The 71,425-nt window shown below is 48.6% G+C and overlaps 2 protein-coding genes and 1 pseudogene across 3 annotated transcripts; 1 reads left to right on the top strand and 2 right to left on the bottom strand.

Moving 5' to 3' along the window:
* Positions 1-39,073: 39,073 nt before the first annotated feature.
* LOC100273699 (uncharacterized) lies at positions 39,074-41,141 on the bottom strand. Its single transcript, NM_001148111.1, has 2 exons — positions 39,709-41,141; positions 39,074-39,489 (listed from the first exon to the last, which is right to left on the bottom strand). The coding sequence occupies exon 1, from the start codon at positions 41,034-41,036 to the stop codon at positions 39,726-39,728; it is 1,311 nt and encodes a 436-aa protein (NP_001141583.1). The 5' UTR covers positions 41,037-41,141; the 3' UTR covers positions 39,074-39,489; positions 39,709-39,725.
* A 1,273-nt stretch (positions 41,142-42,414) lies between these two features.
* LOC100278941 (uncharacterized) lies at positions 42,415-53,472 on the bottom strand. 2 transcript variants are annotated; one of them, XM_035965966.1, is made up of 9 exons: positions 53,112-53,472; positions 52,846-52,990; positions 52,688-52,733; positions 52,022-52,081; positions 50,775-50,811; positions 43,379-43,458; positions 43,192-43,283; positions 43,019-43,053; positions 42,415-42,847 (listed from the first exon to the last, which is right to left on the bottom strand). In XM_035965966.1, exons 1-8 carry the CDS (start codon positions 53,308-53,310, stop codon positions 43,038-43,040), a joined length of 675 nt encoding a protein of 224 aa, XP_035821859.1. In that variant the 5' UTR covers positions 53,311-53,472; the 3' UTR covers positions 42,415-42,847; positions 43,019-43,037. The 2 variants fall into 2 exon arrangements, with proteins under 2 accessions (XP_035821859.1, NP_001354055.1); NM_001367126.1 differs by having other exon boundaries at positions 42,427-42,847; positions 43,019-43,079; positions 53,112-53,409.
* LOC111590808 (uncharacterized) lies at positions 51,419-51,579 on the top strand (annotated as a pseudogene).
* Positions 53,473-71,425: the final 17,953 nt, after the last annotated feature.

Below are 71,425 nucleotides of genomic sequence, written 5' to 3'. Positions count from 1 at the left end.
GCGGCGCAAGGTGGGAAAACTGGCGCGACGACTGGGTGATCACTAGCGCCGAGGCCAACGACCGCCTCATGCTGCCGAGCAACGGGCCAGCCCTCGATCGCAAGCACTGGAGGACCAAGCCGTCCCAGGCGCCAGTGTTCCTGCCCATACTGGACAGGATCAAGACGTTGGCAACCGGTGGTCTGACGTCGATGCACGTGGTCGGCAACTTCCTGAAGCGCCGGATCACGCCGCTGCAGAGGACGGCGTGCCTGTGTTGCTGGTTCACCGGCCCAAACGACATCGGCCGGATCCAGCGCGGGCCGGGTACCGACCTGTCCTGGGAGGAGCTAGAACTCCTGGTGAAGGGGATTACTGGTGAGTCCTTCGTCCCTGAGTCACTGATCCTCCCCCAGAGCATCCCTGCGCTCTGCGACGACCCAGGGTTGAGGACAGCGATCTTTGCCACGCTGCCGACCCTCGATGAGAGTGGCGTGGCGATTCGTCAGACCGGCGGCCGGGACCCCCACAGCGGGATCCGGATCTCCGATGCACCGGTTGGAGGCCCCTAGCCTGCCGGTGTGGCTCCCAGCGCCCCCACTGTGACTCCCAGTGCCCCCGCCGTGGCCCCCACCCCTTGGACAAGGGCAAAGGGGCTGCAAGCAGTTCCTCCGCCCCAGGTGGCACCGGGGGGTCGGAGGAAGAGAGGCGACGCCGGCTACTCCGCGTCGACAGGTCATTTGTTTCAGACCCCCTCCAGAAGCGTCAGAGGACTGCTGGTGGGGCTGAGAGGCCGACTCCTAGGCCTAGGGCGCGCAGAGGCGCGTCAGTCCTCCGCCACCACCACCATCGGGTCCGCCACCACCACCACCACCATCGGTCCCGCCGCCGCCGCCACCACCTGGGGGTGATCTCCCCCAAGGGCACCAGCAACAACAGCAGCAGCAGCAGCAACAGCAGCGGTCGCCCCGCTTCTAGAGTCGCTGGAAAGTCCAGGGCCCCAAGTGAGTGTAACCCCTTTTTCCATTAGTCTATTTATCATGCCGACGGGTCTTAACCCATCCTTTGCTCGTCAGGGCTTCCTCCCCCTCTGCTCCCAAGGTCGCGCCTCCTCCGCCAGATACCATGTCCGGCGGGTCTGGCTCTCAGCAGCAGGCGTCTGCTGGGAGTGGTGCCGACGATCCGCCCCTAGCTACCGCAGCCTCAACGATGGTGATGTCGTCGAGTACACCGTCGGCAGCGGCGAAGGAGGTCCCAACTGTGCCCACGCCCGCCATCGAGGGTGATGCGGGGGGTGCGTCTAGCTCCATCCTGTCGCCCACTCTGGAGGAGACGGAGGTGGTTTTTTGGCGGCGGCTCCGGTCCGGCGCCGAGCCAGAAGCAGCGCCAGTTCCCCTCCCCTGGGTGTTGTCTCGTGTCCATCAGGCTCTTCATGATACTGAAGTGGTGATCCTTCGGGAGTGGGAGGCGCTTGAGGCCGAGCACCAGTGCCTCGGCGACTGGCGCACTCAGCTGGAGGAACGCACCAAGGCGGCGTCCCACCGGTTCGCCTCCGAGTGGTCTGAGCTCAAGCGGGACCGCAAGGATTACAAAAGGGACCTCCAGAAGGTGTTTGCCAAGGAGCTGGAGGCGTCACGTTGGGAGAAGAGGCTGGCCAAGAGGGAGGAGGCCCTGAGAGAGAGGGAGGCCCTCACAACAGAGATCCGGGCCAAGCTAAAGGCCCTGGACCAGACCCTGGAGGCCCAGCGGGTCCAGCAAGTGGAGGCCATAGAGAAGATCAAAAAATGGGAGTGGGAGCTAGAGGACAAGGCCAGCAACATTGCCCTCGCCGAGGAGAACCTCAAGGAGAAGGATGCGTCCCTAGATAGGCGGGAGACGGATCTCGCCAGGTGGGAGAAGGATCTCGCTTTCAGGGAGGAAATGCTTGAAAGGCAAGAGATGTTGCTAGCCGAGCATGAGCTCGAGGCGGAGGAGAAGGAGCGGAAGCTGGAGGAGTGGGTCCGCCAGTTCGAAGCAGCGCAAGCTACGCTGGGTCCCCAGGCGGCGTAGGCCGCCAAGAAGGCTCTGGAAGATCTCCAGGCAGAACACCACACTGGGATCCAGCGGATAGCTGAGTGGACCGGCGAGGCGAGCACGACGCTGGTGCCACTGGGGATAAGTGCCATCCCAGTGTCGGGGCCGCCAACGTCGATCTCCAACGCCCTCCCGGTGCTGTACTCCACCGCCGAACGCCTCCGTCGCCTAGACCAGATCCTCGGCGCCCGCCTGGAGGCAGAGGGCAGCAGGCTTTGCCGGGCGGTGGTGGATTACGTGCTGACGTGCTTCCGGAGCCACGACCCGGCCATGTCCTTGGCGCCAGTGCTCGACGGTCCGGTGGCCGCCACAGAAGACGCCGCCCGGGAGAGCGTCCAAGACGTCATGGAGACGGTGGTCGCGCGCTTCCAGCGCGACACTGCCGATGCCGAGTAGTTCATACCTGCAGAAATGAGGCTAGGGCTCCACTTGAAGGCGGATGTAATAACTTTTGGTTTTGTACAATACTCTTGAGAACTATTAATTAAACATCACTTATCTATATGCTATTTGTCCTCGTTGTGTGTAGTGTTACCAACTTCTCCCTGGTACTTGGCCCCCTGGGATGTAGGCTCGATGTGTCGAGGCTGGATACCAGTATTCCTAAGGGAAAATTAGTTGGTGACACAGCCCCCAGGATGCAGTCTGGACTGGGACCTGGACCTGTACACAGCTTTGGCTAGGAAGTGTTAGTAGCACACCCATAGGACCCATCGTCTGGCATCTGCCATCATTTGATTCAGGCAATAGGACCTGCAGGATTTAGTCTGGGAAGCCAAGTTGTATGCCCGGATCCCTTGGATCACAGTTCCAAATACTAGGATGCCCGTCGCAGAGTGGTGGAGCGTGCAGGCTTAGGGTACGGGACCATGCTAAGCGGCTACACAGCTCCGGACCACCCCAGGAGACGTGTGTCCATTCTCTAGAACTGGACCCTAGGTTGCCGGACCCACAGGACTATAGTTCCAAATACTAGGGTGCCCGTCCTAGAGTGGTGGAGCGTGCAGGCTTAGGGTACGGAACCAAGCTAAGCGGCTACACAGCTTTGGACCACCCTAGGGAGCGAGCGCCCATTCTCTAGAACTGCCCCCCCAGGCTGCCGGACCCCCTGCCTTTGTAGAGGGGTCCTAAACTGCAAACCTGGCTACTCAATTCGGATGTCATCATACCAGCAAGGGTGGGAAACTGTATGGGTGGGTTAGATAAAAAGTAACGGTTGTGAACTGAAGCAGAATAAAATCATCATAAAAGCTCCTCTGGGGTAAATTCTTTCCTTATAACTTGATATACGTGGGTGCATGCCAACAGGACGGGCTTACGAGGGTGGACCTCACCGGATTGACGTACACATATGCATAACTTAGTTACGAAGGAAGAAAACTCAACCCCCTAGTTTCACTTCTATGGGAAGAACTTACGGAGGTGCTATATGTTCCAGGGACTGGGAAGAGGCACTCCTTCAGTTGTGGCAAGGCGGACACACCCGGGTCGACATATTTCCGTCACCTTGTAGGGTCCTTCCCAACTGGGGGAGAGTTTATGGAGCCCTTCTCGGTTCAGTACTCGCCTTAGGACTAGGTCCCCGACCCTGAGCTCCCTACTATGCATGAACCGTTGGTGGTAGCGCCTGAGCGCTTGGTTGTACCGTGCATTTCAGATCGCCGCTCGCCATCTGCGCTCGTCGATGAAGTCCACATCCTCACGCCATAGCTGTTCCTGCATAGACTCATCAAACGACTGGACCTGTAGGGAGCCCATAATGATTTTCGGAGGAAGACAGGCTTCAGTCCCGTAGACCAGGAAGAACGGGGTCTCCCCGGTAGCTCGGCTGGGTGTGGTCCAGTTCCCCTATAGCATGCACGGGAGCTCGTTGACCCAATTTGCACCATGCTTTTTCAAGCAGTCATAGGTGCGTGTCTTGAGTCCCTTGAAGATTTCTGTGTTTGCCCTCTCTGCCTGGCCGTTGCTCTTGGGATGAGCCACAGACGCAACGCAGAGCTGGGTGCCAATGCCCTCGCAATACTCCTGGAAGAGCCGACTTGTAAACTGGGTCCCGTTGTCCGTAATGATACGACTTGGGACCCCGAATCTGCAGACGATCGACTTGAGGAAGGCAACAACAGCACCCTGGGTGATGCTGACCACAGGGGTGGCCTCAGGCAACTTTGTGAACTTGTCGATGGCGACAAAGAGGAAACGGTACCCGCCGACGGCCCTGGGGAATGGTCCCAGGATATCCACCCTCCATACGGCGAATGGCCAGGAGGGTGGAATCATCTGTAGAGCCTGAGCTGGTGTGTGTATCTGCTTTGCATGGAACTAACACGCCTTGCAGGACTTTACCATCTTAGCTGCATCCTAGAGAGCGGTTGGCCAGTAGAAGCCATGCCGGAAGGCCTTACCGACCAGTGTGCGGGATGACGAATGACTTCCGCACTCACCTCCATGGATCTCCGCGAGTAGCTCATGGCCCTCCTCCTGGGTGATGCACCACATGAGAATGCCGTTGGCGCCACGGTGGTAGAGATCCCCTTCCACCACCGCGTATCGTTTAGCCAACCGCACTATGCGCACTGCGGACACATGATCTTCAGGAAGGATGTTTTCCTTCATGTAGTTCTGGATCTCGGAGATCCATGCATCAAGATACTGGCTGTGGTGCTAAGGGGCTGGCAGGACCCCCTGTAGCACACACAGTCTTCGGTGGGTTCTGTAGATGGTACGCCACCGGGACCGCTAGCTTCGAGGTGCTAGTCTAGCCCCCTTCGCCCAGTTCGGCAAGCTGGGCGGTGGGTCTCAGCAACCGTCTTTCGAAGACGCCCTCGGGCACGGGTGCCCAAGTTGATTCCCTCGTGGAGAGTTCATCTGCCGCCGAGTTGTCAGCCCGAGGAACATGTTGCAGTTCCAGGGCAGTGAAGTCCTTTTCCAGCTTCCTTACGTGGAGGAGGTAAGCTGCGAGCCTGGGCTTGTTGCAGCTACATTCCCCACGGACCTGCTTGATGATCAGCTGGGAGTCCCCCTTCACGAGGAGCTGGTGGATCCCCAAGGATAGGGTGGTCGACAAGCCAAAGATCAGTGCTTCGTACTCTGCCATATTGTTGGTGGCCTTGAACTCAAGGTGCACCATGTACTTTACTTGATCTCCGTTGGGGTTGATGAGGACCACCCCGGCTTCGCCAGCTTGTTGACGGGCGGATCCGTCGAAGAAGAGCGTCCAGTGGGGCTCGGTGAAGACCGGACCCCTAGGCTCCGCAGGTGTGGGGTCCAAATCGGGATCCGGGCCCCCAGGAACGCTCGAGGGAGGTGTCCATTCCACGATGAAGTCAGCCAGGACCTGGCTCTTGACGGCGTGGTGAGGCTGGAAGTCCAGCTGGAACTCAGCGAGCTCCGCGGCCCACTTAGCGACGTTTCCTGTGGCGTTAGAGTTGTGGAGGATGGCCCTTAATGGAAAACGAGGTCACCACCATGACCCTGTGTGCCTGGAAATAGTGGTGCATCTTCCTGGACGCAACGAACACAACATAGAGAAGTTTGTGCATCTCAAGGTACCTGGCTTTTGCTTCATGGAGGACCTCGCTGACGTAGTAGACCGCCCTCCGAACGGTCTCAAGCCCTCAGGTTCCTAGCCTTCTTGTGCCGTCCTTTCGACGACCAGCACCATGCTCACCGCTTCTGCAGCCGCCGTGATGTATAAATACAATGGCTCCCCAGGTTCTAGAGCTACCAGTATTGGTAGGGACACCAGGTGCTGCTTCAACTCTTGAAAGGCTTGTTCCGCCTCTTCGGTCTAAGAGAATGGTCCGGACTTCCGCAACAGCTTGAAGAAGGGCAGCGCCCTCTCAGCCAGCCTTGAAATGAAGCGGCTAAGGGCGGCTAATGACCTCGTAAGCTTCTGGACGTCCTTGATACGGGCCGGAGGCCTCATCGCCTCAATTGCTTTGATCTTCTCCGGGTTTGCTTCAATGCCCCGGTGCGAAACCAGAAACCCCAGCAACTTTCCTGCGGAGACACCAAAGACGCACTTGTCCGGGTTCAGCTTTGTGCGTGTTGCCCACAGCTTGTCAAAGACCAGGGTTAAGTCTTCCACTAGGGTCGACCCTCTCTTAGTCTTGACTACGATGTCATCGACGTACACTTCCACCTTGTCCCTAATCAGGTCTCCGAAAGTCTTACTCATCGCCCACACAAATGTCGGCAAGGTGTTTTTCAGACCGTAAGGCATTACGACATAGCAGTAAAGCCCATCCTCTGTTACAAAAGCGGTATGCTTCCTATCTTCCCTAGACATCTAGATTTGATGGAAACCAGAGTAAGCATCTAAGAAGGACAAGAGGTCGCACCCGGAGGTAGAATCCACGATTTGATCTATACGTGGAAGTGGATACGGGTCCTTGGGACAAGCTTTATTAAGGCTGGTGTAGTCGATGCACATCCGAAGCTTCCCGTTTGCCTTTGGAACGATGACTGGATTGGCCAGCCACACTGGGTGATGAACCTCTTCGATGAAGCCGACGTCCAGCAGCTTCCGGACCTCCTTTCAGATGAAGTCCTGCCGCTCAACGGACTGTCTCCGAGGCTTCTGACTCACCGGTTTGGTGTCAGGGTGGATCTTCAGATGGTGCTCGATCACCTCCCCGGGGATCCTAGGCATCTGCGACGGCTCCCATGCAAACACATCGGCATTTGCCTGGAATTAGGCGACGAGCGCGAGTTCCTATTTTTCCTCCAGATCACCCGCAATGTGAGTGGTCTGGGGGGAATCTGTGCAGAGCCGGATGGCCTTGACGGGGATGCTGTCCGCTCCGGATGGCCACACCTTTGGCACCTTGGTAGGCACCTTGGTACCGGAGGTCGAGGGGTCCCTCCCTCCGTCGTCCGGGCGAGCATATTCTGCCACCATGGCGTGCAGCTTCTCTACAGCCGCAAGCGCAACGGCGCGGTCGCCCCGCACGGTGAGGACCCCGGCCGGAGACAGCATCTTGAGGAACAAATACCCGTAATGGGCAATGGCCATGAACCGGTACAGGGCCGGCCTACCAATGATGGCATTGAACGGGAGGTTAACCTCTGCAACGTCGAACTAGACGTTCTCTGTGCGGAAGTTTTCCTCTGTCCCGAATGTAACCGGGAGCGTGATGCTCCCAAGGGGATACACCGGTTGAGCGCCCACTCTGGAGAATGGACGAGAGGGTCCTAGTCGGGACCCTGGGATCTGCAGCTGCCTAAACGCAGCGTGGCTGATGACGTTGAGCCCAGCCCCACCGTCGATCAGAACATGATGCAGCTTGATGTTGGCAATGACAGGGACGGTGATGAGCGGCAGTATGCCGGCCACTGCCATGTTCTCGGGGCAGTCGGATGCCCCGAAGGATATAGTGGTGCTCCACCACCGCTGGTGTGGGGCTGCCCTCGGGACCGCTGGGGTCGCCGATAGGACCTCACGGCGCAAGGACTTCACGTTCCTGTGGGAGGTGAGTTCCCAGCTTCCGCCGTACATCACGTACAACTTCTTGCGGCGGTCGTTATCATCACAGGAGTCGGAGTCTCCAGTGAGGATGTCCTTGAGGACCTGCTCGGGGGACTGATACCCGAGGTCCCATTCTCCTGCGGCCACATCACCATCATCGACCCTCTCCTTGCCAGGCCGGCGACGAGGTGGGGAGCCATCCTTGGAAGTCTGCTCGCACCGCTCGCTGACGCGCTTCGCGAGCTTGATGATCTCACGGCACTCCGAGGTGATGTGGTGACTGTTGGGGTGCATATGGCATGAGCCGTTGTTGCCTCCCTGTGGCCGTGGGCACTTGTTGCGCTTGCTCCCCCCTCTAGTCGCAGTTCCGACGATCGGAGCAGCAGACTATGGCCTCTAGTGGCAGCGGTTCTTCTTCTTTTTCTTTTTGCCGTCCTGGGTGACGGCACCCGAGCCACCCGTCTGGGTAACTCCGGTCTGTGGTGCCGAGTGCCATGCACGGTCCTCGGCAGCTCTGGCACACTTGTCAGCCAGAGCGAAGAGCGTGGTGACAGTTTCCACATCATGCGTGGCCAACTTCTCCAGCATCTTCTCATCACGTACCCCCTGGCGGAAAGCAGTGATGATGGAAGTGAAAAGGAAATAGGCTCACACCTTATTCCTAAATGATTTTGGTGGTTGAAGTTGCCCAACACAAATAATTAGACTAACTAGTTTGCTCTAGATTATAGGTTCTACATGTTCCAAAGGTTCAACACAAACCAATAAAAAGTCCAAGAAAGGGTTCAAATGAAAAGAGCAAAAGACAACCGAAGGCAGCCCTGGTCTGGCGCACCGGACTGTCCGGTGCACCAGGGAGATCAACTCCAAACTTTCCACCTTCGGGAATTCTGGGAGCCACTCCGCTATAATTCACCGGACTGTCCGGTGTAACACCGGACTGTCCGGTGTGCCAAGCGCAGCAACGGCTACTCACGCCAACGGTCGTCTGCAACGGCTATAGTGAACAATGCCGACTGCGCGCGTAGAGTCAGAGCAGGCATCAGATGGCACACCGGACAGTGAACAGGACCTGTTCGGTGCACCACCGGACTGTCCGGTGGCCCACATGTCAAAAGCTCCAACGGTTGAACCCTAACGGTTGGGTGACGTGGCTGGCGCACCGGACAGTGTCCGGTGGCGCACCGGACTGTTCGGTGCGCCCATCGATAGCAGAGTTCCCCAACGGCCATTTTGGTGGTTGGGGCTATAAATACCCCCCCCCCCCCAACCACCACTCTTCAAGGCATCCAAGATTCACTACTCCCCATTCAATACAAGAGCAATACACAACACTCCAAGACACAAATCAAAGCCACCGATCGAATCAAAGTCCACATTTCAACTCTAGTTTTTAGGACTTGTGAGAAGATCGACTTGTGTTCTTTTGTTGTTCTTGTTGCTTGGTTGGCCTTTCTTCTTTCTCTCATTCTTACTCTCAAAACCTTGTAAGCGAAGCAAGAGACACCAATTGTGTGGTGGTCCTTGCGGGGTCTAAGTGACCCGGGAAATCAAGGAAGGAAGCTCACTCGGTCTAAGTGGTCGTTTGAGAGAGGGAAAGGCTTGAAAGAGACCCGGTCTTTGTGACCACCTCAATGGGGAGTAGGTTTGCAAGAACCGAACCTCGGTAAAACAAATCACCGTGTCATCCGCTCTTATTCGCTTGTGATTTGTTTTCACCCTCTCTTTCGGACTCGATTATATTTCTAACGCTAACCCCGACTTGTAGTTGTGCTTAAACTTTATAGATTTCAGATTTGCCTATTCACCCCCCTCTAGGCGACTTTCAATTGGTATCAGAGCCCGGTACTTCATTAAGAAGGAGATGGTGACCGGCGAAAAGCCCGCCACAAGCCACGGGAAGGCTCCATCGGGGAAGTCCGGCAACAAGAGGGAGGAATCACCTCCCCGCGTCAAGTCGCACCGAAGTGGCGATAAGAAGAAGAAGATGAAAAATGTGGTCTACTATGAGACCGACTCTTCGTTGCCATCCACCCTCGGCTCCGACGCACCGTCCGTCACTTCTAAGTGCCATGAGCGCAAGAAGTTTAGTAAGATCCCCTTACACTATCCTTGCATTTCCAAACATACTCCATTACTTTCTGTTCCATTAGGCAAACCACCGGCTTTTAACGGTGAAGATTATTCTAGGTGGAGTGAAATGATGAAATATCACCTAACCTCACTCCACACAAGCATATAGGACATTGTTGAATTTGGAGCACAGGTACCATCCGTGGGGGATGAATATTATGATGCAGACGAAGTCACCCAAATCCAACACTTTAATTCCCAAGCAACTACTATACTCCTCACCTCTCTAAGTCGAGAGGAGTATAATAAGGTGCAAGGGTTGAAAAGTGCAAAAGAGATTTGGGACGTATTAAAGACCGCGCACGAAGGAGACGAGGTGACTAAGATCACCAAGATGGAAACGATCGAGGGGGAGCTCGGTCGATTTATGCTTAACGAAGGGGAGGAGCCACAAGCCATGTACAACCGGCTCAAAACCTTGGTGAACCAAGTGCGCAACCTCGGGAGCACCAAATGGGATGACCATGAAATGGTCAAGGTTATTATTAGATCACTTGTTTTTCTTAACCCTACTCAAGTACAATTAATTCGTGATGATCCAAGATATAAACTAATGTCTCCCGAGGAAGTGATAGGAAAGTTTGTGAGCTTTGAGCTAATGATCAAAGGATCCAAACAAATCATCGAGCGAGGCGCCACCTCCACACCCGAGGTGCAACCCGTCGCCTTCAAAGCGACGCAGGATAAGAAGGAAGAGTCTACATCGAGTAGGCTTCCCATCGACGCCTCCAAGCTCGACAATGAGGAGATGGCTTTAATCATTAAAAGCTTTCGCCAAATCCTCAAGCAAAGGAAAGGGAAAGATTACAAGCCCCATTCCAAGAAGGTATGCTACAAGTGTGGTAAGCCTGGTCATTTCATTGCTAAATGTCCATTATCTAGTGATAGTGACAGGGGCGACAACAAGAAGGGAAAGAGAAGAGAAAAGAAGAGATACTACAAGAAGAAGGGTGGCGATGTCCATGTTTGCCAGGAGTGGGACTCCGATAAGAGCTCCACCGACTCCTCCTCCGACGAGGACGCCGCAAACATCACCGTCAACAAGGGCCTTCTCTTCCCCAACATCGGCCACAAGTGTCTCATGGCAAGGGACGGCAAAAAGAAGGTAAAATCTAGAGCCTCCACTAAATACGCGACATCTAGTGATGAGGAAAACTCTAGTGATAATGAGGATAATTTACTTGCCCTTTTTGCCAACCTCAACATGCAACAAAAGGAGAAATTAAATGAATTGATAGGAGCTATTCATGAGAAGGATGAACTCTTGGATACCCAAGAGGACTTCCTTATCAAAGAGAATAAGAAGCATGTTAAGGTTAAAAATGCTTACGCTCAGGAGATAGAAAAATGTGAAAATTTAACTAGTGAGCTAAGCACTTGCCATGATGTTATCTCAAACCTTAGAAATAAAAATGCCAAACTAATTGCTAAGGTTGAGAAGTTAGATGCATGTGATGATTCAATTGTTAGTCTTAGAAAAGATAATGCTAATTTGATTGCTAAGATTGACAAATTGAATGCATCTCTCTCTAGCCTTAAAATTGAGAATGAAAAATTAAATGCTGAGGCTAAAGATTTAAATGTTTGCAATGTGTCTATTTCCAATCTTAGAGATGAGAATGCTAGTTTACATGCTAAGATTGTTGAATTAAATACTTGCAAACCCTCTATATCTACTGTTGAGCATGTTACTATTTGCACTAGATGTAGAGATATTAATGTTGATGTTATTCATGATCACCTAGCTTTAATTAAACAACAAAATGATCACATAGCTCAACTTAGTGCCAAAATTAATGAGCATGACTTAGAAAATGAAAATTTTAAATTTGCTAGAAGCATGCTCTATAGTGGGAGACGCACTGCATTAAGGATGACATTGGCTTCCAATAGGGAGACAATGTCAAGCTTAATGCCCCTAAGAAATTATCTAACTTTGTTAAGGGCAAGGCTCCCATGGCTCAGGATAACGAGGGTTACATTTTATACCCTGCCGGTTATCCCGAGCACAAAATTAGGAGAATTCATTCTAGGAAGTCTCACTCTGGCTCTCATCATGCTTTTATGTATAAGAGTGAGGCATCTAGCTTTAGGCAATCAACCCATGTTAAATTGCCTAAAAAGAAGTCTCCTATTGCATCAAATGAACCTAATATTTCATTTAAGACTGTTGATGCTTCTTATGTGCTCACTAACAAATCAGGCAAAGTAGTTGCCAAATATGTTGGGGCAAATACAAGGGGTCAAAGACTTGTGTTTGGGTACCCAAGGTGCTTGTTTCTAATGTGAAAGGACCCAAGACCGTTTGGGTACCTAAGAACAAGGCCTAAATTTGGTTTGTAGGTTTATGCATCTGGGGGCTCAAGTTGGATCGTCGATAGCGGGTGCACAAACCACATGACAGGGGAGAAAAGGATGTTCTCCTACGAGAAAAACCATGATCCCCAAAAAGCTATCACATTCGGGGATAGAAATCAAGGTTTGGTCAAAGGACTTGGTAAAATTGCTATATCACCTAACCATTCTATTTCCAATGTTTTTCTTGTAGACTCTTTAGATTACAATTTGCTTTCCGTTTCTCAATTATGTAAAATGGGCTACAACTGTCTTTTTACGGATTTAGGTGTTACTGTCTTTAGAAGAAGTGATGATTCAGTAACATTTAAGGGAGTGTTAGAGGGTCAGCTATACTTAGTTGATTTTAATATAGCTGAACTCGACACTTTCTTAATTGCTAAGACTAACATGGGTTGGCTCTGGCACCACCGACTAGCCCATGTTGGGAAGCTTCTAAAGGGAGAGCACATTTTGGGACTAACAAATGTTCATTTTGAGAAAGACAGGATTTGTAGCTCATGTCAAGCAGGGAAGCAAGTTGGTGTTCATCATCCACACAAGAACATCATGACGACTGACAGGCCACTCGAGTTACTCCACATGGACCTATTCGGCCCGATCGCTTACATAAGCATCGACGGGAGTAACTACTGTCTAGTTATTGTGGATGATTATTCTCGCTTCACTTGGGTGTTCTTTTTGCAGGATAAATCTCAAAACCAAGAGACCTTAAAGGGATTCTTGAGACGGGCTCAAAATGAGTTCGGCTTAAGGATCAAAAAGATTAGAAGCGACAATGGGACGGAGTTCAAAAATTCACAAATAGAAGGCTTCCTTGAGGATGAGGGCATCAAGCATGAGTTCTCTTCTCCCTACACACCACAACAAAATGGTGTAGTGGAGAGGAATAATAGAACTCTACTTGACATGGCGAGGACCATGCTTGATGAGTACAAGACTTCGGACCGGTTTTGGGCGGAAGTAGTCAACACCGCCTGCTACGCCATCAACCGTCTCTACCTTCACCGAATCCTCAATAAGACATCGTATAAACTCCTCACCGGTAAAAAGCCCAATGTTTTATATTTTAGAGTCTTTGGTAGCAAATGTTTTATTCTTGTTAAAAGAGGTAGAAAATCTAAATTTGCTCCTAAGGCTGTAGAAGGCTTTTTACTTGGTTATGATTCAAACACAAGGGCATATAGAGTCTTTAACAAGTCCACTGGACTAGTTGAAGTTTCTTGTGACATTGTGTTTGATGAGACTAACGGCTCTCAAGTAGAGCAAGTTGATCTTGATGAGCTAGATGATGAAGAGGCTCCGTTCGTCGCGCTAAGGAACATGTCCATTGGGGATGTGTGTCCTAAGGAATCCGAAGAGACTCCACAAGAACAAGATCAACCATCTTCCTCCATGCAAGCATCTCCACCAACTCAAGATGAGGATCAAGCTCAAGAGGATGAAAATGAAGATCAAGAAGATGAGCCACCTCAAGAAGGGGACAATGATCAAGGGGGAGATGCCCATGATCAAGACAAAGAAGATGATGAGGGTCCAAGACCGCCACACCCAAGAGTCCACCAAGCAATACAACGAGATCACCCTGTGAACTCCATCCTCGGCGATATTCAAAAGGGTGTAACCACTCGATCTCGTGTTGCTCATTTTTGTGAACATTACTCCTTTGTATCTTCTATTGAGCCATACAGGGTAGAAGATGCATTAAGGGATTCGGATTGGGTGTTGGCAATGCAAGAGGAGCTCAACAACTTCACGAGGAATGAGGTATGGCATTTAGTTCCACGTCCTAACCAAAATATTGTAGGAACCAAGTGGGTCTTCCGCAACAAGCAAGATGAGCATGGTGTGGTGACAAGGAACAAAGCTCGACTTGTGGCCAAGGGATATTCACAAGTCAAAGGTTTGGATTTCGGTGAAACCTATGCACCCGTAGCTAGGCTTGAGTCAATTCGTATATTACTTGTCTATGCTACTTACCATGGCTTTAAGCTTTACCAAATGGACGTGAAAAGTGCCTTCCTCAATGGACCAATCAAGGAGGAGGTCTATGTTGAGCAACCTCCCGGCTTTGAAGATAGTGAGTACCCTAACCATGTCTATAAACTCTCTAAGGCGCTTTATGGGCTCAAGCAAGCCCCAAGAGCATGGTATGAATGCCTAAGAGATTTTCTTATCGCTAATGGCTTCAAAGTCGGAAAAGCTGATCCAACTCTCTTTACTAAAACTATTGCAAATGATTTGTTTGTATGCCAAATTTATGTTGATGATATCATATTTGGGTCTACTAACAAATCCACTTGTGAAGAATTTAGTAGGATCATGGTACAAAAATTCGAGATGTCTATGAGGGGGGAGTTGAAGTATTTCTTAGGATTTCAAGTGAAGCAACTCCAAGAGGGCACCTTCATCAGCCAAACGAAGTACATTCAAGACATACTCACCAAGTTTGGGATGAAGGATGCCAAGCCCATCAAGACACCCATGGGAACTAATGGGCATCTCGACCTCGACACGGGAGGTAAATCCATAGATCAAAAGGTATACTAGTCTATGATAGTATCTCTACTTTATTTATGTGCATCTCGACCGGATATTACGCTTTCTGTATGCATGTGTGCAAGATTCCAAGCCGATCCTAAGGAAGTTCACCTTAGGGCCGTAAAATGAATCTTGAGATATTTAGTTCATACTCCTAAGTTTGGTCTTTGGTACCCCAAGGGATCCACTTTTGATTTAATTGGATATTCAGATGCTGATTGGGCAGGGTGTAAGATTGATAGAAAGAGCACACCAGGGACTTGCCAGTTCTTGAAAAGATCTCTGGTGTCTTGGGCTTCTAAGAAACAAAATTTTGTAGCTTTTTCTACCACCGAAGCCGAGTATATTGCCGCAGGCCATTGTTGCGGGCAATTACTTTGGACGAGGCAAACCCTCAGGGACTATGGTTACAAATTAACCAAAGTTCCTCTCCTATGTGATAATGAGAGTGCAATCCGCATGGCGGATAATCCCGTTGAGCACAGCCGCACTAAACACATAGCCATTCGGTATCACTTTTTAAGGGATCACCAAAAAAGGCAGGATATCGAGATTGCTTATGTTAGCACCAAAGAACAATTAGCCGATATCTTTACCAAGCCATTAGATGAGAAAACCTTTACCAAACTTAGGCATGAGCTAAAAATTCTTGATTCTAGGAATTTTTATTGATATTTTGCATACATAGCTCATTTATATACCTTTGATCATCTCTCTTTCATGTGCTATGACTAATTTGGTTTTCAAGTATATTTCATGCTAAGTCATAGATTGAAAGGGAAATGGAGTCTTCGGCGAAGACAAGGCTTCCACTCCACTCCATCGAATTATTCATCCTTCACCGTCACTCCACACCGCTCTCCAATTTGGTATAATCTTCACTCATATATTATTTACCAAAGGGGGAGAAAGTTTGAAAAAGGGCTTATATTTCACTCACAAGTATCCGTTTTTGGCGATTCATGCCAAAGGGGGAGAAAATATTAGCCCAAAGCAAAAGGACCGCACCACCACCAATTTCAAAAATGTAGTCTTTCAAATTTGTATTAAATAAAGGTTTTTCTATTGGTATCTTATTTTTGATAGAATTTTCGAATTGGTATAGCCCCTTTCAAAATTAATATCTGAAACCCTCTTGAACACTAAGAGGAAAATTTCATTGAGGGGGAGTTTTATTTAGTCAAAGGAAAAGCATTTGAAACAGGGGGAGAAAATTTCAAACCTTGAAAATGCTTCTCAAAAATCTTATTTATTTACCTTTGACTATTTGCAAAAAAAACTTTGAAAAGAATTTCCAAAAGGATTTGCAAAAACAAAACATGTGGTGCAAGTGTGGTCCAAAATGTTAAATATGAAGAAAGCATCCATGCATATCTTAAGAAATGTATATTGGTTTAATTCCAAGTAACCTTTGCACTTACATTATGCAAACTAGTTCAATTATGCACTTATATATTTGCTTTAGTTTGTGTCGGCATCAATCACCAAAAAGGGGAAGATTGAAAGGGAAATAGGCTCACACCTTATTCCTAAATGATTTTGGTGGTTGAAATTGCCCAACACAAATAATTGGACTAACTAGTTTGCTCTAGATTATAAGTTCTACAGGTGCCAAAGGTTCAACACAAACCAATAAAAAGTCCAAGAAAGGGTTCAAATGAAAAGAGCAAAAGACAACCGAAGGCAGCCCTGGTCTGGCGCACCGGACTGTCCGGTGTGCCACCGGACAGTGTCTAGTGCACCAGGGAGATCAACTCCAAACTTGCCACCTTCGGGAATTCTGGGAGCCACTCCGCTATAATTCACCGGACTGTCCGGTGTGCCAAGCGGAGCAACGGCTACTCACGCCAACGGTCGTCTGCAACGGCTGTGCCGACTGCGCGCAGAGTCAGAGCAGGCGTCAGATGGCGCACCAGACAGTGAACAGGACCTGTCCGGTGCACCACCGGACTGTCCGGTGGCCCACATGTCAGAAGCTCCAACGGTCGAACCCTAATGATTGGGTGATGTGGCTGGCGCACCGGACAGTCCGGTGCACCCATCGACAGCAGAGTTCCCCAACGGCCATTTTGGTGGTTGGGGCTATAAATACCCCCCCAACCACCACTTTTCAAGGCATCCAAGATTCACTACTCCTCATTCAATACAAGAGCAATACACAACACTCCAAGACACAAATCAAAGCCACCGATCGAATCAAAGTCCACATTTCAACTCTAGTTTTTAGGACTTGTGAGAAGATCGACTTGTGTTCTTTTGTTGTTCTTGTTGCTTGGTTGGCCTTTCTTCTTTCTCTCATTCTTACTCTCAAAACCTTGTAAGCGAAGTAAGAGACACCAATTGTGTGGTGGTCCTTGCGGGGTCTAATTGACCCGGGAAATCAAGGAAGGAAGCTCACCGTTTGAGAGAGGGAAAGGGTTGAAAGAGACCCGGTCTTTGTGACCACCTCAACGAGGAGTAGGTTTGCAAGAAGCGAACCTCGGTAAAACAAATCACCATGTCATCCGCTCTTATTCGCTTGTGATTTGTTTTTGCCCTCTCTTTCGGACTCGATTATATTTCTAACGCTAACCCTGGCTTGTAGTTGTGCTTAAACTTTATAAATTTCAGATTTGCCTATTCACCCCCCCCCCCTCTAGGAGACTTTCAGGAAGCATCGGAGATACGAGGTATAGTCCCTCGTACCTTAGTGAAGCGGGAGATGAAAGCCCGGAGAGTTTCCCTGGGTTCCTGCCTCACTGCATGGAGGTGAGCCTCCACGCCATGCTGCTGATAAGCACTGACGAAATTCGCTGTGAACCGCGCGCAGAGCTCTTCCCAGGAGTAGATCGATCCTAGGGTGAGGTTCATGAGCCAGGTCCGGGCTGGCCCAGACAAGGCTACATGGAAATATGTCGCCATTACAGCAGTGTCTCCATCTGCTGCTGTAATAGCGGTGACGTATACCTGCAAGAATTCCGACGGGTTTGACGTACCGTCATACTTTTCCGGCAGGTGTGGTCGGAACTTGGATGGCCAAGTCACCGCGCGGAGATAATCCGCCAGTGTGGCGCAGTCCACGCTGGCCAACGGGACACCCGCCTGAATTCGGGCACCCCTTGGAGTTTGCAGTGCAACCGCGGTGAAGTCTAGGTCGAGGTTGCGACCCTCGATGTTCTGTCGGTGCTCACGCGCCCTCTCCAGAAAGACATGGGCATCCTCGCCCGCACGCCTACAGTTGAGTTCTGCCCACAGGTCATCAGGCCTCTCCAGAGAGACTGGAGCATCCTCTCCCGCACGCATGCGGTTGAGCTCCGCCCGTAGGTCCTCAGTCGGTGCGGCCTTCACCGAGGGTGAGCGCACTGATGCCGACGCCTCGTGCTGACGCGGGAACGACCGAGGCCTGGGCCTGGCCGAGCCAGATTGTGCCATGCCAAGGAGACGATCGACATCGTCACACCACTGCTTCATGGCCCCCAGCGAGGCCGTGGAATTTGGAGGGTGGCGTAGCAACTCCCTGGCTGCAGACAACGCCCCAGGAGCAACCCCTGACGAAGCTCGGGATGTCTGTACAGGCGTATGCTGCTGCGCAGCGCGCACAGCAGCAGCACCAGGCGCAGGGCGGCTGGAGGCCCGTGGCATGGAAGACGCATCCTCTTCCTCCATCGGGAAGTCCTTTGGAGCAGGAAAACAGGCAAAAACCTAATGCCAAAGCCCCCTACCTGGCATGCCAAATGTTGGAGAGGAAAAATCTCTGGCCGGGTGGCGGAACGCACCCGCCCTAAATCCTGAGATGAGGAGGGGCCTAAGCGTTTTGCTTGTCTGCTAGATGGTCGATGAACACGAGTGAACACGAGGATTTAGAGTGGTTCAGGCCGCAGAAGCGTAATACCCTACTCCATTGTCTGTGTGTTGTATTGAGTCTGTGAGCTTGTCTGAGGGTCTGCCTTGTAACGTTGTGTGTCTTCCCTTTTATAGCTCAAGGGAGGCACATACAAGGACGCTAAGCCCCGACATGTGGGCTCAGGAGCATAATGGAAGGAATACATTATAGGAGTAACTAATGCAAGTAACGCCTGAGCAATCTCCGGACGCCATGATGTTCGCAGTCCACGCAGTATTGATCTGCGGCGTCTGCTTCCTTGGTAACGTGCGAGTAATGATGAGCATAGTGCACGCGGCAGTATGGGTGTGCCGCCTGCCAGTGGAATGGGTAGGCACGCCGCCTGCGGAATGGACAGGTCGCCGCCTGCCAGAGGAATGGACAGGTCTCAATAAATGCAGAGGCGGCACACCGCCAGCCAGTGGAATGGACAGGCGGCGCACCTTATCCTCAATAAATGCAAAGGTCGTGTAGCCCAGAGGCCTTACGTCAGGCTTCGCCCGTTGGCTTACGTCACGTGCAGTAGGCCACGCGGCAGCATCGGGTCTCCGCCTGGGCGGGGAGCAGAAGCGTATACGATAAGATCCGGACACGTGTCGGCTCCGGACCCCCGCCTGGCCTTGATTAAGGACTAGGTATTCTCTGTCCCAGAATCCCGGGACCCTGCTGTGAGCGGCCCGGACCCCACACAGAGGGGTCCGGATCCCATCCTAGGGGTCCGGTTTGCGCTCATGGAGGTCCTGGACCTTACCCGGAGGCCCAGTCTGTATATACAGGGATCCGACACTTTCCCATGGAGGTCCGGACTCACTGTTGATACCTTGGAGTATATCATCTTCTCTAGCCATGTGGCGGCCCCGGAGCCATCCACGTGGTGGGGTCGGGTGCTATTGCTAGCCCAGAGTAGTCACTCGAAGCTGGGGTGAGTGACGGCCTGGCCCCACGCACAGCTCCATTACCTCGCGACCAAAGATAGCCGTGTGGGTACTGCATCTTCATACAGTAGTAAGGGGTACCCCTGTTTTAGGGTACTGACAAAAACAATGGGTGGACATAATTTAAATAGATAAAGAATAACATTATGAACATTTTGCAATTTGAACCACCCAATTTGGAGTTCATATGCAAAAGATATGAAATTTACAAGTTTTGGAATTCAAACCCTAAATTAAATCTATTTCTGTGATTAAAATAAAGTCCAGGGGTCTCTCTGTAAGAAACCAGGTACCCAGGTGCAAGAAAACTGGACTACAGGTTTTATTCTCGGGAAAGCGAGGGGTTCTTTAACAAAAATGCCAAACGAAGGGGTATCGGGCTGTCTCGACCATTAGATCTCAAATCAACGACCGAGAAAAGATCATGCGGGCGAGCGTGCGCACGCGCGCGGCTGACAAGTGGGCCAGGGCGGGCAGTGGCCCTGGGTCAGCGTGGCTGACAGGCCAGGCCCGGCGGCAGGGGCATGGTTTAGGGGAAATCCGAGCGGCCGGATCCCAAGCGGGCAGTTGGGATTGGTTTGGTCTAATAAAACTCGGGTCTTCCGATCTCAGACGAACGCCTGAGATCTAATGGCCAGCTCGGGCAGGGCTCCCTGGACGCCAGTGGTGGCACCGCTCGCACCCACAGAGGAGGCCCGCCGGAGACGAGGGCGCAGGCGCGCTAGGGGACCCGGGCACCGGGAAGGGCTCAGGGAGGTTCGACGGAACGTGGCGAACATGGGCGTGGGCATGACCACAACTTAGAGGCCCCGGAAGGTTGCTATCCACGGCGGGATGGCTCGGCGGCGGCGCAACCTTACTCTGGTGAGCAATTGCGCACACCTGAGGGCAGTAAAGGGAAAATTAGGGGCAGTGGAAGGTTGGTTACCTCGAAAGAAGACTCCAGGACCCTTGAACAGCGACAGGGGCACGACGAGGCCTCGGTTGGACGGCGGCGGCGCTTTGGTTGCGCGATAAAGAACCGTGAGCGTGGGCAGAGAGAACCAGAGGGGGAGAGGGTAAATTGAGGCGTGTCTCAAGTTGTGGATTCAGAGGCAGAACTCACCGAGGCAACGGGCACGGCGAGACCTCAACGGCGGCGGCAGAACAGGCACGCGAACACGACGGACGGCGACGGTGCTTCTCTAGCTCGTGCGCGATGTGAGGTGAGTGTGGTAGCTCTTCAGGGGGTGTGACTGAGGGAGGGGGAAGTGAGTGGGGGTGCGGGCCGCTAGAAATGGCTGGGGTGGGGCGGGTGTGGCCTCAGCGTGCGTCGTGGGCACGGAGTTCACGGCGCGCGCGGGGGTCATGCGCGCGGACAGTTGGGGAGGACGGGAAGGACAGGCGGGCCCCATGGGTCAGTGTGAGGGGGTGCGCGAGCGAGCGGACAACACTGAGCCGCCGACAGGGCGGACCCATCGGACAGAGAGAGGAAAGGGGAAACGGGCGTGCACGCGGGAAGGTGGAGATGGGTCGCTTGGGCCGAAAGGCTGGGAAGGGGGCTCTCGGGCTTCTTTCTATTTTTCTTTTATTCTAAATTTTCTAATCCTTTTTCTTATATTTTCTTCTTTTGAATTCAAATCAAATCAACCCACAAATACAAATTTGAATATTTCAAACATGTGCATCAACCAAAAACAAAGTTTAGGCTCAGCATGATGCAACATTCCATGACTCACTTAAGGTTTCCTTCACTAAAGTAATAATACTTCTCCAAATAAATAGACAAACTCTATTAAAAGGAAGAGGAGATAAATCTATAGACAGAGAAAAAGAGATAACACCCGAATTTGGTAGATATCAGAGAATAATTTTTATACACCTAAATTTAGGGTGTTACATGTTCGCTACTATTGGGACGCCACGTGGTGGTCCTGGTATGACCCTAGACTATCCAGCAGGGAAAGCTGGACGGTCCGCGTAAGGGTCGAACTGTCCAGGCAAAAGAGTGAACGGTCTGACCATGTCTGGGGCACCGATCTGCCAAGCAGGGACGACTGTGGTGGTATTTGCCCTGTATACGAGTTCATCGGCAATACCATATAATGGATGCGGCTATGAATCCCCATTTGTTGTCGATGTATTAGAAATAGATATCCTATTACTAGTTTCATATGATGGAAAACTATGAGCTACAAATTTCTCCAACGAAAGTGTTAATTTACTAATTGATTCTTCTAACCCTCCAATATGTTGTTTCATTTGGTTATGTTGCTGATCTACACACTGTTTAATAGATTGGATGTCGTCGAGTTTTAGTGATTAATGACAACGTAAGATTACATGTGACCAACATGTGTTTTCCAGAGCAAATGGTAAGTTAGGTCACTGTAACACCCCTGGTGTTACTATAACTAAAACTTGAGCATGACATCATAGCATTGGCATTGCATATGTTTGATACACCTAGAATGCATTCACTAGGCAAAAATTTCAAGCAAGTTGTATTGTTTTAATGTTTTGCAAATAGGACCCTGGATAGGAAGCTTTACCCTAAATAGGGATTAAAGGGGTAAAACTTAACCCAAATTGAGAAAACCTAAAAGCTTTAGGGTAAGAGTTATAAAATATCCCCAAAAACAAAGTTGAATCACCTTTATACCCCTGGAATACCAGAAACCCTAATTGGAACCCTGGAACTAAACCCTAGGGGCTTATGTGCAAAATTAGCCCACTTTTGGCTTAAAGTGCAAAAATCAAGTTAAATAAGTATATTAGGTCATTTGGGTCAATCATATCTGAATTTGCAATCCAAAACTTGAGATTTGGACTTAAGTGCAAAAGAGCCATACTTAACCCTTTTTGGTTAAGTCTGCATTTCAGTGTGATTGGCTCAACTTGAAGCCCTTGTAACTTTCAAATTATGGGGTTTTTGCCCTAGGTCACCACATTAAAATTGTAGCCCAATTATAGGAGAACAACTTTGCTAAAGAGTGTGAGCTCAGTTGTTAAAAAAATTTGGAGATAATCATGCTCAAACTTTGGCTGTCAGGCTGGATTCATTCTGAAATTCAGCTTTTCAGTGTAACAGGGTCAACTTTGAGTATGAATTCAACCTTGATCCAGTGCTCAAATAAGTTTAATCCCTATAGTCGAGTTGTAGCTGGTATGTAGCACTACAACTTTGATGCAGAGACTTGGACCTGTTGTCACATGAAATTGGAAGAAAACTCCCTTGCAAATCGTTCTATCAGTTGTCTGATGGAGCGCTCACAATGGTACAGTGCCCAACCGGATCAGATCAGCCGCCGCAGAAGAATCCCACCGCCGACGACCTTCGCCGTGATTCACGCCACCGCTGTTGGATTCGTGCTCTGGGCGAGTGGATAACATCGTGCGGTAGAAGCCCCTCGCCGACGGTGAGCTGGAGGTCACTCCGGTGACATCACCGTGGCTCTCTCTCCCTCTTTGCGGCTGAGCGGATAAACACACCGGCGACCGCCGTCTCCCGGCCATGCGCCGCGTGGCTCTCGCTTTCCACCGCACCACCGCGCCTTACCCTCGCTCTCCGTGGCTCACCGGAGTTACTGCCACGCTATAGGACACGTATTCACCGCGCCAGGCTTCTTCCTCATCTCCGACCGCCACCGCGCCATCGTCAATTCAAGCGCCACCGCTCGCTCCGCCTATAAATTGAGCCCCCGGCCAGCTGCTCTAGGTCGTACCAAAGCCACAGCCACCACTCCCGTCTCCGATTAACCCCCATAGCCAGAGAATCGCTCACTTTCCCCAATTCAGTTTCCGCCACCGTGAAACGAGTCTCACCGTCGCCAGCCATACTCCGGTTAGCTCCTCCCCTCTGCTCCCTTGTTTAAGCATTCTTATGCGTCTACGATGCTTGCCGAGCCACTGAATTGAACTAAGAGTCCTCTGGTCGCCGGGAACACGACCGTATAGCCGCCATGCTCACGGCCACCGTGGCCAGAGCTCCGTAGTTGATCATTAGCCAAATTAATTTGGGGAAAACACTGGATAGGACTTGAATTCGGTTTCTACCGAAGTAGGGCATTAATCCTTAGGTAAATCAGCCGGTCCAGGACCTCGCCGGAGCATCCCTGCGCCCACCGCCGTCGTGGACCTCTCCCTGTGAAGACTTAGAAGTTGGAGGGCTCTTCAGCAAAGTGTCAGTGACTGTGTTAAATAGTGAGAGGGCTCGTTCGCAGTTAGTTAAAACCCCAAGGGCCTCTGTGCAAGTCTGCCAGCGCGGGCGCGGGCGCGCGCATTTCTTCTGTTAGTGGGCCGACCTGGGCTGGATTCGGCCCAGTGCTATTCATCTGTTTTTCTTTTTCTTTTATCTCCAGAGCCAAAACAATTATAGAAAATGGTAGGAAAATGATAAAATTGTGAAACCAATTTTCTTAGGCTCCTTATTTTCCCTAGAATTTAATAAAAATAGTTTTATGATTTTTAGTGGAAATAAGAAATTTTAGGGTATTTAAAGTAGTTAAAAGTATTAGTTATGGATTTTTAGAAAATAATTGGTAAGTCCAAAAATGCCCAAACTTTTTATGGGAACTTAAAACAATATTTAGAAGCTTTGGGTAGGGTTTGAGTTGATTTGGACCATGTTTGATAACTAGAACCCAAAACCACCCCCTGCCCTATGAACTCCTTTACCGACTCCGGAAACCCTAAGTTCTCGGAGTTCCGTGAAGGAAAGTTGTACTCAAGACATAGATAATAAGTTTATATTATCTTTGCATCCTCATGAGCATCCCATGGCATCCATTCTTATACATATGTATGGTTATGATTAGAACGTGAAGAAGAAATTGAAGTAACTGAAGAGAAGACACCACCACCTTCGGAATCTCAGGCCGGAAATTGTTTCTACTTTGATATCTGCGGATCCGAGCCTGACTCACCTGTGAACGAAGGCAAGCCCCGGTGCATGCAACCCCTTTCCTTGTGTTTTAAATACTTTTCGCACACTTTAAGTCTAGTGAAATGTGCATTAGGTTCATAGGAGTTGCTTGGAACCCTTTGATGCATTGCTTTCCTTGATATCCATACCTTTATAGATACTTCTGTGATGTATCAAAATATGATTTACAAAAATGCTTAGCCTTGCTTAGATCTTGTGGATAGAGGTTGTCCTCAGTCTAACCCGGGAGAGGATGGCTTCTACCTGCAAGAATATTTTCATTTGGAGCAATAGTGGGATCTTACTGCAAAGTTCCCTGTGATGCTCTTTCATCCTAAGGAACATACACAATCCTAAGGATGGAAATACTTAAATTGAGACTTGGGTTAGGAACAGGTGATGTTCTACCCAGGTTGGTTAAGGATTAATGCGTATGTAGGCGTGCTGACCGAGGACCCTTTAACTGGTCACATGCCTCGTCATGGGTAAGCCTTGCCTCGGGCAGACTAAGGCCAGAATAAGATAACACGAAATGGGCGTGGAGCGGTGGCGAGAGTAGCGTGTACCCTCCGTGGCAAGAGGCTGGACGGTGGTGTATTTGTGCTCTCGGTTTGCGTGAACCTGATCTGGTCTTAAGAACCCCGGTGGCGGGTTGACATATGCAAGGGTTAAGTGCTACATATGTCGTGTGATTGGAGATCCTCAGCTGAGTATAATCGATTCGGATCGCCGTACCTTCGCGGTTATGAAGACTTGGTCACTTCCCTGCAACCTAAAGTCAGGATGTGAACACTATGGATAAAAATGATGTTGTATTGATGAGATGTTGAAATTAGACTAGATGCAAATAGAGTCTATTAATACTTAATATGGCGTTAAAAGATTGAAAGTAAGGACTCACTTTAGTAAGCTACTTCTGCAAAAGTATAAGTTGATTTTTGCTAAAGCCTCTCCTTGACTCCTATTTATCCAGCATACCCTTGAGAGTCTTTTCCTTAGTCGGGTAAGACTTGCTGAGTAATTCCATACTCAGGGTTTATCCCTTTGTTGTTTTTTAGGTGAGGAAGCAACAAATTTTTGTTGCTTTTGCTCCAAGGTGGTACCAAATGAAGAAAAACAAGACTGAAGTGCGGGAGGACTTGGTCCTCCACATAGGATCTTTTGCTTAAAACTTATCGGGAGGAGTCTGTGCCTCCCTTGGTTTGTATAATATTACTACTCAGCACTCGCCTTTTTAGTTCTGGTCTGTAATAAAATAACTTAAGCTTGCTTTTAAAATAAATGTACTTTATGTAATTCGCTTCCGCATTTCTTTATCTCCGATGTTCTGTAATGTCTGCAAGACGGGTGAAACGTTCCTGGTAAGGTAAGGAAAGATACCGAGCTTGTCAAGTAACTTAGGAACATCTTCAGGGTGTCTGATGTCTGTTAGACAAGGACAACTGCAGGTGGGCCTAATTACTTGGGAGGTTCCGTCACAGCTGGTATCGGAGCGTAGCCCTTCCTTGCAGATATTATGAGGCATCTTCAAAAAGGATTTTCAAAAGTCTTACCTAAAAACTCTTTTCTCTTCTTACCTAAGTATTCTGAAGAGTCTATCTTAAAGACCAGATAGGAAGAGTGCAATGTATAGAAGGTTGAATCGACTAAGGTTGATTCTGTACTTACACATGCATCATGCTAAGAATTATACTAATAACATTTTCCCCCTTAGAAAGATGCCGCCACGCACAAGGCTAACGGCACGCAAGTCAACGGGACCAATTGGTGTGCCTCGGCATCAACTGGCCCCCCGACATGAAAGCAGCATCAGTGGAAGTAATGACCCCATAGGAGATCTTGAAGCCCGAGTGAGTCGACTTCAAGCAGCGCTGCAACACAGGACCGATGCTTGGGTCGCCGACGGAGATAGAATCAATGAACTAAGAAGGGACATCCGTCACCTGCAGGATCAGCTTGCTGATCGAGACTTAGCACTTGACTGGGCAGTACAGTCTCGTTTGCTAGCATGTGCTAAGGAAGCAAGGGCTCAGGCCCGAATTAAAGAACTTAGCTCAACTGTCGACAACCTGCAGGTCTACTGCAATACGTTGCATGAGGAAGTCCATGTACTATACTCACAATTACACCCTAATGTGCCTGCACACCCTGCTGAGGCGGAAGCCGGACCATCTCACGTTGCGGGACGCGCGCTGGGTGGGGAGTTAGACCTTTTTGAGCCCCCTCCTTCTTTGAGGTTGGTTGACGTCTGGACTCCCACACCTGACGATGAGGCCGCCAAGAGTAATGGAAAGCAGGACTAATGGTGTAATAGAAGTAGAGTAGTGTATTGTAGGGTGTACTGTTGTATAATAGGTTGAACTTTTGTATAATGGGTAATGTATCCTGTTATGTAATATCGAGTCTGTATCATTACTTTTTATAGTAATGTAAAATGGAAGGTTCTCTGGCATATTATGTTTACTTCAAATGTTCTTTGCCACAGATGCCGACCAGGACTCGAGGACAGGACGCAGCAGGAACTTCTGGGGGAAGGGATGTTACCCCAAACCCACCTCCGGTTCCTCCCACATTAGCTGAGGCGATTGCCGCCTTGGTGAATGCCACCGCAGACAATACCCGCTTCCTTAGGGAAATGGCGGGTCAGCAGCAATTCCAGCAGCAGGCAGGAAGGGGTTATCAGCAAGGCCCCCGTGAAACTACTTATTTGGACTTCTCTGAAACCCGTCCACCCCTATTCGTCAAAGCTGAAGATCCACTAGAAGCTGATGAGTGGATACGGGTTATTGAACAAAAGTTTGGTCTTCTCCGTTGTTCAGAGACGCAGAAGCCGTTATTTGCAGCACAACAACTACGTGGTCCTGCCAGTACCTGGTGGGGAAATTTTGTGGCTATTCAACCTGTCAACCATCAAGTCACCTGGGAAGAGTTTAAAGCAGCCTTCCGTGAGCACTACATACCCGAAGGAGTGCTGCATATGAAACAGGAAGAATTCATGAAGTTAAAACAAGGAGGAGATACCGTCAATCAGTATCTCAACAAGTTTAATCACCTGTCGCAGTATGCCATCGACCAGGTGAATACTGATTTAAAGAAGAAGAACTGTTTTATGCGGGGTTTAAATGATCGGCTACAGAGAAAGATGGCCACATGCATAGATCTCACGTATGGAAGGGCTGTCAGCACAGCCTTATCTGTTGAAGCAAAATACGCAAGTTCTGGGAAAAACAAGGGATTCGGTGGTGAGAGGCCTAATCAGGGCCAGGCGAAGAAGCAACGGTTTGTGATCCGGCCTTCAAGCCAAAATCGCACTTTTTCTCGTCCACCCTCATTCCCCTTCAAACAGCCAATCATTATTCGCCCCAACAATACCCCCACTACTTCAAATCAGTCGGGTGCCCCAGGCACTCGATTCCCTGCCTTGCCTAGTTCTTCAACTGGGTGTTTTAATTGCGGCAAGTCGGGACATTTCATCAAAGACTGCCCATATCCTAAGCAAAGTCAATCAAATGCTCCGCAAGGATCTGGGAGATCAGCTCAGCCCAAAGGAAATGCCGTAGGGAAAAATACAAAGAAGACGGGGCGTGTATATTACACCCAAGTGGCCACTACCCCGGAAGGAGAGCCGGTGATGATGGGTACGTTTCCCGTGGCCAGTCACCCTGCAATTATTCTTTTTGATTCTGGTGCTTCGCATACATTCATTAGTAAGAAATTTGTGGAGCGACATCACATTGCATACCATGAATCAAAAGAGGGATTTAAAATTCATTCACCTGGGGGACACATTTTTACTAGAGAAGTGGCCTATGAAGTGCCAGTAACAATGGCCGAACGGAACTTTCCTGCTAACATGATTGTTCTGAAAGGTCAGGATATAGATGTAATCTTGGGTATGAATTGGTTAACCCAACACAAGGCAATTCTCAACACTGAACTCAGAACCGTCAGGTTGAGCTATAATCAAGAAGAGATTCTTTTGACTCTCCCCGTAACCAATCCAGCCAAAGCTTCTGGTAGAGTATATGAAGCCATTGTACCGGAGATCAAGAACATTCCGGTAGTATGTGAATTTCCAGATGTATTTCCGGAAGATTTGCCTGGACTGCCCCCTGAAAGAGATGTAGAATTCGTAATTGAGCTAAAGCCCGGTACGGCTCCCATCTCCCGAAGATCGTACCGTATGCCCCCTAATGAGTTGGCGGAATTGAAGATTCAATTACAAGATCTACTGAATAAGGGATTCATCCGGCCAAGCTCGTCCCCATGGGGTTGCCCCGCCATTTTTGTTAAGAAGAAGGATCAAACCTTGCGAATGTGCGTGGATTATCGACCCCTGAATGAGGTCACCATTAAGAATAAGTACCCTCTTCCAAGGATCGACATCTTATTTGATCAACTGACTGGGGCGAGGGTATTTTCCAAAATTGATCTCAGGTCGGGCTATCACCAAATCCGTATTAGGCCCGAGGATATACCGAAGACCGCGTTTACTACGCGGTATGGATTGTTTGAATACCTGGTGATGTCTTTCGGGCTCACAAATGCTCCTGCCCACTTCACCTATTTGATGAACTCGGTGTTCATGCCCGAGTTGGACAAGTTCGTGGTGGTCTTCATCGACGATATCTTGATATATTCTAAGAATGAAGAGGACCATGCTCAGCACCTACGGATTGTATTGACGCGCCTAAGGGAACATCAGCTATATGCCAAGTTCAGCAAGTGCGCGTTCTGGCTGAAGGAAATTCAATTTTTGGGGCATGTGTTATCGGCTAAAGGAATTGCGGTAGATCCTAGCAAGGTCAAAGATATTCTGGAGTGGAAACCCCCAACCACTGTTCACCAAGTCCGGAGTTTTCTTGGACTAGTTGGGTATTATCGCAGGTTCATACCAGATTTTTCTAAGCTTGTGAAGCCAATCACAAGTTTATTGAAGAATGACATTAAGTTCAATTGGTCTTCTAAGTGTAATGAAGCCTTTGAGCAATTGAAGACACTATTGACCACTGCTCCGGTATTAGCTCAGCCGGACATCACTAAGCCTTTTGATGTATATTGTGATGCATCTGGCAGTGGGCTCGGCTGTGTACTGATGCAAGAGGGCCGAGTAATTGCGTATGCTTCAAGGCAGTTGCGCCGACATGAGGAGCATTACCCAACTCATGATCTGGAGCTAGCTGCTGTGGTTCATGCCCTGAAGATATGGCGTCACTACCTGCTGGGAAATATCTGTCACATATATACAGATCATAAAAGTTTGAAGTACATTTTCACCCAGTCAGAATTAAATATGAGGCAAAGACGATGGCTTGAGCTTATTAAAGACTATGAACTGGAGATTCATTATCACCCAGGCAAAGCCAATGTGGTGGCAGATGCACTGAGTCGTAAGACTTCCTGCCACTGTCTTATGGCGAAGACCTCCGAGAACACTTTGTGTCAGGAAATGGAAAAGCTAAACCTGGGGATAATCCAACAAGGGACTCTAAATCAGCTAAAGCTTGAGTCAATCATTTTGCAAAGGATAATTGATGCTCAAAAGGAGAATCTGGGTATGAAGCACATACGAGAAAAGATAAGGGTTGGAGTAGCCAAATGTTTCAAGGAAGACGATCAAGGTGTGATATGGTTTAAAAACCGCATAGTAGTGTCAAAGAACGAAGAGCTCCGCCAGCAAATTCTTGATGAAGCACATCTTAGTCGTTATTCTATTCATCCTGGAAGCACTAAGATGTACCAAGACTTAAAGCAACATTACTGGTGGACAAAGATGAAGATCGAAATTGCACGCTATGTGGCTAAGTGTGACACTTGCAGACGTGTCAAGGCCATACACATGAAAACTGCTGGTCCATTACAATCTTTGCCAATCCCAACATGGAAATGGGAAGACATAAGTATGGACTTTATTGTGGGACTACCCAGGACGGCCAAAGGGTATGATTCTATTTGGGTTATCGTTGATCGACTCACAAAGATTGCCCACTTCTTACCCGTCAGGGCCAAATATACAGTAGCCACTTATGCAGCATTATATATCGACCGTATTCTCAGTTTGCATGGTATTCCAAAGACCATAGTGTCGGATCGTGGACCTCAGTTCGTATCCAAGTTTTGGGAAGAACTTCATAAATCCTTGGGTACCAAATTGCTCCACAGTTCGGCCTATCATCCCCAAACCAGTGGACAGACTGAGAGAGTTAATCAGATACTCGAGGATATGCTGCGGGCATGTGTTCTGGACTTCTCGCAGAAATGGGATGAATGTTTGCCCCTAGCGGAGTTTTCATACAATAACAGTTATCAAGAAAGTATCAAGATGGCACCTTTTGAAGCTTTATATGGGCGACGGTGTCGAACTCTGCTAAATTGGTCTGAACCTGGAGAAAGGTACTTCTTTAGGCCTGATATGGTGAAAGAGGTCGAAGAAAAGGTTCAGAGAATTATTCATAATATGAAGAAAGCTCAGACTCGACAAAAGAGTTATGCAGACCGACGACGACAACCCTTATGCTTTCTGGTGGGCGATTATGTCTACTTGAAAGTTTCACCAATGAAGGGTGTATCGCGTTTCGGGGTTAAAGGGAAGCTTGCACCCAGGTACATTGGTCCATTCCTGGTGATTGAGCAATGTGGACCAGTGGCGTACCGACTTCAACTACCCGAAACATTGTCTGCTGTGCATAATGTGTTCCACGTGTCACAATTGAAGAAGTGTCTTCGGGTTCCTGATCGAACCGTTGAAGTAACGGATGTTGTCCTTGAACCAGACTTGACATACTCTGAGCACCCTATACGAGTCTTGGATCAAAAGGACAGGGTTACCCGGAGAAAAACTCTCAAGTTTTATAAGATACAGTGGAACCAACATTCTGAAGATGAGGCTACATGGGAAACTCAAGACTTTTTAGATAAGAATTTCCCAGGCTTTTTAGCCTCATGTAAATTGTAAAGCCTGTATAACTGTGTAATAGAGAAGTAACCCCCACATCACCCCTGCCTTGTACTAGAAATAAGGAAATGAAAGTATTCCACGTTTCCTTTTCCATTACTTACCCTAGGACTTTTAATCTCGGGACGAGATTCTTTTATGGGGGGAAGGATGTAACACCCCTGGTGTTACTATAACTAAAACTTGAGCATGACATCATAGCATTGGCATTGCATATGTTTGATACACCTAGAATGCATTCACTAGGCAAAAATTTCAAGCAAGTTGTATTGTTTTAATGTTTTGCAAATAGGACCCTGGATAGGAAGCTTTAACCTAAATAGGGATTAAAGGGGTAAAACTTAACCCAAATTGAGAAAACCTAAAAGCTTTAGGGTAAGAGTTATAAAATATCCCCAAAAACAAAGTTGAATCACCTTTATACCCCTGGAATACCAGAAACCCTAATTGGAACCCTAGAACTAAACCCTAGGGGCTTATGTGCAAAATTAGCCCACTTTTGGGTTAAAGTGCAAAAATCAAGTTAAATAAGTACATTAGGTCATTTGGGTCAATCATATGTGAATTTGCAATCCAAAACTTGAGATTTGGACTTAAGTGCAAAAGAGCCATACTTAACCCTTTTTGGTTAAGTCTGCATTTCAGTGTGATTGGCTCAACTTGAAGCCCTTGTAACTTTCAAATTATGGGGTTTTTGCCCTAGGTCACCACATCAAAATTGTAGCCCAATTATAGGAGAACAACTTTGCTAAAGAGTGTGAGCTCAGTTGTTAAGAAAAATTTGGAGATAATCATGCTCAAACTTTGGCTGTCAGGCTGGATTCATTCTGAAATTCAGCTTTTCAGTGTAACAGGGTCAACTTTGAGTATGAATTCAACCTTGATCCAGTGCTCAAATAAGTTTAATCCCTATAGTCGAGTTGTAGCTGGTATGTAGCACTACAACTTTGATGCAGAGACTTGGACCTGTTGTCACATGAAATTGGAAGAAAACTCCCTTGCAAATCGTTCTATCAGTTGTCTGATGGAGCGCTCACAATGGTACAGTGCCCAACCGGATCAGATCAGCCGTCGCAGAAGAATCCCACCGCCGACGACCTTCGCCGTGATTCACGCCACCGCTGTTGGATTCGTGCTCTGGGCGAGTGGATAACATCGTGCGGTAGAAGCCCCTCGCCGACGGTGAGCTGGAGGTCACTCTGGTGACATCACCGTGGCTCTCTCTCCCTCTTTGCGGCTGAGCGGATAAACACACCGGCGACCGCCGTCTCCCGGCCATGCGCCGCGTGGCTCTCGCTTTCCACCGCACCACCGCGCCTTACCCTCGCTCTCCGTGGCTCACCGGAGTTACTGCCACGCTATAGGACACGTATTCACCGCGCCAGGCTTCTTCCTCATCTCCGACCGCCACCGCGCCATCGTCAATTCAAGCGCCACCGCTCGCTCCGCCTATAAATTGAGCCCCCGGCCAGCTGCTCTAGGTCGTACCAAAGCCACAGCCACCACTCCCGTCTCCGATTAACCCCCATAGCCAGAGAATCGCTCACTTTCCCCAATTCAGTTTCCGCCACCGTGAAACGAGTCTCACCGTCGCCAGCCATACTCCGGTTAGCTCCTCCCCTCTGCTCCCTTGTTTAAGCATTCTTATGCGTCTACGATGCTTGCCGAGCCACTGAATTGAACTAAGAGTCCTCTGGTCGCCGGGAACACGACCGTATAGCCGCCATGCTCACGGCCACCGTGGCCAGAGCTCCGTAGTTGATCATTAGCCAAATTAATTTGGGGAAAACACTGGATAGGACTTGAATTCGGTTTCTACCGAAGTAGGGCATTAATCCTTAGGTAAATCAGCCGGTCCAGGACCTCGCCGGAGCGTCCCTGCGCCCACCGCCGTCGTGGACCTCTCCCTGTGAAGACTTAGAAGTTGGAGGGCTCTTCAGCAAAGTGTCAGTGACTGTGTTAAATAGTGAGAGGGCTCGTTCGCAGTTAGTTAAAACCCCAAGGGCCTCTGTGCAAGTCTGCCAGCGCGGGCGCGGGCGCGCGCATTTCTTCTGTTAGTGAGCCGACCTGGGCTGGATTCGGCCCAGTGCTATTCATCTGTTTTTCTTTTTCTTTTATCTCCAGAGCCAAAACAATTATAGAAAATGGTAGGAAAATGATAAAATTGTGAAACCAATTTTCTTAGGCTCCTTATTTTCCCTAGAATTTAATAAAAATAGTTTTATGATTTTTAGTGGAAATAAGAAATTTTAGGGTATTTAAAGTAGTTAAAAGTATTAGTTATGGATTTTTAGAAAATAATTGGTAAGTCCAAAAATGCCCAAACTTTTTATGGGAACTTAAAACAATATTTAGAAGCTTTGGGTAGGGTTTGAGTTGATTTGGACCATGTTTGATAACTAGAACCCAAAACCACCCCCTGCCCTATGAACTCCTTTACCGACTCCGGAAACCCTAAGTTCTCGGAGTTCCGTGAAGGAAAGTTGTACTCAAGACATAGATAATAAGTTTATATTATCTTTGCATCCTCATGAGCATCCCATGGCATCCATTCTTATACATATGTATGGTTATGATTAGAACGTGAAGAAGAAATTGAAGTAACTGAAGAGAAGACACCACCACCTTCGGAATCTCAGGCCGGAAATTGTTTCTACTTTGATATCTGCGGATCCGAGCCTGACTCACCTGTGAACGAAGGCAAGCCCCGGTGCATGCAACCCCTTTCCTTGTGTTTTAAATACTTTTCGCACACTTTAAGTCTAGTGAAATGTGCATTAGGTTCATAGGAGTTGCTTGGAACCCTTTGATGCATTGCTTTCCTTGATATCCATACCTTTATAGATACTTCTGTGATGTATCAAAATATGATTTACAAAAATGCTTAGCCTTGCTTAGATCTTGTGGATAGAGGTTGTCCTCAGTCTAACCCGGGAGAGGATGGCTTCTACCTGCAAGAATATTTTCATTTGGAGCAATAGTGGGATCTTACTGCAAAGTTCCCTGCGATTCTCTTTCATCCTAAGGAACATACACAATCCTAAGGATGGAAATACTTAAATTGAGACTTGGGTTAGGAACAGGTGATGTTCTACCCAGGTTGGTTAAGGATTAATGCGTATGTAGGCGTGCTGACCGAGGACCCTTTAACTGGTCACATGCCTCGTCATGGGTAAGCCTTGCCTCGGGCAGACTAAGGCCAGAATAAGATAACACGAAATGGGTGTGGAGCGGTGGCGAGAGTAGCGTGTACCCTCCGTGGCAAGAGGCTGGACGGTGGTGTATCTGTGCTCTCGGTTTGCGTGAACCTGATCTGGTCTTAAGAACCCCGGTGGCGGGTTGACATATGCAAGGGTTAAGTGCTACATATGTCGTGTGATTGGAGATCCTCATCTGAGTATAATTGATTCGGATCGCTGTACCTTCGCGGTTATGAAGACTTGGTCACTTCCCTGTAACCTAAAGTCAGGATGTGAACACTATGGATAAAAATGATGTTGTATTGATGAGATGTTGAAATTAGACTAGATGCAAATAGAGTCTATTAATACTTAATATGGCGTTAAAAGATTGAAAGTAAGGACTCACTTTAGTAAGCTACTTCTGCAAAAGTATAAGTTGATTTTTGCTAAAGCCTCTCCTTGACTCCTATTTATCCAGCATACCCTTGAGAGTCTTTTCCTTAGTCGGGTAAGACTTGCTGAGTAATTCCATACTCAGGGTTTATCCCTTTGTTGTTTTTTAGGTGAGGAAGCAACAAATTTTTGTTGCTTTTGCTCCAAGGTGGTACCAAATGAAGAAAAACAAGACTGAAGTGCGGGAGGACTTGGTCCTCCACATAGGATCTTTTGCTTAAAACTTATCGGGAGGAGTCTGTGCCTCCCTTGGTTTGTATAATATTACTACTCAGCACTCGCCTTTTTAGTTCTGGTCTGTAATAAAATAACTTAAGCTTGCTTTTAAAATAAATGTACTTTATGTAATTCGCTTCCGCATTTCTTTATCTCCGATGTTCTGTAATGTCTGCAAGACGGGTGAAACGTTCCTGGTAAGGTAAGGAAAGATACCGAGCTTGTCAAGTAACTTAGGAACATCTTCAGGGTGTCTGATGTCTGTTAGACAAGGACAACTGCAGGTGGGCCTAATTACTTGGGAGGTTCCGTCACAGTCACATTGCAGAGAGTTGTGCTACAATGGTGAAAACAACCCCTCAGATGAGAACTTGAAAAAGGCAAATCAAAAGATGAAAGACTTCATATTCTAAGTGTCAAAGGAGTTGTGGACACTTGATATAGAGTTAGGACTTCTATTTTTTGTTTTTGTCGTACTATAAAGAGGGGTTGTGGATGAATAGTTTGACCAAGAGAAATCTAGTGTAGTGTCGATGCATGTTCACACTCACAACTAGTGCTAGGTGTCACTCTAGAACTCACTCACAAGTTAGAATCGAAAACGGTTTAGAAAAACCTAAGAAAATAAAAAGGGTTGCTGACCTAGGAGCACCGGACTGTCCGGTGGTCCCTCTAGCAGCAGGCCCAAGAGCGCCTGAGAGCAAGCCCCAGCTACACAGAAACCCGAGAGCAAACAGTTCCCAGACTTGATTTTTAGCCCAGCACCGGACTGTCCGATGCGACATCAGAGCAACAGCTAGTTATCAGAACTTGTCGTTGGAAGTGCATCGATGGCGCACCGGACTGTCCAATGCGCGCATGCGTAGCAGTCTGTTGTAACGGCTAGTTTTGGAGGGTGGGTGTATTTATACCCCCTACACCAGTCATATTAAATGTTTTGTTGTCCCATCCACCTTGTATTCATTGCTAGAGCATTGCAAGCCCACAAAGCATAGTGAGGTGATTAGCAAAATCATAATCTCTTGTTAGGACCTCATTAGTGCGCATGAGAGCCACCTAGAGCACACACCACATGCATTAGGCTTCTCTTGGTCAAGTGAAGGTCTATGTCTTATTACTCTTGGTGATCGGCATCACCTAGGCAGCTTGATGGCGATTGGAGTTCGGTGATCACCCTACAGGATTTGTTGGTGACCTGACTCGACGATTGTACGCAATCGTGAGGGATCCACCACGCAAGAGAGGCAAAAGATTATCTTATATTGAACACTTGGTTTTTGCGAGGACTAAGGGGAAGCGATAACCTTGCGCGAGTGCTCCAACAAGAACTAGTGTAGAGTGTTGACTCTTTGATACCTCGGGAAAAATTGGAGGAATCTTCTTGTCCAAACTTTACTTTCCGCATTTACTTTGAGCATTTTACTTTGTTTATTTTTGCTTAGCTAGTATTTACAATAATGACTTAAGGTCGTTCTCTATTTCATAGCTTTTACTTCATGATAGTAGTTTGGATGAAGTTGGGCTCATGCTTAGGGTTTAATCTTTTGTTAAAATTTTAGAAAAGCTCAATTCACGCCCCCACTTAGGCATCGTGATCCTTTCACTTACGTTGGGGACTTGAAGCGAAGATAGAAAAGATGCGACATCAGTCTCTCCATGTTTAACAACCTTCTGGTGGCGATCCACCGTGTATTGTGACAAGAATTTTCTCCTTTGCTTGACGCATGTAGTCCTCGTATTGTTGTTTCTTATCGGGCATCAGACTTTCAACAGCTGGTTTCAGGGCATTGTCTAGGGAGATATCGGTGTGATCTTTAGAACCGGCCATTTGAGAGCCTGATTTTTAGTAGTTCTTGACACTTGTTCCCCAGCGAAGTCGCCAAAAAGTGTGTCGGCGCCGATCTAGGCGACAAACATTGGAACGAACCACCTGGCGGTGCTCTCTGCGGAGGCACAGACGGTCTGCGGCACAGGGTCAGACGGTCCGCGACCTGGCGCAAGAGCGGCTCCTCCTCTGCGTACGTCCGGACAATCTGCTCCTGAGGTTCGAACGATCCGCGATGGCGCATAGCGTCATCATCTTCGCAGCAGACCTTGATCTCGCATCCCGGGAGAGGGATCCCGTCGGGGAGAAGAGAACCTAGAGTGTGTCTTGGCGTCGACAGGCCACCCAAAACATCTCTAATCGACGTAGAGCCAAAGAGAGGTGAAGATTTTGAGGTAGAGAGAGAGGCTAAAATAGGGCTAAACTAGAGCCACCACTAATGCATAAGGTAAAACGATAAGTAGAGTTAATTGTATTGATTGTGGGGGTTCAATCAGTCCTAGCCTTTTATCTATATAAAGGAAGGAGTTCTAAATCTTTTACAAGTCGGTTTCCAAGTTAATCTCGTATGTTTTGCCAACAAATTCCGCTAGAATATCGAAACCCTAACTAATTCTTTGCACACACGGACTGGTCGCGCCGTCACCGCGGATGGTCCGACCTATAGGGCCGGACCGTCGGCCTGCCCGTTTTTGGGCTCAACAAACGGTATGATATGATACTTGGCATGGTCAAACGGTTTGCTCTATACAACCTGCAAAAATTCGATCTATATAAATTGCTCTGTTCTGCATATTGTTGGACCGTCTTTCCTGCACGTTCGAGTAAAAAAAATAGCATATGACACAATAGTTCATTTTCAGGTGACGTACAAGCAACAATTATGGATCCCCACAGGAGGCCCAGCAGTGTTTAGCACAATATACCAGGAAATGAGGAAAGAAGGGTATGTGGCTAGAAGAATTGTTTCTTTTATACCTTTTAAGTCAGAACAAGTGCTTTTGACTCAACAGCTCTACTCGTTCCATATTATAAGATTGCTGCTTTGCAGTAACTCGTGATTGTATTAAATAAACAAGTGTTTATCTGATACAAATGTCCCAATGTAAAATTCATGGAATACACCATAGATAATGGAAAACTAGAAGTGCTTCAGACTACAATTATTTTGACAACAGACAGGTATCACCAGAGCATGTAATCCACTGAAGCTTTAGTTGTTATCTCATGAGGTATCTACCGCTTCTAATTCCACTGTTCCATTGTAGGAAACATACTGACAGCCTATTTTCTGATAGACTGACATTGTGAGAATGACTAGGATTTCCCTTTGTTTTTGAATTTTAAAAGATTTCCCACTCCAGGTATCAGACAAATGATCATTATCTCAAGGAATTTTAATAGTGGAATTGCGTGACGAGTTGTCTAATGGCAGTGATAATCAAGATTTTTACAATTTGGATCTACAACCTAACAGGAAAGAATCTTTCAACCTGTTTCTTGAGAAAGTCGTAAGTCTTGCAAAAAGATGCTGATCAGAACCAAATTGTCGATGTTTGTGGCCTTCCAAAAGGTAATAAATGACATCCAACTAATTCAAGCTATATGATATGCAGATGATCTGCTACATGAACATAATGACTGATTTTGAATAGCGATATTTACAGAAACCATCACTATGTTTTTTGTGCTTACCGTAATCCATAATACCATGTATTCTGCAGGTTGAAGCTCGAATTGTTCTATCTGTTCTTCGGAAGATCAAAGAGCAATACCTCCTAGGTCATGTTGAGCTGCCACTTCGTATTATCATCACGGATCATGAGAAGACATCAAGAGCTGAAGCTGAAACTACTGCAGTTGACATCGTGCAGGCAATAATTACTGAAACTAGTGCAGTTGATGTCGTGCAGGCAAGAGCTGAAGTTGAAATTAGTTTTGATTGAACCTGGAAGCCGCCCTCCTGTTTCATCAAAATCCAAAGCACCAACAAAATCTAGAGGTAATTTAGAGCAAATATCCAAAGAATTCACTAGGAGACCACAGGGAATGATAAAAATCCCTATTAACTCACTGAACCATTGGTTGAAGAAGAAAGCCGCAAGGATTGCAGTGTGACATTTTCTTACAATAGCCTTTTGGTCCATTTACTATACAATAAATTGGTACAGTTATTCTAGGATTGGGTGTACATATGAAAACAGGGTAATTGAATTTAATTGTCATGTTTCTAAAGACATCATGCATGGATTTTCATACTGCTATATATCAATTTCCAGTACATTTTCATTCAATCCGGGTTATCCCATTTCCATGTCAAACACGGAACTAATAAGCCCTACAGAAATATAGGACACAGAACAACCAAAGTTCGACCAGATAAGAGGCCGAACCAATTTAAATCACCTGTGTTATGTATCAAATTCCAGCACATATCTGGCAGCAATGTTTTCCACAGAACAGTTCTCCAGCAGAAATAAATAATACAACAGCTGGTGTTCAAAAATACATGTGATTAACTAGATAGCGAAGTCTTCATTCATGCCAATTTGGTCCTTGAAAATACTGAGCGGAGGAGGGCATTATCTTGGCTAGGGAAATTACTGATATCTGCATGTACAAACACAATATCAGGTATAATGACAGTCTTGGTTAACTGATACATTTGACTGAACAATCTGGATCTCTGTGTTGCTAATTCACTCATGAGGAAAGGTGCCTAAGTGTTGTGTTGTGCTGTGTACTTGGTGAAATGCACTAATAACCATATCAAGCCGAGCGTGGGCAGCAATGAACAAAGTGACGCGAACAAGACCAAAGATCTCGTACCTAGCATTGGAGAGTTCTCAAATCCAATCCTGCTCCTGCAACTTAAGAGGCAGGTAGACCTCAGTGAGGTACTGGAACCCGAAGGAACTGAGGGCCTGTATCTCAGCCTTTTGCTTGGTGCGAAGCATCGTCTCCAGCTCCTTCACCCAGCCCTCATTCTGCTTCACGAAGTCCTCCTCGAGCAGCTCTTTCCCCACCTTGATATCGTGATCGGTCATGGGGAGACGGCACTGCTCCGGCACTCTGTACTTGTCCAGGTCGCTCGGCCGGACACCGAGCCACTTGATGTCCGGCGTCGTCAGATTGGCACTGTCATACGACATGTTCTTGGAACCACACATGTACACCGACAAGATCTTGAGCCCGTATGGATCGGAATCCACCAGCGCGAGCACTGGCAGCTTCAGCTCAACCTTGAGCCTCCGCAGGAACAGCCGGGTGGCGACATCTGGCTGCCCCTTGGCCGTCAGAATGATGCAGGGGAAGCGGTTGTAGAACCTGTCCTCGGCGAGTCGCATGAATGCAGCGTCCTTCTCCACCAGGAGGATGAAGAGCGCGTCGCTCTCGATGCCCGAGACCCTGTCGACGTTGGGCGGAATGGCCTTGCCGCCGACGCCCATGCGCGTGCAGTCGATCCGGTCCCCGTCGTCGGCGAAGACGAGGCGGCCGACGACGACGCCCTTCTCGGAGGCGACGACGTGGAGCGAGGACCTGGTGCATCCGAGCATGCAGGAGACGTCGTCGAGGACGGCGTCAGACTGGGTCTGGTCGCCGAAGAGCTTGACGTCGGTGTAGAAGAGGTCACGCTTGGTGACGTGGATGCCCCTGCCGAGGACGGCGTGGACGAGGGAGAGGACTCGCGCCGTGATGGTGGCCTTGCGCGCGGTGGCGACGTTGGCGAAGGGGCGCGCGGACTCGCGGCGGACGAGCACGATGCGGTCGAGGTCCGGGAGGTAGACCTGGTTGGAGGCGGCGCGCGAGGGCACCGCGAAGGAGAAGCCCCGGCCGGAGAGGATGCTGCGCGCGGCGGCAAGGACGAGGCGGTTGATGCGGGAGGTGACGGAGGTGGAGTCCTGGTCGGCCACCACGATGTACGAGGAGGCGGGGTCCGCGCACGGGTCGTGGTCCGCGAGGGACCTGGCGGCGGCCTTGGATTTGGAAGCGGAGGCAGAAGCGAGGGAGCGGAGGGTGGCCAGGATGGAGGCGTCGGGGCGGAGCTTCGAGCGGAGGGACTCGGCGTACGACGCGGCCGAGGAAGCACGCGGCTTCTTGGAGCTGGATGCGGCGCCGGCCGCGCTCGCACCGGCGCGGCGCTTTTTCTCCGACATGGGGAGGAGCGAGAGATCGGAAGGCGGCGGAGGGAAATACGGGGTTCTGGGGCGCAGATGACGGCGTCGGCGGCGGGGCTTAGCTCGAGCGCGGCTGCGATTTGGTCTGGTGGTGACTGGTGAGGAGTGTGGAGGACCGACTGACCGAGTACCGGAGGAGGGCTGTGCCGCGCGCGGCGTCTCGGCTGGGCTAAGCTAATGGGCCGAATAGCTTATGGGCTCAAGGCCGCAATGACACAAAACTATAGATGAGCAAACTAGTCATGCTCGGCACGATACGACCTGGGCTCATGCCAAGGCACGACATGACCAGGCCCACGGGTCTATCGGGCCAAGCATGCACAATCATGCGTGGGCACATCCCTTTGAACCATTTTTTCGGGTCAAGCCAGCCCGAAAAGCCCTAGCCAAATAGAGTGTCGAGCTAGCACGAAAACACAATTTGAACAAAAACATGCACAATTTCAACATCCAACACAATTTGAACAAAATATACACAAAATTTGAGTTGTTAATGCAATGTTGTCTCGTTAAAAACCTTTATAGGTAAAACTCATACCTCGTGAGAAACCCTAGAAAGGAAAAAAGTACGACCAACTCAGTTTATAATTCAAATGTTCAAATTTATTACAAGCCAAAGGGTGATATCAAATTAGATCAGAATTCACGACGTAGCCCCCCTTCTCGGCTCCGTACCTCAACGGCCTTGGCGGCACTAGCACGACCACGACGTAGTCGGCCGATGACCTACCAAAGCCCACAAGCAAGCAGCGAAGAGGAGATTAGGGTTAGGGATTGCCGATTGGAGAGGGAGAGCCGAAGAGGGACGTACCTGCCTAGCCGGAGCTCAAAGCCGGAGACAAGGATCTAGTGCACAACGACGCTTGACGAGCCGATAACCGACGACGACGAGATTTGGGTTAGGGATTTCTGGATTAGGGAGGGACCGAGGGAGAGCCAGAGAGGGGCAAGCCGCACAAAAGGAGTGTAGGAGACCCGCCGATGTCGCCGGTGATGAAATTTCGATGGTGGCGACAACAACAGCGAGGCAAAGACGGCGCGACGGGCAGACCACGAACAAACGAATCGAGTGGGGAGAGGAGCAGGAGAAGCCGTGTGGGAGTGGGACACTGGGATGAGACGAGGGGAAGGGGGATGTCGTGTGTGCCTTATGCCCTGCACCCCGACACCGAGGCGGCCCCGTGCCTGCTGTTTTCTGGCGGGCCGGGTCGCGCAGCAAGCACTATGGATAGCCCAAGCATGGCCTCGTTTATTGTGGCGGTCCGGCCCAGGCACGAACCCAGTCGGGCAAAAAAAAGAGCCTCGGGCTACATGCTCATGTATACACACACAGAACATCAACGAGTCTCGCAGAACATCAACAACAACGAGTCTCGTACGTCCTATATATTATTCCTAGCAGATACTCAGAACTTCATCGATTTCTATACAGAACCATACATATGTTATGTACACGCACGAGCTTGTTTGGGAGCAAGAAAAATAAAAGGAATTTGAGGGGCTAAAATCCTCTTGTTACTCAGAATTAAATAGCAAGGGGATTCTAGCCCTTACAATCCTTTCCCCCTTGCTACCAAAACATAAACGTAAGGTTCCCCGTGCGTCGTATGTTACGAAAAAAGAGAGCCCATGCATCCTGAACAGGATCGCTGAAGATTGAGGGCTGATTACAACCTGACTTTTACAACGAGATATAGAGTGACTGTGTGGTCGTGGGGCACACTGATTTTCTAGGAACAGCAAGCTCTCAACACATCCTGCATGTCAGGATCATCTCCGGCTTCTTTGTCCTGTTAAAAGAGATACCAGAAAAGAGAAGTTGCATTCAGTGTGACAGTGTCATAGTATGATAGTATTCTTTTTTCATGGGGAGAACAGAAGGGGTTTGCCCCTATTGATTATATATACGTACTTTATAATCAGAACAAGCGGTACAAAGTTTTCGTAAAAGGGGCACTGACCTTGTGGATGTACAGGATGTTATCGATACCTGGACCTGCAACAATTAACCCCCCTTGATACCTAGAGAAAATGCAATGTATCAATGCTATAAAGACAATTGCAAAAACTCTAACAGCCAACTCGAATTTCGGGTTTACAACAGCAAAAAGGCGAAGCCAGAAGGCAAACATACCATCCGCCTTTTGTCCTGGTGTTCTTCTCGAATGACAATTCCCAGTCCTGCCTGTATCCTTCCCTGTACAACTGTATTATCTTGAGGCCAGCCTATGAAATGATGGAAAGAACCGTTTATGTATACGTTGGGGTTGGGGAACATAAACTACACAGCATGCAAAATTTATGTCCAGTATAAGGGTTACCGCGGGCGTAAAGGTGGAGAACAACCCGAATGCAAATTCAAGAGCGTCATACGATGAGTGAGTAGGGTCAGCATACACTTCTGTAATGTAAATCACCAGATTTGTCATACAGTGGACAGTAGTTCGAGTTTTGCACTAGAAAGTATGAATCAGAAAACACATCGTCACAGATTTACACACTTAAACACCTACCAGGAAATCAAGAGAACAATTATTTTTCACATTTATGCAAAAAAGAAATAAAGAAAAGGATCCAGCTGTGCGTTTTTACTTAGCTTATTTATTATCGGACAGTTCATCACGAAACACCCAAATCACGGCTCTTAAGGCAGCAAAGCGTCATATACTCATATGGTGATTTGGATGTGCCTTATCGCCTAGGTGATACCCTAACTTAAATCAGTACTTGATTTCGTTTCCAAACAAAAAGTAGGACACACGCTTTACCTGCCGAACGTAAATTTCAGTCCCAGGTCTGTGATTACCTTCATGAGTTGTATATATGCTTGCATACGGCCACACCAAGTCATGGTAAAAGCAACATCAACCACTTGGGTGTTGTATTTATGATAGAGTCAATGGACCTAAGCCCGTTACACAAGAGCCCATTACAAGGAATACACAGATACTAACACCCCCCGCAATCGAAACTCTAGCCACGGGAGATGTTGAGACTGGACCGAAACTCCTCAAACACCGACGTAGGGAGGCCCTTGGTGAAGATGTCGGCAAATTGAGAAGTGGTCGGGACGTGAAAAACCCGCACGTCTCCAACAGCAATCCACTCGCGAACGAAGTGGAGGTCCAGCACGAGATGTTTCGTGTGCTGATGCTGGACGAGGTTGGTGGAGAGGTACATGGCGCTGACGTTGTCACAATAGACAAGGGTGCTCCGCGTCAGCGGACTGTGTAGCTCCTAGAGCAGCTGACAAAGCCACGCCGCCTCGGCGACGGCGCTAGCCACTGCGCGATACTCGGCCTCGGCGCTGGAGCGGGAGACGATGGGCTACCGCTTCGAAGACCAGGAGACGAGGTTGTCGCCAAGGAAAACGACGAAACAGGAAGTGGACCGACGAGTATTGGGACAACCACCCCAATCGGCGTCGGTGTAGACGACGAGGTCAGTGGTCGTAGGTCGGCGAAGAAGAAGGCCGAAGTCGGTGGTGCCTTGGAGGTACCGAAGGATCCGCTTCGTAGCGGTGAGATGCGGCTCCTGCGGGCGTGCATATGAAGGCACACCTGCTGGACAGCATAGACGATGTCGAGATGGGTGAAGACAAGGTACTGCAATGCTCCGACAAGACTCTGATAACTGGTCGGATCAGCCACCGGAGAGCGGGCGTCGGTGGAGACCTTGCCCTGAGTGTCCACCAGAGTCGAGCAGGGATTACAATCAGCCATGCCAGCTCGCTTGAGGATGTCAACAGTGTACTGGCACTGGTGGAGGAACAGGCCCTGGGGCTGACGCTCAACAGTGATCCCCAGGATGTGGTCCAACTTACCCAGGTCCTTCATGGAGAATTCCTGCTGAAGAGAGGTGATGATGTGCCGCAGGAGGTCGAGGGAGGAGGCCGTGAGGACGATGTCGTTGACGTAGAGGAGGTAGGCAGTATCATGCCATGGTGAAAGACGAACATGGAGGTGTCAGCCTTGGCCTCAACAAAGCCCTTTGAGAGCAAGAAGGTGATGAAGCGACTTTACTAGGCGCAAGGAGCCTGCTTGAGACCGTAGAGGGACCAGTTGAGTTTGCAGACCATGTCGGGGTGAGCCGGGTCCACAAAGCCCACCGGCTGAGAGCAGTACACCGTCTATGTCAGGGTGCCATGGAAGAAGACATTCTTGACATCGAGCTGATGCACCAGCCAAGCCCGTGAGAGAGCCAAAGTCAGAACGGTCCGGATGGTGCCAGCCTTCACCACGGGGCTGAAGGTCTCTTCATAGTCCACCCTGGGACGTTGGGTGAAACCCGGTAGGACCCAACGAGACTTGTACCGATCCAGAGACCCATCTGCCTTCAGCTTGTGCCTGAAGATCCGAGGTATGGTTCGCTAGAGGGCCCTGTACTCCATGGCGCGACACCAGTTGGGGCCGACGAGCGCACCACGGGCAGACAACGGCTCGGGTGAGAGATGAGGAGAGGTCGATGCCGAGAGGACTAGTCGAGTGACAGGCCAGAGGACACCAGCGGCCCGTCGCGTGACCATCGGGTGGACATGCCCAGGGTCCTGGCAGAGGGCGACGGTGTGATACACCGGCGGATCCGTGCGAGAGGGTGCCGGGGCAGCATCCCGACCACGTCGCTGGTAGACGTAGACAGGGTCCGCAGAGTGAGGAAGAAGCTGCATCGGCGGAGGGTAGCGGGACCGAGCGAGGTTGCGCGGGAGATGCCAGGGCCGCGTGTGGCAGCGCGGGGGACGCCGGGGCCGCACGAGGCAACGTGGGCACAGGAGAGGTTAGGGTCGCGTGTGGCAACGCGGGAGACGTCGGGGTCATGCATGGTGGCGCGAGAGGGGGCGTGGCCACGCACGGCACGACAGAGGGAGCAACGGAGTTCGCCTCAAGTAGGGTGTCATACTTAGAGGAGGAGGTAGCGTAAGAAGATACGGAGAAAGGGAAGTTAGACTCGTCGAAGACGACGTGACGAGAGACAAGAACTCGGTGAGTGGAGAGGTAGAAGCATCGGTACCCCTTGTGATCAGGGGAATACCCAAGGAAGACACAACGGTTGGAACGGGGCGCAAGCTTATGAGGGGCAGTGGCAGAGAGATTAGGGTAGCAGGCACACACGAAGACACGAAGGTGATCGTAGGAGGGAGAGGTGCCAACAAGAGCAAAGTACGGGGTGGAGTGAGGAACCGCCTTGGTAGCAGATAGGTAGCGGCAGCTAGCCCTTCGGCCCAGTAGCGGGCGGGAAGGGAGGCCTAGAAAAGCAGGAAAAGCATGACGTTGTTCGCTGTGCGGATCATGCGTTCAGCCCTACTGTTCTGAGAAGAGGTATAGGGGCACGACATCCTCAGTTGAATGTCGTGGGAGAGGAAGAAGGAATGGGACATGGAGTTGTGAAACTCCCTCCCATTGTCACACTAGACAGCCCGGACGGTGCGTCCAAACAGAGTGGAAACCCAAGCGAAGAAGTGAGAAAGGGTGGAAAACATATCAGACTTCAAACGCAAGGAAAAGTCCATAAGTAATGAGAGTAGTCATCCAGAATGAGCAGATAATATTTGTTTCCAGAAACGCCGAGTACATGGGATGTCCAGACATCATAGTGGACAAGATCAAAATTGTCTGCTGCTCTGTGGTTCATTTTTGGGCTCCACCCAAATGCAAAAATTTTCTTTGGTTGGCGATAAGAAATAAATGTTGGACAGCTGATAGACTGCAGAAAAGAGGGTTGGCTTATCCTGAGGTTTGTCCTTTATGTGATCAAGATTCGAAGAATATCCAACACCTCCTTTGCACTTGCATTTTTGCGCGGCAATTTTGGTTCTACATTTCTCTCTTCATTGGGACTGGCTAATCTTTCTCCTGCCTCTAATGAGTACACTTTTGCTGACTGGTGGGAGAAGGTGTGTAAGCAAGTGCACAAATCCAAAAGAAGAGGCTTTAACAGTATCATCATCTTGGGGGCTTGGTGTTTATGGCTTCATCGTAATAAGGCGGTTTTTGATGGCGTCAGACCTTCACTTCATGGAATAAAATCAGTTTTTCTGGATGAGTTTGAGTGTTGGAGGCTTGCCGGTGCTAGACATCTTGAGGCTTTGGGTCCTGGTGCTGTAATTTTCAGATCAAGGGTTCTATTGGGGGCTTAGTGAAGAGCAGTTGTGTGGGTGTGTGGCCTGCTGGCACTTGTGCTGCTGTTCTTTTGCGTGCTGTTGTTCCATGCGCAGAAGGAACCTGCAGTCCTGTGCGTAGCAGGAATTGGTGATCTTGTGTTTGGTCAGGATTTGGTGGTCTTGTGTTTGGCCTTTTGTGACATTGTACTTTGGTCCATTTTGGACTGTTTCTTCTCTTAATATAATGATGCACAGCTCTCCTGCGCGTTCACGAAAAAAATTTGTCTGCTGCTCTAGAACAGAAGGAAGAAAAAGGAAGTCTCACATGTCTACCTAACTAACAGGCATGACACAAGTGATCAAAAGAACCTCGACTACAAGAGATGACAGAACTCCTAGACAACTTCAACATCACATCACGCCCGGGATGGCCAAGGCGACGGTGCCAAGTGATGGACGAGGTAGTAGTGGTCAACGTATGTGGAGTGGAGATCGAGGAAGAGGCGGCAGGCACACGAAGAGTGTAGAGTGACTCAGGGCTTTCACAGCGCGCGGGAAGGGTCCTGGTAGCAAGATCCTTCACAGACAAGCCAAAGGGGTCAAACTCCATAGAACAAGAGTTGTCAGTGGTAAATTGACGAACAGAAAGAATACTCTGAATGATGTTGGGGGCAACAAAAACATTTCTGAGGCAGAAGGGGCCGGGAAGGACCGCATCACCTACTGAGGTGATGGGGATGACTGACCCATCACTGATGACGATGGAAGAAGGGAGAGAGGGATGAGGAGGCTGAGTGGTGGATAAAGTACCAACGTCAGGGGTGGTGTGGTAGGAAGCACCGGAGTCAGCCACCTAATCCGAGACCGAAGTGGGCGGAGCGAGAGTCATCGTGCTGAAGGACCCAACAAGAGACTGTGTGTCCCATCCGCCACCCCAAGGGCCCCACGAGTGTGCATGGGAGGTGGGCGGTGGGGGCAGGAGACCCGGCTGGAGGCGAGGTGGTGTCGGGGTCGCCGGAAGCGCCAATGAGGGTGGAGCAGCGTAGAAGGTAGGCTAAGTGGCGTCCGAGCGTGGCCCGCAGGCAGTCCAGGCCACATGGAGATGGAGCCAGTGCACGGGTTGTAGAAGGACGGCCAAGAGCCAGGGCCTCGAGCCGCAGGAGGACCACCAGAGCCGCCGCCGCGACCACGACTGCCTTGCGACGACGACGACCACTGCCGGGGGTGGTAGTCGGGCGGGGGCGACAGAGGGCGGTGGAGGGGCACTCTGGCGAGGGGCACCCCCCTAAAGGCAGGAGTAGGGACCCACAGGGCCTGCCCTCCGGGGTTGGCGCTGTAGAGAGCTGTCGAGACGTTGGTGGTGGTGGCGGCTGCAGTCATGAGTTCCTCGAGTAGAAGATCATCACGAACCCAAGCGAAGGACGGGAACAGGGTGATCCGCGTGAGGATGGCCCGTAGGTGCACGTGGCGAGGGCTGAGCCCACGCATGAGTTTGAGAACGAGCGTCTCATCCGTGATCGGGGAACCGAGGTCATGAAGTGAGTCTGTTGGAATAAGTCTCGTGGTCTGTGGGAAGGACAACAACAGTTGGTTTTGACTGCAGGACAACAACACCTCAGGGACATCAACAACAACATCTCAGTCTTTTGACTGCAAGGACAACGTGAGACAGCAGCAACAGAATCTCAGCCTTTTGACTGCAAGGACAGTGTGCTGCAGGCATCTCCTTTTCACCTTTTCAGCTTTTAGAGGACAGTAGTTTGTTGCAGTCTTTCTTTTCACTAGAGTACAACAGCAACTCTGTGTAGCGCAGTTTGTAGGACAGCGTATTCACTGTGTAATGTGTAGTGCAATTAGTAGTAGGACAACATATTCCATATGCCGGCAGCCCCTCCACCCCCGGGATATAAGTATGTATCCCAACCCTTAGAAGAGTATGGCATTTGAGTAGTGTGTGAGAAATAAACGAAAAATTACCCAACTCGTAGTGTCATCCTCTCGATGAGAGTAAGAGTCCCATTGCTTACAGAGTCAGTCACGGTTTTCATCTGCCGACAGTACTCAGCGTGAGATCATCATGGACAAGCTGGCGGAAAGCGGTGTGTAGCTAGAGAATCCGAACATGGCGGTTGTCGAGGAACTTGGTCTCGATAGCAACCCAGGCCTGGCGAGCAGTGCCTCGCCGCTCGCGGACGTCGTCTTGTATCTCGACCGTGAGGGAGCCGAGGATCCAGGCTAGGACAACGTTGTCCATCCAGGACCAGGCGTGCGTCGACACCACCGTGTCGGTGAGGACGTGGTCGTCGAGGGCGTAGCGGTGGAGGGACAGCAGGACATGATCGCGCCAGCGAGTGTACGGGGCCGAGTCAGGGGCGAGGACGACGGAGACCAGAGCCCAAATACTGCGAAGTCCCGCCGCCTGAGCATGGAGACTAACGACGATCAACGCGTCGGAGCATTGTTATCGACGTCGACATCGTTATCGACGTCGTGCACGGAGTAGGAAACATCGCCCTGGACACCAACGAGCGGATGAGGGGGCCCGAGAAGCTGGTGCTCTAGGGCATCGACGGCCGCACGTTCCTGCTCGCTGATGGGAGGCAGCGAGGGCGATGGTTACGTCGGTGGTACGAGGACGCTCTGTAGACGGGAGGCTGGATGTTGACCCCCCACCACGCGACCCCAGGCAAGGCGAGAGTGCCATGACCCGCACTCAGGCACAGGAAATGCAGAGCCAGGAGTTCGGCGCGACGGGCGGCGACGTTGTGGGTGTGGCGACCCGCAGCGCAGCCGCCTAGAGGGCAGCGAGGGACGTGGGAGGCGCCGAGGACACGTTGTTGGTGGGAAGGGGGTGAGCATGCTAGGAAGGACGTTGAGAGCACAGTTGAAGGAGTCGACGCTGGTGGGGTCACCGGAGAGGATGCCGGAGAGGGGGAGGCAACCTACGGCAGCGGCACTCGGAGGGAGGGACTCGCTGGCCGGTGCAGCCACCGCAAGGGGGTCGTTGGCCACAGGTGGCACGCTGGCAGTGAAGGCTAGGGCACCGGTGGCGGTGAGGACGAACCCCGACAGCTCCCATGCACGCGGATGGGGGAAGGTTGCGGCCGGCCATAGCGGCGGCGCGCAGAAGGGGTGGGGGAGCAGCGCCGGCGGGGGAGAAGTCCGGCGCGGCCTGCCAATGCAAGGCGCCGAGCGGCAGGCCGGCGGGGGGGGGGGGGGGCAACACGACCAAGGGGAGCAGCGTCGGCGGGGGAGAGGCTCAGCGCAGCCTGCCAGGGGAGAGGCAGCGAACAGCGTGCTGGCAGGGGGAGTAGCGCCGACGGCAGGGGAGCACCAGAGGCGGGGGAGGGAGCAGCGCCGACGACGACTGTAGCAGGCGGCTACAGTGGTGGCTGGGGTGGGGAAGACGACTAAACCTAGCTGATACCATGTTAGAATACAAAACCCTAACCCTAATTGGGGTTGGGTGCTGTATTTATGATAAAGTCAATGGGCCTAAGCCCGTTACACAAGAGCCCATTACAAGGAATACACAGATACTCTAACATACTCTCCTTAAAGATGGGCTTAAAGATGTGGTGGCCATAAGGCCTGGAGTAGGGGTTATTCAAGAAACAGACCTCCTTTGAATTTGGTTTGCTCACAAAATGCCTTTGCCTGGATCAAGAAAAAACAAGATCCAATTAATCACTGATATGCTAGTTTATTTACAACGAAAATGGAGTTCATAAAAAATACTTTAATACCAACCTACCAACCAAAAATTTTCATTTTAAGTTGTAGCTCATCTACATGAGTTGTACTTCAAGTATATTCTCGAGCAAGGCCGCATTAATTTTTACAGAATTAGCAAACTAAAGTTAACTATTTCCTCATCAAAAGAAAGCGACATTCATCACCGCAATCTCAATCGCGGTAAATAAAGAAATAGATACCCTTCCGAGAACCCCTCTAAATTTCAATCTCCATATCTCTATTTGGAGAGGCATCCCATGAATCTCTACTTTAAAGGAGCAGTTTCGTGCGTCACGCATCATGTGTGAAGCGCGTAGGTTTGTTCCTCCCTCCGCCTCTCATCTATCAATGGCCTGTTCCACCACAGATGAGCCGTTACACCACAGATGGACCGTGAGAAATCACCTAAACCAACATGACAGAAAGCCACACGCAGCGCAACCCTCCTACATAGTACCACCTCCCTAGCTAAAGGAGGACGAGTGACCGAGCGAGTTATAAAAAAGGGGATCAGGCTCTTTTTCAACTCATACTTTTCTCGGCCTTTTGGCTAATATTAAGTGTAGTATTTCTTCGTATCAATTTAATATATGATATGTGGACTATATGTTCACTTTAATATTAAATTTATTTATTATAGGTATGAAATATAATTACGTGCCATCGTAACGCACGGGTACTGTACTAGTATTTTCTTTATATATCGCTCGTGTCTCCAATGCACTTTCTAAGTTTTGTTTTCTATACTCGAATGACCTATATTAATTTTCTTTATATGAAATAATGAAAAAATTCAAGATAGAACTAATATATATTGAATTTAGAGAGGCTAGCCTCTCCATTAGTGGGGAGCGAGACGGGTGTTTTTTGAGAATAGAAAAGATGTGTTGAAGCATGATTTTTTTGTTCGTTTTATATTTCTTGTGATAAAGAGACATATAGAGGGTCTCTTGAAGATGCTCTAGAAACTGCACACCAACTTGCTTATGAACCGAACAACGCATATTGCATGCATAAGATGGCTAATCACTTATCGCTCTTGCCGAACACATGGGTTTTGCATTTCATAACTAGCATCAAATTTATAACATAACATAGAAACGAGGTTCTTTTATTGTAGATGAAAACATACCTGTTCAACACTACCTGGTCCAATTAAAACAAGAGCAACTCCAGCAGCTTGCATGTCATCCTGCACATTAGTGGCAACCCAAGAAATAAGTTCAGAATTCAGAATAGAGGGCCAACAAAGAGAAGCTTGCCTGTTCTAAGGTGGCTTAATCTTTCCTCATAAATATGTCACATCTTGTAACCATTGTGCTAATTTGCTAAACTTGTTTCTAGGAAAATCAACATTACTAAACTAAGAAAATGAGAAGCTTCACAAATAGCAAAACTGGAAAAGCCGTTCTTACACCAACTTTGAATTCAAGAGCAAACTACATAAATTAACAAAAAGTAATTCCTTCCATTAACTCTATCCTTCCTCGTTGGACCTAACTACCTAAGGCTATTTTGAGGGATCAATTTAATATCAGGTGGGCATTAAGGAACTCCCCCACCTTCGACAACATTAGAGGATCTAATATATCATGCAAAAAAGATTGCCCTTTGCCAAACTACCACTAGGCACCGTACAACTAAGGTTCCGAATGAAAAGTTGGTAAAGCACCTTATGCATTAAGCAAAGTGGGGAAGTATTTCAAATTTTGTTACTGCACATCAGCAACTGGCAAGGTAAGAAACGGCAAACCCTGAAGTGGCTACAGAAGAACAGTGTGAGAAATCAGCTAGGAACCTGTTTCGCGGCGAGAAGGTCCGCCCTCTTTCGGCACAGCACGCACCTGCAATGCAAACAGGCAGAGACATGCATCAATGCATGCCAACATATCAGCCACACCAGTCACTCAGAATTCAGAAATCAACTAATAATTTCCAGATAAACTGTGAACCGACCCGAAATGCCGGGCAAACGCAACCACTGCCTTCCTTTCCTTCCACAGATCAACGATGGGCACCGTCTTGCCGCTCAGATCGAACACATCGACCCCCTGCAGCTTCTGCGCGAGCCCCTCCGACGGCGCGGCCTCCGCGGTGCTCCCTGGAAATCGCATCGAACACAGCATGTGACTGAGAGAGTGAGCGTGGGCGCGCGAGAGCGAGACTTCTTCACACAGCCGAACTGACGGTATCGAATCGACAGAGGGAATTGGGGTACCGACCAATCGCTCCGAACTTGGCGCCAGGGAGGAGGTGGTGGACCGGCCGCGCTGTCCTCTGGTCGAAGAAGAGGCCGCCGACAGCCCCCCTCGCGTGGAGACACTGCGCGGACTGGCGCCTGGCCACGGTCGTCGCCGCAGCCGGGACCGGGCCGGCGCTGGAGGCGGCGCGCGGCATGATGAGAGGTGCGCGCGCGGCCATGCGGTGGGCGCTGGATTACTCTTGGCTGGTTAGTGGCAGCGAGCCGGCGAGCTCGGGCAGTCGGGGTAATTACGTGGGCTCTCGGCGGCCAGGATGCGGTTATGCGGCTGTCGCCACTCGCCACGCGGTGGGCTCGAGCCTTCGAAGAAGACTGCGGCTCGCGTTTGTTCCGAATAAAATTGGTTTTTTTAAATTGGTGCCATCAGTTTTGTTGGTGTTCTCAATTTTACCTTTAATTGTGTTTTTTTGGAATGTGTTTGGATAAACAATACATCAAACAGTGGTTGCTGAGTGGAGTGCGTCAAGTTCCTAACATTATCATTTTATGTGACTTAGAAAGTGTTTGGATAATTTTTGGTACATAAAATATCAATATAAATGTATATAACTAAATGGGAAAAAGAAAAGGATTTTCGGCTCTAGTGGGTCGAGAGGGGGAATTCCGGCCCAGCCAAGCGCGGTGCGTGCGCGTGCGCGGCGCGGGCGTGCCGGCCCAGCACGGCCCATGTGCGAGAGACGGAGCGGGCGCGTGAGGAGACGACGTCGTGGTTACGGGCCCACGCGCCAGAGAGAGCGGGAGGGGAGACGGCGTCAGCGGCCGACGGGGGAGGGGTGAATCGGCCAACCCGCGGGGGAAAACCGGCCGCCGGCGGGTTCAACGGCGACTCTCCGCCGGTGGCCCGGTTCCTAGGGATCGGGCAGGTGCCATAGCACGAGAAGAGGCTGGCGAGCTTAAGGGTGGGTCTTATTTTGCCAGATGTGACTGGGAAGGAGCTGGCCATGGTGGGGTGGCGGAGCTCCGTGGCGGGAGTCGTCGCCGGTGAGGTTCCGGTGGCGAGCGGGGGCAGGGGAGCGGTGCTCCGAGTTTGCGGTGATGTGGTGAAGCTGCTGAGCCTAGCGAATTGCTCACTGAACAACCAGAGAGGGGGGAGGAGGGGCTCACCGGAGCGGGGGGGGGGAGGGGCGGCGGAGCTGGCGCGATTAAGCTCGGGGAGGGGGAGAAGAGTGGCCGAGGCCGGTGCAGGGCATAGAGGAGCTCGGGGTAGTCCTTTTATAGGCGCCTGAGGGGAGGGGAGCGGCGTTGTTAGGTGGACGCCGGTGAGGTGCACAGCAACGGCGTAAATGGTGCACAGCGGCGGCGACGGGACCGCTCGGTGGGGCGGTGCCGTGCAAGGACGCGACCACAGCAAGCGAGGACGAAGCGGTGCCGAACTTCCCTGTGCGGCGAGTGCAGGCAGGGAGGAGAAGAGGACGGTGACCGGCAGTGATCGCGCTGAAGCCGTGCGCGGCGAGGGAGATAGGGTGGCTGAGCGGCGGGGCCGGCTTGTCAGCGGCGCGCAGGCGCGAAAGAGCGAGGGTGAGGGAGGCCGCGAGAGAGAGCGCGCATGCGGGGCGGGCTGGCGCGCGTGAGGGAGCAGGCCGGAGGTGGGTCAGGAGAGCGCGCGCGGGGGAAGAGGGAGGCCGCGGGTATGGGCCAGGAATCGGCCCAGCCAGGGGGGGAAGGTTTTATCTTTTTCTTTTCTTTTTCTAATTTCTTTTCCCATTTTCAATTCCTTTATGCAAATATAAACTCATAAAAAGGTTTTCTAGGAGTATAACAAAATGCTAGGTGAGGCTACACATGTGATGTGCTTCTAGCAAACATGGTTGATGCATACGAGAAATAGAATGCTCAAAAGGCTTAAAATGAAAATGGGGGGTTAAGAGGTTTTAGAGTTTTCAAAACCTGGAGCCAAAAACCGGGGCGTTACAGACCTACCCCACTTAAAGGAATCTCGCCCTCGAGATTTAGGCTAGGTTGGAGAAAAGGTAAGGATATTCCTTCCTCAAAGAGTCCTCACTTTCCCAGGTTGCCTCTTCTTCACCATCTCTGCTCCACTGGACTTTACAGAGCCTAACTTCTGAGTTCCGGGTCTTCCGAACAGCTGTGTCAAGAATCTTTACTGGTTTCTCTTGGTATTGCAGATCCTCTCGAATCTATACTGACTCTCCTGCGATATGGCTCTCTGGCACTTTCAAGCATTTCCTGAGCTGGGAGACATGAAACACATTGTGGATATCTAACATGGAATCTGGCAACTGGAGACGGTAAGCTGCTGGTCCTACTCTGCCAATAATAGGGTAGAGTCCGACATATCGCGGAGCCAGTTTCCCTTTTGCTTGAAATCTTCTGACACCGCGCATTGGGGAGACCTTGAGATAGACGAAATCTCCTTCCTAAAAACTGAGTTCCCTTCTCCTGTTGTCAGCATAACTCTTCTACCGACTCTGGGCTTCGAGTAATCTCTTGCTGATCATGGCAACTTTCTCTTCTGCCTCTTTGACGAAGGCAGGTCCTTCCAAGGCCTTTTCTCCTACATTAGACCACATCAGCGGGGTTTGGCATCTTCTCCCATATAGAGCTTCGAAGGGTGACATCTTGATGCTGGCCTGGTAACTGTTGTTGTAGGAGAATTCTGCATACGGCAAACTGGATTCCCAATTTCTGCCAAAGGTCAGAGCACAGGCTCTCAACAGGTCTTCAAGGACCTTGTTGACTCTTTCTGTTTGTCCATCTGACTGAGGGTGGTAGGCAGTGCTAAAGTCTAACTTGGTTCCCATAGCTTGCTGCAGACTCATCTAGAATTTCGTGGTAAACTGTGTTCCCCTATCTGATACGATTCTTCGAGGAATGCCATGCAGTCTGACTATTTCCTTAAGGTATAACTGAGCAAGTGTGGCTCCTCCGTAGGTAGTCTTTACTAGAATAAAGTGAGCTACCTTGGAGAATCGGTCAATTATGACCCAGATGGAGTCATTCCCCTTCGGGGATCGGGATAATCCGACCACAAAGTCCATGCCTATCTCTTCCCACTTCCATTCAGGTATTGGGAGAGGTTGCAAAAGTCCTGCAGGTTTCTGATGTTCTGCCTTGGTTCGCTGGCACGTGTCACATTGTGCCACATGCTGAGCTATGTCCTTCTTCATCCCTTTCCACCAGTATCTGGTTTTGAGGTCTAGGTACATCTTAGTGGATCCCGGATGAATAGAGTAAGCCGAACTGTGGGCCTCATCTAGTAGAATTTCTCTGGCCTCTCCCTTGGGTACGCATAAGCGGTCTTTAAACCAGAGGAGCTGCGCCAGAATTTCTCTGGCATCACCCAGAATTTCTCATCTGCCCTGAAGTTTGAGGGTTGTTCCTTGTTGGTTCTTGCCACAAGCCTCATTGTCTCTGCATCTAGGAGCTGAGCCTTGCGAATGCGGTCTTCTAGTAATGGCTTAACCTCTAGGCTGCCACTTTCTCCTAAACAAGTATTAAGTAGAGCAGATTCTTTCTTCCAGTCTTCAAGAAAATATGTTGCCTTTTCCCGAAAGGCTTCCTGCTAAGGGCATCGGCCACTACATTTGCTTTTCCTGGGTGATAATACACTTCGAGGTTGTAGTCTTTGATCAGCTCTAACCATCTTCGCTGACGGAGGTTGAGTCGTTGAGATCTGGCTGAGTGAAGATGTACTTCAGACTTTTGTGGTCCGTGAATACATCGCACTTGTTTCCGATTAGGTAGTGCCTCCATATTTTCAGGGCATGCCCTATGGCTGCTAGTTCCAAATCATGTGTCTGGTACTTTTGCTCATGCGGCTTGAGTAGCCGAGATGCATAAGAAATAACCTTCTCATTCTGCATAAGTACACATCCTAAGCCTTGCCTTGATGCATCACATAAAATTACAAAACCCTGGTGGATATCTGGTAATGCCAACACAGGTGAGGTTGTAAGCTTTTTCTTTATCTCTTGGAAACTTTCTTCACATTTCGGGGTCCAAAAGAATTTATTATCTTTCTTGAGAAGCTCTGACATTGGCTTGGCAATGCTGGAAAATCCCTTGATGAAGCGACGGTAATATCCTGCCATACCCAGAAAGCTTTGGGATTTCACTGACGTTGGTAGGTTGCTTCCATTTGGATACTGCTTCCACTTTAGAAGGATCCACTTCTATTCCTTTTGCTGTCAAGATGTGCCCGAGGAAGGCGATCTTTTCCTGCCAAAATTCACATTTACTTAACTTGGCATAGAGTTGATGTGCTCTGAGCCTTCCAAGGATGACTCGGAGATGATGTTTATGCTCCTCTTTGTCCTTTGAGTAGACTAGAATGTCGTCAATAAAGACTACGACAAATTTATCCAACTCCTTCATGAATATCTTGTTCATGAGGTTCATGAAGAAGGTAGGTGCGTTAGTTAGGCCGAACGGCATTACTGTGAACTCATACTGGCCATACCGGGTAACAAAGGTAGTTTTTTGAATATCTCCTTCTTTGACTCTCAGCTGATGGTATCCTGATCTTAGATCAATCTTTGAGAAGTATTGGGCTCCTTGGGGTTGATCGAAGAGGTCGTCGATCCGAGGTAAGGGATACTTGTTCTTGATTGTGACTTCATTTAAGGACCTGTAGTCAATACACATCCTCATGCTTCCATCTTTCTTGGTGACAAACAAGACTGGGGCTCCCCACGGTGATGAGCTTGGACGGATGAAGCCTTTCTGCTGAAGCTCTATAATTTGTGTCTTTAGTTCTGCTAACTCTGTAGGTGCCATTTGAGAGCACCTAGAGGGGGTGAATAGGTGATCCTGTAAAATTCAACAACTAATAGCCACAAATCTTGGTTATACAAATGTTAGTGTGACTAAGTAGTTGCGAAGCGAGTTCTTGTGGCCAAGATAATCACAAAGAGATCAACACAAGAGACACGTGATTTTATCTCGTGGTTCGGCCAAGTAACACTTGCCTACTTCCACGTTGTGGCGTCCCAATGGACGAGGGTTGCACTCAACCCCTTTCAAGTGATCCAATGATCAACTTGAATACCACGACTTTTCTTTGCTTATCTCTTTTTCCCGTTTGTGAGGAATCTCCATAAGTTGGAGTCTCTCGCCCTTACAACAAAGATCACAATCAAAGCACGGAGTAAGGTTGGGAAGAGCAACACACACTAGAATTAAATCCACACCGCAAGCACGCACACAAGTGAGAAGATGAGCACACAAAACACGCGCGGGGAGTTTACAACTCGAAAAGTGCTCCAATCTCAAGAACGATGAACGATTGCGTGAAAGTGAGGACTAGAAGTCTTGGAATGCTTAGAGTGTGCTTGTGTGACTCCTCCATGCGCCTAGGGGTCCCTTTTATAGCCCCAAGGCAGCTAGGAGCCGTTGGAGGCTAACAAGGAAGGCTATCCTTGCCTTCTGTCGGGTGGCGCACCGGACAGTCCGGTGCACCACCAGACAGCCACTGTTCATGTCTGGTGCATGATCTCCTTCCAATTCTGGCGTAGCCGACCGTTGTAGATTCGTGGCAGTTGGCGCACTGGACACTGTCCGGTGCACACCGGACAGTCCGATGCCCCCTGCCGACCGTTGGCGCGGGCCACGCGTCGTCCGCGGATTGCGCGGCCGACCGTTGCGCTGGCGGTCGTTGGCTCACCGGACAGTCCAGTGAATTATAGTCGTACGCCGCCAAACATTCCTGAGAGTGGCCAGTTCGCCGGAAGCCAGCCTGGCGCACCGGACACTGTCCGGTGCACCACCGGACAGTCCGGTGTGCCAGACTGAGCAGGACTTCGGCTGCTCCTAGCCAGGTCCTTTTGCATCTCTTTTCTTTTCTTCTTTTCTCTATTTCCAGTACTTAGACAAAACATATTAGTACTCAAAACAATGTACTGAGTCTAGAAACATACCTTGTTGCATGATTTGCACCTTTTGGTTGTTTGACACATAATATCTCACTCATTATGTGTTGGACACTTAATCACCAAAACATTGTAGAAATGGCCCAAGGGCACATTTCCCTTTCAATCTCCCCCTTTTGGGTGATTTATGCCAACACATCAAAAAGCAATGCAACACATGCAACATTGAATCAAATTCATTTTCCTATCTCTAAGTCAACACACTTGTTTTAGGCACAGGAGAGATATTCTAATGGAAAAATTGATCAAGTGCCAAAACTCCCCCTTTTTCCCATAATTATAAATTCTCCCCACAAGAGACCAAATTTTGACAATAAGAGGATTTTTGACAAATCAAAAGTTCTAACTCTACTATTTTCAAAATTCTCAAGTGGTAGCTAATCCATTTGCTTTGGCCTTAATTTCTCCCCCTTTGGCATTAAGCACCAAAACGGGATTATTATTGGCCCTTTAACCCCATTGCCTCACCAAAATAATAAGATCATAAGAATGAATTTGGAGGTGAGTACACTAATACCGGAGTGCAGTGGAAGTCTTTGCATGGTCCAAGTTCACCTTTCCCTTTCAATGCACCTTTGAGACTACATTAAGTAAACTCAAACACAAATGTTAGTCTCAAAGGGTCAAGTTGTAGCACTTCTCCCCCTAAATATGTGCATCACTCACACATGGACTTGTGAGGTCCGGGGATCCCTTGCACAACTTGAGCATCATAAATAAACAACAAATCTCATAAATGCATAAAGTAACATGATCAAAGGCATAAAACACATGTATGCTATAGATCAATCCAAGTTACGCGAATATAAGACATTTAGCTCACTACGCAACCTGCAAAAGGTTTTCTCATCTAAAGGCTTGGTGAAGATATCGGCTAGCTGGTTCTCGATGCTAATATAGAACACTTCAATATCTCCCTTTTGTTGGTGGTCTCTCAAAAAGTGATGACGGATGTCTATGTGCTTAGTGCGGCTGTGTTCAACAGGATTATCCGCCATGCGGATTGCACTCTCATTGTCACATAGGAGTGGGACTTTGCTCAGATTGTAGCCAAAGTACCGGAGGGTTTGCCTCATCCAAAGTAGTTGCGCGTAACACTGTCCTGCGGCAACATACTTAGCCTCAGTGGTGGATAGGGCAACAGAGGTTTGTTTCTTAGAACTTCAAGACACCAGGGACCTTCCTAGGAATTGGCACGTCCCTGATGTACTCTTCCTATCAACCTTGCATCCAGCATAATCGGAGTCTGAGTATCCAATCAAATCAAAGGTAGACCCCTTTGGATACCAGGTCCTGAAGCAAGGCATAGCAACTAAATATATAAGAATTCGCTTAACAGCCACCAGGTGACATTCCCTTAGGTCGGATTGAAATCTAGCACACATGCATACGCTAAGCATAATATCTGGTCTATTAGCACATAAATAAAGCAAGGAGCCTATCATAGACCGTTATGCCTTTTGATCAACGGACTTACCTCCTTTGTTAAAGTCGACATGCCCGTCGGTTCCCATCGGCGTCTTTGCGGGCTTGGCGTCCTTCATCCCAAACCTCTTGAGAAGATCTTGAGTGTACTTCGTTTGGGAGAGGAAGGTGCCGTCCTTGAGTTGTCTCACTTGGAACCCAAGAAAGTATGTCAACTCGCCCATCATCGGCATCTCAAATTTCTGTGTCATCACCCTGCTAAACTCCTCACAAGACTTTTGATTAGTAGAACCAAATATTATGTCATCGACATAAATTTGGCACACAAAAAGGTCACCGTCACAAGTCTTAGTGAAAAGAGTGGGATCGGCTTTCCCAACCTTGAAAGCATTAGCAATTAAGAAATCTCTAAGGCATTCATACCATGCTCTTGGGGCTTGCTTAAGTCCATAGAGCGCCTTAGAGAGCTTAAAAACGTGATCGGGATACCTGTCATCCTCAAAGCCAGGGGGTTGTTCCACGTACACCTCCTCCTTGATTGGCCCGTTGAGGAAAGCGCTCTTCACATCCATTTGAAACAACCTGAAAGAGTGGTGAGCGGCATAGGCTAATAATATTCTAATGGACTCTAGCCTAGCCACAAGAGCAAAACTCTCCTCAAAATCCAAACCTGCGACTTGGGCATAACCTTTTGCCACAAGTCGAGCCTTGTTTCTTGTCACCACCCCGTGCTTGTATTGCTTGTTGCGGAACACCCACTTGGTTCCCACAATGTTTTGCTTTAGACGTGGCACCAAGCTCCAAACTTCATTCCTTTTGAAGTTGTTGAGCTCTTCCTGCATGGCCAACACCCAGTCCAGATCTTGCAAGGCCTCTTCTACCCTGAAAGGCTCAATAGAAGAGACAAACGAGTAATGTTCACAAAAATTAGCTAATCTTGAGCGAGTAGTTACTCCCTTGCTTATGTCACCTAGAATCTGATCGACGAGGTGATTCCTTTGAATTGTCGCTCAGACTTGAGTTGGAGGGGCCAGTGGTGCTTCTTCCTCCACACTTTGTTCTTCTTGTGTTCCCCCTTGATCACACGCCTCTTCTTGAGGAACCTGTTCATCATCTTGAGTTGGGGGATGCACCATCGTTGAGGAAGAAGGTTGATCTTGCTTTTGTTGTTCCTGTGGTCGCACATCTCCAATCGCCATAGTGCGCATTGCGGTCGTCAGAACATCATCTTCATCTATATCATCAAGATCAACTTGCTCTCTTGGAGAGCCATTAGTCTCATTAAATACAACGTCGCTAGAGACTTCAACCAAACCCGATGATTTGTTGAAGACTCTATACGCCCTTGTATTTGAGTCATACCCTAGTAAAAACCCTTCTACAGCTTTGGGAGCAAATTTAGAATTTCTACCTTTCTTCACTAGAATGTAACATTTGCTCCCAAATACACGAAAGTATGAGACGTTGGGCTTGTTACCGATAAGAAGTTCATACGAGGTCTTCTTGAGGAGGCGATGAAGGTAGAGCCAGTTTATGGCGTGGCAAGCTGTGTTCACAGCTTTCGACCAAAACCGCTCAGGCGTCTTGAACTCTTCAAGAATCATCCTCGCCATGTTGATAAGCGTCATGTTCTTCCTCTCTACCACACCATTTTGTTGTGGTGTGTAGGGAGCGGAGAACTCGTGCTTGATGCCTTCCTCCTCAAGGTACTCCTCCACTTGCAGATTCTTGGACTCGGACCCGTTGTTGCTTCTTATCTTTTTCACCTTGAGCTCAAACTCGTTTTGAGCCCTCCTTAGAAAGCGCTTTACGGTCCCTTGGGTTTCTGATTTATCCTACAAAAAGAATACCCAAGTGAAGCGGGAAAAATCATCAACAATTACTAAACCATACTTACTTCCCCCGATGCTAAGGTAGGCGACGGGTCCGAAGAGATCCATATGTAGTAGCTCCAGTGGTCTTGATGATGTCATCACATTCTTATTGTGATGAGTGCTTCCCACTTGTTCCCCTGCCTGACAAGCTGCACAAGGTCTATCTTTTTCGAAACATACACTGGTTAGTCCTAACACATGTTCTCCCTTTAGAAGTTTGTGAAGGTTCTTCATCCCAACATGTGCTAGACGGCGATGCCACAGCCAACCCATGCTAGTCTTAGCTATTAAGCATGCATCTAGATCGGCCTCCTCTTTTGAAAAATCAACTAAGTAGAGTTTGTCGTCTAATACACCCTTAAACGCTAAAGAACCATCACTCCTTCTAAAGACAGAAACATCAACATTTGTAAACAAGCAATTGTAGCCCATGTGGCACAATTGACTTACAGACAGGAGATTATATCCTAATGACTCTACTAAGAATACATTGGATATGGAATGCTCGCTTGTGATGGCTATCTTTCCCAAGCCTTTAACCTTGCCTTGGTTCCCATCTCCGAAAATAATCGTGTCCTAGGAATCTTTGTTCTTGACGTAGGAGGTGAACATCTTCTTCTCCCCCGTCATGTGGTTTGTGCATCCGCTGTCGATAATCCAGCTTGAGCCCCTAGATGCATAAACCTGCAAGGCAATTTACACTTGGGTTTTAGGTACCCAACTCTTGTTGGGTCCTACAAGGTTAGTCACAATAGCCTTTGGAACCCAAATACAAGTCTTATCTCCCTTGCATTTGGATCCCAATTTTCTAGCAACCACTTCTTCATTTTTACATGAAAGTACAAACACAGTGTTGAAGCATGAAAGACAGTGATATGTTTATTACACATTTTCTTAGGAGCATGAGACACAAAATTTCTCCTAGGCCTACCATTAAAATTAGAACTTGAAGCAAGCATAGCATGTGAATCACAGGCATCATGATCATATCTCCTATTATGACTAGCAATTTTCCTATTATACATGAAAGCATGATTCTTTTGATTACTACTAGCCATAGGGGCCTTCCCTTTCTCCTTGTTGGGAATGGGAGCCCTTTGGCTTCTTAAGTTCTTGGCTTCCTTTCGAAAGCCAAGTCCATCCTTAATTGAGGGGTGTCTACCAATTGTGTAGGCATCCCTAGCAAACTTTAATTTATCAAAATCTATCTTTCAAGTCTTAAGTTGAGCATTAAGACTTGCCACTTCATCATTTAATTTAGTAACGGATGCAAGATGTTCATTACAAGCATTAATATCAAAATCCTTGCATCTATTGAAAATTACAACATGTTCCACATATGAACTAGATTTATTAGCTACTTCTAGCTTAGCATTTAAATCATCATTAACACTCTTTAAGCTAGACACAGTTTCATGATAAGCAGATAATTCAGAAGATAGCATTTCATTCCTTTTAACCTCTAAAGCAAGAGATTTTTGCACACTAACAAACTTTTCATGTTCTTCATACAAAATATCCTCTTGCTTTTCTAAAAGTCTATCCTTTTCATTTAAAGCATCAATTAACTCATTAATTTTATCTACTTTTGCTCTATCTAAACCCTTAAATAAATCGGTATAATCTACTTCATCATCACTGAATCATAATCCCTTGAAGTAGTATACTTAGGGGTTTCTCGAATGCTTACCTTTTTCTCCTTTGCCATGAGGCAAGTATGGCGTTTGTTGGGGAAGAGAGAGGACTTGTTGAAGGCTGAGGCAGCAAGTCCTTCGTTGTCGGAGTTGGAGGAAGAGCAGTCTGAATCCCATTCTTTGCCAAGATGCACCTCGCCCTTCGCCTTCTTGTAGGCCTTCTTCTTCTCCCTCTTCTCGCTCTTTTCTTGTCCCTGGTCACTATCATTATCGGGACAGTTTGCAATAAAGTGACCAGTCTTACCGCATTTGAAGCAGGAGCGCTTTCCCCTTGTTTTGTTCTTGTTGGGGTACTCCTTGCGTCTTTTAAGAGTAGTCTTGGAGCGCTTGATGATAAGCACCATTTCACTCTCGTTGAGTCCGGCAGGCTCTACTTGTGTTACCTTGCTTGGTAGCGCCTACTTGCTGCTTGTTGCCTTGAGCACAACGGGCTGCGGCTCGTAGATGGGCATGGGGCCGTTTAATGCATCATCAACATACCTTGCCTCCTTGACCATCATGCGCCCGCTCACAAATTTTCTGAGTATCTCCTCGGTCGTCATCTTTGTGTACCTGGGATTTTCACGAATGAGGTTCACAAGATGAGGGTCAATAACAGTGAAAGACCTGAGCATAAGTCGGACGACGTCGTGGTCCGTCCATCTCGTGCTCCCATAGCTCCTAATCTTGTTGACTAGGGTCTTGAGCCTGTTGTACGTCTATGTTGGCTCCTCCCCCCTGATCATAGCGAACCTTCCCAACTCACCTTCCACCAACTCCATTTTGGTGATCATGGTGGTGTCGTTTCCCTCATGTGATATTTTGAGGGTGTCCCAGATTTGCTTGGTGTTGTCCAAGCCGCTCACCTTGTTATACTCATCCCTGCACAAGGATGCTAGCAAAACAGTGGTAGCTTGTGCATTTGTATGAATTTGCTCGTTAATAAACACAGGGTTATCCGTACTATCAAATTGCATTCCATTTTCAACTATCTCCCAAATACTATGATGGAGAGAGAATAGATGACTACGCATTTTGTGACTCCAAAAAGAGTAGTCTTCTCCATCAAAGTGTGGAGGTTTACCAAGAGGAATTGAAAGCAAATGAGCATTGGAATTGAAAGGAATACGAGAATAATCAAATGAAAAATTTGAATTAACCGGTTTCTTTTTCTCGTCGTCGTCGTCTCTTGGTGAAGAAGAAGATTCGTCGTGTCGTAGTAGACGATCTTCTTGATGCGCCTCTTCTTCTTCCCATCCTTCTTCTTGTGACTCGAGCCAGAGTTAGTGGGCTTGTCATATCTTGGCTCGTTGAAGATGGATTCCTTTTCCTTATCGTTGACCACCATCCTCTTTCCCTTAGGATCCATTTCTTCGGGCGATTAGTCCCTTACGTGAAGAGAACGGCTCCGATACCAATTGAGAACACCTAGAGGGGAGGGGGTGAATAGGTGATCCTGTAAAATTCAATAACTAATAGCCACAAATCTTGGTTATATAAATGTTAGTGTGACTAAGTAGTTGCGAAGCGAGTTCTTGTGGCCAAGACAATCACAAAGAGATCAACACAAGAGACACGTGATTTTATCTCGTGGTTCGGCCAAGTAACACTTGCCTACTTCCACGTTGTGGCGTCCCAATGGACGAGGGTTGCACTCAACCCCTTTCAAGTGATCCAATGATCAACTTGAATACCACGACTTTTCTTTGCTTATCTCTTTTTCCCGTTTGCGAGGAATCTCCACAAGTTGGAGTCTCTCGCCCTTACAACAAAGATCACAATCAAAGCACGGAGTAAGGTTGGGAAGAGCAACGCACACTAGAATTAAATCCACACTTCAAGCACGCACACAAGTGAGAAGATGAGCACACAAAACATGCGCGGGGAGTTTACAACTCGAAAAGTGCTCCAATCTGAAAGGGAAATGTGCCCTTGGGCCATTTCTAAGTATTTTGGTGATTGAGTGCCAACACAAGTGCTTAAATGTGAATTTATGCTCATGGATGGACAAAGTGCAAATCAAGAGTAAAGGTATGTTTCTAAGCCTTAGTACATTGGTTTTGTGTACTAATATACTTGTCTAAGTGTTAGAAACAGAAAGAAGAAGAAAAGAAAAGAGGTGAAAAAGGCTTGGCTGTGTACAGCCAAGACTCAGCTCAGTCTGGCACACCGGACTGTCCGGTGGTGCACCGGACAGTGTCCGGTGCGCCAGGCTGACTCGGCGTGAAGTGACCGCTCTCGGGAATTCGCCGACGGCGTACGGCTAAAATTCACCGGACTGTCCGGTGTGCACCGGACTGTCCGGTGAGCCAACGGTCGGCCGGGCCAACGGTCGGCCGCGGAATCTGCGCGCGACACGTGGCCGGGCCAACGGTCGGAAGGGGGCACCGGACTGTCCGGTGTGCACCGGACATGTCCGGTGCGCCAACGGCTCCCAGATCTGCAACGGTCGGCTGCGCCGTTTAAGGAAAGAAATCGGGCACCGGACAGTGTCCGGTGTGCACCGGACTGTCCGGTGCACCCGATGAAAGAAGGCAAGATTGGCCTTCCAGATCTGCTCTCAACGGCTCCTAGCTGCCTTGGGGCTATAAAAGGGACCCCTAGGCGCATGGAGGAGAACACCAAACATTCCTACAACATTCCTAAGCACCAAGACATCGATTCCGCGCATTTGGTTCATTGTGATAGCATCTAGAGCTCTTGTTGAGTTGTGAACTCATTGAGTTGTGTTGCGAGCTCTTGTTGCGACTTGTGTGCGTGTTGTTGCTCTGATTTTGAGTCTTGTGTGCGTTGCTAGTTCCTCCCTTACTCCGTATTTCTTTGTGAATCTCAAGTGTAAGGGCGAGAGGCTCCAAGTTGTGGAGATTCCTCGCAGACGGGATATTGAAAGGCAAAGCAAAACACCGTGGTATTCAAGTTGGTCTTTGGACCGCTTGAGAGGGGTTGATTGCAACCCTCGTCCGTTGGGACGCCACAACGTGGAATAGGCAAGCGTTGGTCTTGGCCGAACCACAGGATAAACCACTGTGTCATCTCTGTGTTTGATCTCTTGTGGTATTGTGTTTTGTTGAGACTCCTCTCTAGCCACTTGGCGATTATTGTGCTAACACTTAACAAGTTTTTGTGGCTATAAGTTTAAGTTTCACAGGATCACCTATTCACCCCCCCTCTAGGTGCTCTCAATTGGTATCGGAGCTGTTCTCTTCACAAAGGGACTAACCGCGCGAAGAGATGGATCCTAAAGGGAAGGGAATCGTGATCAACGACAAGGAGAAGGAGTCCTTCGTCAACGAGCCAAGGGATGACAAGTCCAACGACTCGGGCTCGGGCCACAGACGCAAAGATGGGAAGAAGAAGAAGACAAGACGCATCAAGGAGATCGTCTACTACGACAGCGATGAGTCTACTTCCTCCCAAAAGGACGACGACCACAACGAATACGAGAGAAAGAAACCGGTCAATTCGAACTTTTCTTTTGATTACTCTCGTATTCCTCAAAGTACTAATGCTCATTTATTATCTATTCCACTTGGTAAACCTCCTCATTTTGATGGAGAGGACTACGGATTTTGGAGTCACAAAATGCGTAGTCACTTGTTCTCTCTCCATCCTAGCATATGGGAGATTGTAGAAAGTGGAATGCACTTTGATAGTACGGATAGTCCCATGTTTATTAATGAACAGATTCATAAAAATGCACAAGCTACTACTGTGTTGCTAGCCTCTTTGTGCAGGGACGAGTACCATAAGGTGAGCGGCTTGGACAATGCCAAGCAGATCTGGGACACCCTCAAGATCTCTCATGAGGGGAATGATGTCACCTTGCTCACCAAGATGGAGTTGGTGGAGGGCGAGCTTGGACGGTTCGCAATGATAAGGGGCGAGGAGCCAACTCAAACATACAACCGGCTCAAGACCCTTATCAACAAAATAAGAAGCTACGGAAGCACGCGATGGACGGATCACGACGTCGTCCGCCTAATGCTAAGGTCCTTTACCGTTCTTGATCCTCATTTGGTGAACAATATTCGTGAAAATCCTAGGTACACCAAGATGTCGCCCGAAGAAGTTCTGGGGAAGTTCGTAAGCGGGCGAATGATGATCAAGGAGGCAAGATATGTGGACGAAGCGTTGAACGGTCCTATTCATGAGCCTCAACCCATTGCTCTCAAGGCAACGAGGAGCAAGGAGGCGCTACCGAGCAAGGTGGCGCAAGTTGAGGCGGCCGGGCTAAATAATGAGGAGATGGCCCTCATCATTAAGCGCTTCAAGGGCGCTTAAAGGTCGCAAGGAACAGCCAAGCAAGACCAAGACAAAGGAGAAGCGCTCGTGCTTCAAATGTGGTAAGATTGGTCATTTCATTGCTAACTGTCCCGATAATGAAAGTGACCAGGAAAAGGGGAACAAAAGGGAGAAGAAGAAGCATTACAAGAAGGCCAAGGGCGAGGCACATATCGGAAAGGAGTGGGATTCGGATTGCTCCTCCTCCGACTCCGACAATGAAGGACTCACCGCCACCGCCTTCAACAAGTCATCCCTCTTCCCCAACGAGCGTCACACTTGCCTCATGGCAAGGGAGAAGAAAGTAAGCACTCATGATACTAGTACTTATGCTTCTTCAAGTGAGGATGAGTCTAGTGATGATGATGAGATAGATTACTCATGCTTATTCAAGGGATTAGATAGATCTAAAATTAATAAGATTAATGAGTTGATTGATGCTTTGAATGACAAGAATAGATTACTAGAAAAACAAGAGGATCTTTTATATGAGGAGCATGATAAATTTGTTAGTGCACAAAATTCTCTTGCTCTAGAAATTAAAAGGAATGAAATGCTCTCTAGTGAATTATCTACTTGTCATGAATCCATCTCTAAATTAAAAAGTGTTAATGATGATTTGAATGCTAAATTAGAAGTAGCAAACCAATCTAATTCTTGTGTAGAACATGTTATAATTTGTGCTAGGTGTAAAGATTTTGACATTGATGCTTGTAGTGAACACCTAGTTTCAATTTCCAAACTTAATGATGAATTGGCTAGTCTTAATGCTCAACTTAAGACTAGCAAGAATGATTTAGATAAGCTAAAATTTGCAAGGGATGCCTACACGATTGGTAGACACCCCTCAATTAAGGATGGACTTGGCTTCAAGAGGGAAGCCAAGAACTTAACAAGCCATAAGGCTCCCATCTTCGCCAAAGAGAAAGGGAAGGCCCCTATGGCAAGTAGTGCTAAAAAGAACCATGCTTTTATGTACCATGATAAGAGACAAACTAGAAATGCTTATAGGAGTTACAATGCTTATGATGATTTTGATTCTCATGACATGTTTGCTTCTAGTTCTTTCTATGTGCATGATAGAAATGTTGGTAGGAGAAATGTTGTTCATAATATGCCTAGGAGAAATGTTGTTAATGTTCCTAGGAAAGTTAATGAACCTTCTACAATATATCATGCTTTGAGTGTTTCCTTTGCAATTTGTAGAAAGGATAGAAAGGTGATTGCTAGGAAATTAGGGGCAAAATGCAAGGGAGATAAAACTTGCATTTGGGTCCCTAAGACAATTGTGACTAACCTTGTAGGACCCAACAAGAGTTGGGTACCTAAGTCCCAAGCCTAAATTTGCCTTGCAGGTTTATGCATCCGGGGGTTCAAGCTGGATTATCGACAGCGGATGCACAAACCATATGACGGGGGAGAAGAAGATGTTCACCTCCTACGTCAAGAATAAGGATTCCCAAGATTCAATTATATTCGGTGATGGGAATCAAGGCAAGGTAAAAGGGTTAGGTAAAATTGCAATTTCTTATGAGCACTCTATCTCTAACGTGTTTTTAGTAGAGTCTCTTGGATATAATTTGCTATCGGTTAGTCAATTATGCAATATGGGATATAACTGTCTATTTACAAATGTAGATGTGTCTGTCTTTAGAAGAAGTGATGGTTCACTAGCTTTTAAGGGTGTATTAGACGACAAACTTTATTTAGTTGATTTCGCAAAAGAAGAGGCCGGTCTAGACGCATGCTTAATAGCTAAGACTAGCATGGGCTGGCTGTGGCATCGCCGCTTAGCACATGTGGGGATGAAGAACCTTCACAAGCTTCTAAAGGGAGAACACGTGATAGGTTTGACTAACGTGCAATTCGAAAAAGATAGACCTTGTGCAGCTTGTCAAGCAGGTAAACAAGTGAGAGGAGCACATCACAGCAAGAATGTGATGACCACCTCAAGACCTCTGGAGCTGCTGCATATGGACCTCTTCGGACCCGTCGCCTATCTGAGCATAGGAGGAAGTAAGTATGGTTTAGTTATTGTTGATGACTTTTCCCGCTTCACTTGGGTGTTCTTTTTGCAGGATAAGTCTGAAACCCAAGGGACCCTGAAGCGCTTCCTCAGGAGAGCTCAAAATGAGTTTGAGCTCAAGGTGAAGAAGATAAGGAGCGACAACGGGTCCGAGTTCAAGAACCTTCAAGTGGAGGAGTTCCTTGAGGAGGAGGGGATCAAGCACGAGTTCTCCGCTCCCTACACACCACAACAAAATGGTGTGGTAGAGAGGAAGAACAGGACGCTAATCGATATGGCAAGGACGATGCTTGGAGAATTCAAGACCCCCGAGCGGTTTTGGTCGGAAGCTGTGAACACGGCTTGCCACGCCATCAACAGGGTCTACCTTCACCGCCTCCTCAAGAAGACTTCGTATGAGCTTCTAACCGGTAACAAACCCAATGTATCTTACTTTCGTGTATTTGGGAGCAAATGTTACATTCTAGTGAAGAAGGGTAGAAATTCTAAGTTTGCTCCCAAAGCTGTAGAAGGGTTTTTGTTAGGTTATGATTCAAATACAAAGGCGTATAGGGTCTTCAACAAATCATCGGGTTTGGTTGAAGTCTCTAGCGACGTTGTATTTGATGAGACTAATGGCTCTCCAAGAGAGCAAGTTGTTGATTTTGATGATGTAGATGAAGAAGATGTTCCAACGGCCGCGATACGTACCATGACGATTGGAGATATACGGCCTCGGGAACAATTGGAGCAAGATCAATCGTCTTCCTCAACTATGGTGAATCCCCCAACCCAAGATGACGAACAGGTACCTCAAGTGGAGGCGCATGATCAAGGAGGAGCACAAGATGTTCAAGTTGAAGAGGAAAAAGCACCTCAGGCACCTCCAACCCAAGTTCGAGCAGTGATTCAAAGGGATCATCCCGTCGACCAAATTTTGGGTGACATTAGCAAGGGAGTAACTACTCGTTCAAGATTAGTTAATTTTTGTGAGCATTACTCCTTTGTCTCTTCTATTGAGCCTTTTAGGGTAGAAGAGGCCTTGCTAGATCCGGACTGGGTATTGGTCATGCAAGAGGAGCTCAACAACTTCAAGCGCAATGAAGTTTGGACACTGGTGCCTCGTCCTA

Source organism: Zea mays, chromosome 1 (genome assembly GCF_902167145.1).
Source record: "Zea mays cultivar B73 chromosome 1, Zm-B73-REFERENCE-NAM-5.0, whole genome shotgun sequence".
Taxonomy (NCBI): Eukaryota; Viridiplantae; Streptophyta; class Magnoliopsida; order Poales; family Poaceae; genus Zea; species Zea mays.
This window is presented reverse-complemented; position numbering and strand designations above follow the sequence as displayed.

What these genes read in the sequence shown, in the direction of transcription:
- LOC100273699 (NM_001148111.1), bottom strand. Translation starts at nt 41,036, where the DNA reads ATGTCGGAGAAAAAGCGCCGCGCCGGTGCGAGCGCGGCCGGCGCCGCA.
- LOC100278941 (NM_001367126.1), bottom strand. Translation starts at nt 53,310, where the DNA reads ATGGCCGCGCGCGCACCTCTCATCATGCCGCGCGCCGCCTCCAGCGCC. An exon ending in GCAAACCAAATTCAAAGGAG is followed by an intron (nt 43,459 to 50,774) that starts GTCTGTTTCTTG and finishes TTTACATTACAG; the next exon opens with AAGTGTATGCTGACCCTACT. An exon ending in ACATCCTGTACATCCACAAG is followed by an intron (nt 42,848 to 43,018) that starts GTCAGTGCCCCT and finishes CTCTTTTAACAG; the next exon opens with GACAAAGAAGCCGGAGATGA.